General features: G+C 31.3%; 3 protein-coding genes and 2 long non-coding RNA genes across 30 annotated transcripts; all 5 read left to right on the top strand.

The window, feature by feature from the left end:
* Positions 1 to 3,304: 3,304 nt before the first annotated feature.
* On the top strand, positions 3,305 to 3,787 carry LOC107915479 (cleavage and polyadenylation specificity factor subunit 6). Its single transcript, XM_016844636.1, has one exon. The coding sequence runs from the start codon at positions 3,305 to 3,307 to the stop codon at positions 3,785 to 3,787; it is 483 nt and encodes a 160-aa protein (XP_016700125.1).
* An 18,368-nt stretch (positions 3,788 to 22,155) lies between these two features.
* LOC107914908 (uncharacterized) lies at positions 22,156 to 25,467 on the top strand. 6 transcript variants are annotated; one of them, XR_005919505.1, is made up of 5 exons: positions 22,212 to 22,424; positions 23,238 to 23,540; positions 23,691 to 23,734; positions 23,941 to 24,088; positions 25,146 to 25,467. It is a non-coding gene; the product is annotated as an uncharacterized lncRNA (long non-coding RNA). The 6 variants fall into 6 exon arrangements; XR_005919504.1 differs by having other exon boundaries at positions 22,156 to 22,424; positions 23,626 to 24,088; XR_001689080.2 differs by lacking the exon at positions 23,941 to 24,088 and having other exon boundaries at positions 22,179 to 22,424.
* Positions 25,468 to 26,982: 1,515 nt separating this feature from the next.
* On the top strand, positions 26,983 to 30,053 carry LOC107914907 (ankyrin repeat-containing protein ITN1). 21 transcript variants are annotated; one of them, XR_005919502.1, is made up of 6 exons: positions 26,983 to 27,608; positions 28,062 to 28,138; positions 28,560 to 28,608; positions 28,966 to 28,996; positions 29,220 to 29,340; positions 29,782 to 30,053. XR_005919502.1 is itself a non-coding variant. In XM_041102490.1 (6 exons), the coding sequence occupies exons 2-6, from the start codon at positions 27,359 to 27,361 to the stop codon at positions 29,786 to 29,788; spliced, it is 504 nt and encodes a 167-aa protein (XP_040958424.1). In that variant the 5' UTR covers positions 26,983 to 27,219; positions 27,315 to 27,358; the 3' UTR covers positions 29,789 to 30,053. The 21 variants fall into 21 exon arrangements, 19 of the variants coding, with proteins under 19 accessions (XP_040958424.1, XP_040958420.1, XP_040958431.1 ...); XM_041102490.1 differs by lacking the exon at positions 28,966 to 28,996 and having other exon boundaries at positions 26,983 to 27,219; positions 27,315 to 27,608; XM_041102486.1 differs by lacking the exon at positions 28,966 to 28,996 and having other exon boundaries at positions 26,983 to 27,219; positions 27,289 to 27,608; positions 28,029 to 28,138.
* A 2,361-nt stretch (positions 30,054 to 32,414) lies between these two features.
* On the top strand, positions 32,415 to 37,160 carry LOC121222253 (uncharacterized). Its single transcript, XR_005919500.1, has 4 exons — positions 32,415 to 32,595; positions 33,114 to 33,293; positions 34,440 to 34,507; positions 36,931 to 37,160. It is a non-coding gene; the product is annotated as an uncharacterized lncRNA (long non-coding RNA).
* A 1,946-nt stretch (positions 37,161 to 39,106) lies between these two features.
* Positions 39,107 to 40,174, top strand: LOC107915478 (early nodulin-75). The gene has a single exon (XM_016844635.2). It carries the CDS (start codon positions 39,107 to 39,109, stop codon positions 40,172 to 40,174), a length of 1,068 nt encoding a protein of 355 aa, XP_016700124.2.
* Positions 40,175 to 72,089: the final 31,915 nt, after the last annotated feature.

Raw genomic sequence — 72,089 nt, 5'->3', positions numbered from 1 at the left:
GCAAGCATAGAGCATTTGTGTTGGTAATATCTCCTACCCGTGCCGGATGTTAGAATGGGTAACGGGTGTTACAAAAGTGAATTTTCATCTTTCTCCGAAGCTATTTTCATTCAATTTAGGACTAATTTTTTCTATTTAAAGAACCATAACTTTAATATTCCATTTATTTTGACATATTTCTAACTTATTAATGTTAATAACAGAATCTAATAAATAATGTAAAAAAACATTTTATTTAGATGCTATATGAAATTGTTGGATGTTATTTTATCTATTTATAGTGCTGAAATTAGTTTCAATTGATATATAAATTAAATACTAATTAAGTAATAATTAAAATCAAATAATAAAAGTAATTTATCATAATAAGACATAAATTATTAATTAAATACTACTAATTAAGGTTGAGTATTATTCAAATGACACTATTGTTATTGTAGCAACGAGGAGGGCATTACTTTGAGAATGTTTAAGCGAGTTTTTCCTACAACTTAGAGTTGAGAGAGGGATTATGTGGAGAATTATTGCATAAGAAAGTTCAAAAAGTAGTACTAATCAAGTGTTGAGTCCTTTAATGTTGAATTCCCCTTGCATGAGCGTCGTTCCTTCAGCAAAGAATCTCAATCAAACTCCTTTGGAGTGGACGCCTCCTACAATAGGCTGTTTCAAATTTAATGTTTATGTGCCGAATGTGGAGATGTGAGGGACGAGAAAGGTAAACTTGTGGCAATCTTTGAGCCTCTAGAAAATATAGATTCTGACTTAGCAGAACTGAATGCTATTCAAAGTGCTTTAGAAGTTTTTGTTAAATCTTAATGGGCAAATAACAAAGACTTCGATTGTTGAGATGGACTCAATAGTGGCTGCTTTATGGTGTTCTAATCCGCTGCTTCGTCCTTAGAAAATTGCTAAAATTGATAATTATACTAGGCTGCTTAGAAGTGTCAATGTTTGTAGAAAAGTGAATAGTTGGGCTGATGCTCGCAAAAGCTAGTGCCGGTAGAAGTTCCTTTTTCACAGCATAATGTATATTGTTGATGGCTGTATGGATGCGCTGGTTTCTTCATTTTAATAAAATATTTCATTTAAGTGTTATAAGAGCTATATTTCTTTAATTATTAATTATTTAATATATGATAAATTAAAATATATATTATTATGAATTTATTTAGAAATATATTATTATGAAATATATTTAGAAACATCTATTTTAATATTTTTAGTGTATTTGGTGTATTATATTTTTAAAACTTCTTTTATAATACGATTGGACCAGATCAAACCCTAATTTTAACATTTTTATCCAAGTAAGACTTGAACAAAAATTTAATCTCATTTTTTAAATTAGACCTAGACCTAAAATTTTGTTAATACCGACCCATAAACAACTTACTTTTAACCTAATGAATAATCTTTTTATTTGACTTAATCACGGAAATTTTATTAATCAAGAGGTGTAACCACCTAATAAAGTAGTACATGATACCCGCTGTATTAAACTGAATACAGAAAAGAAAGAAAGACTCTTTTTTATTAATCTAAGGGATATTAGCATAAAGTCCAAACTAGGATTACTTGACCGCACACAGAGTCCAAATCTAGAAAAATATATTACTATACATTATATGGCTTGATAAAGTTTCACAACTAGAATCTACAAATGTCTGTAACTTTCACAAAATTTCAAATGGTTATACCATTTTGTCAACAATCTCTCTCCACGAAAACCCTATAGGTTTAGCTAATCGGTAATATAAAATTAAGGGTAAACTGTAATATTTAAATATAAAAAGTTACAAATCTCATTCAATATTTAATTTTGTCTTTTTTTGTTATTAAAATTATACAATCTATAAATGTTGAAGGTTAGATTTTTTAGAATCAATATTAAATTGACATAATAAATAAACGTTGAGGGTTAAAATTATTATTTTGCTAATTTTAAAAATTGTCACCGATAACTAGTTGGTGACCCAAAAAAATAGTTAGGTGACCATTTTCAATGAAAATTTTACGTCTCTTAGCTTCTTATTTCACGATACATAGGCTAGTTTATTTTGAACTCAGGGGAGAAGTCATAAAATTTTTTAGGGGGTCGAAATTAAATTGTAATTTTTTCAATAGTAAAATGTAGTATTTTCCATTTTAATAGTCTATATCTTTAAAATTTTTATAGGAATAAATCAAACTTTATCATTTTTAGGAGGTCAAAGTGTAATTTTACCTTTACTAATTTAAAATTTAAGGGCAAAAATAAAAATTTTTCCATTTTAGGGGGGCAGGGCACCTGCAAGCCCCCTAGCTACACCCCTTTTTGAACGGCCTATGGTATTGTAATAGTCAAGTAAAAAGACCTCTCAAGTCTCTTTAAAAAAATTTAAACAATTTAATCTTTGTCATTTTCGAAAGTGAGTAACTAAAGATAATTAAGCCCGATGTTGATACCTTCCATCAATTGTATATAATTTTGATTGGTATGGTAATAAATTTAGCCTTAATTGTTTACACATTTTTTTCATTTTGACATTATTCTAATAAATTCAACAAATTCAGCTTCAACATTTACACATTCACACAAATGTTGTGGGAAAAATTGTTAAATTAGGACCAAATTAATAGAATGTGTAAACTTTAAGAGCTAAATTTACTATTATACCAATCAAAATCATGTAAAATTGATGAAAAATATTAATGTCGTAATTAATTGTCTTTAATTGCTTACTTTCAAAATTAACATGGATTAAAATGTTTTGAATTTTTTGAAAGTGACCAATTTACTCAATTTCAAAATATATATATAAAAAAAACAACTGGAGACATCTTTTAGCCTATTAGTCGTCTAACAAATTGAATACATACCTCTTTCAATACACATTTTATACATATAATTGTATTTTATACACATTTGAAAATGGGAATTAAAGATATAACTCCTTGCCGCATATTTATTTTTGGTATAAAAGAGGGTCTAGTCTCTAAGAATAGAAAAGAGTTGCAAATGGCACATCACTAATTTTAAATATTTAATACTAAGTAAACGAATCAACGAGCTAATCTCACAGGTTTGTTCCTAGTTAAACTTATAGGTGTCATTTTCAGAGCTAGTAGCAAAAGGAGTCTCCGAATCCGACCCAACATCGCATTTGTACACTAATTAATGAAGAATATAGTACACACTAAAGGGCGAATATTGCAGAATTGCAAGTGCGGTGACGACGTAACTCTAGCTTTCTATCCATTATAAAAGGGCAGCAAGTGTTGTAGTTCAGAACCATAGCAAAACCCCGAGATATTACTCCCAATTATGTCTAAAGCTTGTTTGCTACTGATTCTCATTGGACTGGTGGTTTTTATTATCACTCCTTCTCTAGCTAACCACGATAATGAGCCACCACAACACCCTGGACCTAGTGGTTGGGGGGATGAGCCACCACACCACCCTGAACCTAGTGGTATGGGGAATGAACCACCACATCACCCCGGACCTGGTGATAGGAGAGAGAAGCCACCACACCACCCCGGACCTAGTGGTATGGGGGATGAGCCACCACATCACCCCGGACCTGGTGGTAGAGGAGAGGAGCCACCACACCACCCAGGACCTGGTGGTAGTGGAGAGGAGCCACCACACCACCCTGGACCTGGTGGCAGGGAAGAGGAACCACCACATGGGAAAAAACCGCCTCACAGACACCTCTTGAACGTGGAAGTTGAGGATGCACGTAAACCTCCACAAGCTCGACGTAGTAAACCAGCCAGTAAGGGAAACCCTCCCCATACTAATTGAGGAGCAATCTCACAGACCACCCAAGGCACCCATCGGTCTAAAATATAAGATCATCATCAGCACCATGTATGGTAGGACTAGATTTATTTTAGAAATAACAGCTGATGCTGATTTATCCTTTTAATTTTTGTGTGTAGCTAGCTCGTTACGTATATTTTGTTCCTGGCTTGGAGGCCATGCAAACCTCATCACTCTGGTTTGTCTTTTTGTGATATATCGACTAGTTTGGGATCTTTGTTTTACATCAAAACTATCCATTTGTACTTTCGGCACCTTCAGATTTTTGGATTTTGGTTAAAAAAAAAAACATAGTGCTTTAAACTGATTAAATTTTGTGAGCTTCGTCACCGAGCTTAACTAAGAATTGTGATGAATCATGAACACGATCAAAGTAATCAATTTATACCTTATTTTCTGATCTCCCAAATTTACGATTTTTGTTTCTTGTTCTTAAAGCTTGAAATTAAAGAAAAAATTGAAATGGCGGTCGTCACTGGAAGCGTTCATAAAACCAGTTACCATCTTCAAATCCAAATTCTTGGCTTGGGCTTCTCCATTTATGTTTATTAATCCTTCAAATTTTAAATACATTAATATTATACTATTATTTAAGTCTTTAGTTGATTTAGTGTCATGAGTCAACCAAACACAAAATTAATTAGAAAAATTATAAAAATATCTTTTCACAATTAAAAATATTATATTATTGGAAAGTATTTTAATTTTTTTTATTTATTTGAAAACCCACATATTATTTACATCAATAAAATATTAACTTTACCATTGAATCAAAACTTTATACACATTTGTGTTATAAATATGTGGTTATGCATATACAAGTGATACAACTCATAGTTTTGATTAAATATATTTTAAAATTAAAATTAAATATAATTATAAAAAATATTTAAATAATTTAATAATATTGATATGTAACATGAGCATTATAAATTTTATTTAAAACCTATGGTTTGATTCAAATTAAACGCATAATTACGTTCAATTAAGTTGGAGTTATCCATTAGTAAAGTAATGACAAATAATTGAATTTTGAAAATGGGGTCGGTAACCTGGAGTCATGACTTTGCTTGTTGAAGTTGAATTGACTCTCACTTTAGTTTCTTTTAGCATTGCCATTTTCTTCGTCCGGTAATATTTTCCAAATAGAACCTCCAGTTTTGAATTTTAATTTATGTTAAAAAAGATTACTGTCATGCTTGCTTCCATGAAACACTACACCAAAACAGGCTTTTAGCGGCGTTTAACCAAAAAACACCGCAAAAGATAGAGTTTTAGCGGCGCTAAACAAAAAACGCCACAATAGACCTGCATTAGCGGCGATTTCTTTGAAACGACACAATTTTTTTGCAAAACGGCTTCGTTTTTTGGTTATTTTATTACTTTAGTGGCGCTTATTAAAAAAACGCCGCAAAATATTGGGATATAGCGGCGTTTTGAGAGAAACGCCGGTAAAGGTAAGTAATTTGAGGAAAAAGTTTCAACAAAACTTTACCGTTTTATTTTTTCCTATTATTGCTTTAGTGGCGCTTACTAAAAAACGCCACAAAAGATAGGGATTTCGCGGCGGTTGTTAACAAACGCCGCTATAAGTAACTAATTTGCGGCGTTTCTTTTATAAACGCCGGAACAAAACTAAGCAAAACGGCTTCATTTTATTTCAGTATATTGCTTTAGTGGCGCTTTTAAATAAACGCCGCAACATGTTTGGAATTAGCGGCGCTTGACCTAAAACGCCGCAAATATTTCGGCAAGATGCTTTTCTTCTTTGGTGGAATGTTAGTTAAAACGACGCCGCTTTTGATTGTCTGTATTGGTATTAGTGGCGTTTTTGGCAAAAATGCCGCAAAAACAGAAAGAAAATTTTAGGTTTTACGGTTTAATATTTAAGTTTTATCATATACGGTTTGGGGATTTAGGGTTTGTGGCACAATATTTATTATTTTAGGATTACAGTTTTGTGTTCTGGGCTTAGAGTTTAGGTTTAGGGGTTGGAGATTGGGGTTTAAAGTTTAGAGTTTATGGCTTATAAGACAATGAAATTTACTGTGTTAGGGATTGATGTTTATGTTTTACGGTTTAGCGTTAATGTTTTACGGTTTAGGGTTTTAGGGTTCGTTACACAATGTTTATTATTTTAGGATTACAATTTTGATGACATGGGTTTAGAGTTTAGTTATAGGGCTCGGGGATTGGGGTTCAAGGTTTAGAGTTTACATTTCAGTGTTAATATCAGGTTAGGGAATTTACGGCTTATAAGATAATGAAATTTACTGTTTTAGGGCTTGATGTTTATGGTTTATGGTTTAGCGTTAATGATTTAAGGGTTACGATGTTGATTCTTACGTTTTGGATTTAGGGTTTATACGAGTTACGATTTAGGGTTTAATGTTGTGGCAGTTTTAGGGTTTAATTACTATTTTGATACAAAAGTCAAAAAAATTTCAAATACTTCATGTTTTTTACTTCTTATTATGTCATTATTAGGTTTAGAACCGACAGGGGTATAAAAACATATATATATGCATGGCACGATATCACATATATATGTTATGTATGATGAAACAGTTTAATATTGTGTACGAGCGTTATCAAGATTTGCATAACTTAGAGCATAAAATTAAAATTGTAAGACATTATTGGAATAGTGTCAATAATTTATAAATTGGAATGTTGATAGTATTTTAGTAATACATACTTACATATATAAAATGGAAATTTTTTTTTAAGATTTGTACAATAAAAAAGAATATGTTAAATCTGTGTCATAATTTTAAACTATTTTAATTGAAATGAAATTAATAATTTCATATTAATGCAGCAATTTAAAATAATGTCATAACATTTATCCAATTTTAAAATCTATTAAAAATAAAAATACTTATCAATAAAGACATAAAATATTATAAAAACTGATTAATTAGTGGCGTTTTAACTGAATAATGTAATAGGCCCAATTTGCCCGGCCCATAATCAAATCAAAATAAAAAATATAAACCAAACACAAAAATTAATAACAGTCCAAAAATAGTCCATTTATATTGGCCCAGAACATTAAACCCAAATGGCCCAATTGTCCCAAGCCCCATCTTGCATAAACCCTAGCCCAACAGGCCCGCAACATAAACACTTCAGCAAACCCTATGGCGCCGCTCCTGCCTCTACCTAGCCCCAGCGCCGCACGCCTCCTCGCGTGCCCACCACGCGCGATGCCTCACACGAGCCGCGCCACGTCCCAGCTGGCCCTCGTACGCCCGTACACCTGCAACAAACGAACACAACAAAGCAGAGAAAAAAGCAAAAATGGAGAGAGAATAAAGAAAAAAGAAAAAAAGAAAGGGAAGAGAGGTTTTCGGTTGTAGTTTTTGGATATTTCAATTTCGGCTATAAAGCCAGTTTTGAGTATTTGTAAATGGTGGGGGGCATATTGTATCACATGAACATGAAATCAATACAAAAAAATTGAAAAGAAGGTTTTTTTCCTTCTCTTTTTCATTTTGTTCTTTTTCTGAATTATTTTTCTTTCCTTTTCCTTTTTATCAACTATACATATATAAGGATAGATCTAAAAAAGGGGGTTGGAAATTACCTGTTAACAGCGCCGATGAAGCCTTCTTCTCCTCCAGGCTAATCGGAGTTGAACGGGCGAAGGCGGGGCTCTCGAGCGGCCTGTTATTCGAGCGGCACAAAGAGACAGTTTTTCTCTCTTTTCTGTTAGTTTTTTTTCTTTTGTTTTGTTAGATTAGAAAATGTTTAACTTATTAGGGTTTAGTTTTTTTTAACCACGAAAGAAACGGCGTCGTTTAAAGGCGTACGACCTGTGTGGTGACTCGACCCGAGGGAAGGATCCGCTTATTTTGATCATTTGGTCTATTTGCGTATAAGGTCCCCCTTTCTTCGTGGTGTTTTCATGTCAGTTTTATTTATTTACAAATTTCACACTTCATTTTGCTCTTGCTTCATTTTGACCCATGTTGCTGCGCAGCGTTTTGGGAAGCAGGATATTTCCCACTCGGTCCCCCATATAATTCGCGCGTTGCAAATAAGTCCTCTGTTTGGTTAATTTCATTTATTTTTTTTTCTTTTTTTCTTTTTTTCTTTTGTTTTTTTAGTGTTTTTAAATTTTATTATTATTATTATTCCTATATATTCATTCACATGTACTATTTTTATATAATAAATATATATATGCAAGTTTTTTTGTCTTGTATCCGCCTACCTATATACATATTTTTACATATGTTTTTTTTCTTTATTTTTGTTCCCTAACTTCAATATATATATACTTTTATATTTTAGTTTCAAAAATCTTTTTTACTTTTTTACATATGTATTCGTACGTTACTTTCTTCTTTTCTTCATAATTTTTTTTACAAACATATATATGTATACATACACATTTTAGAATACGCACGTGTTCCCATATTTTACAATTCAAAATACACATTTTTTTATTATATATATTTTTGAATTATCATAAACATTTTATTATTCTATAGATATACTCTGTTATTTATATACACATTGTATACATATATAAGTTTTAATACATATACGTGTTTTCATGATTTGCCAATACATATGTACTTATATTTTTTTATTTTTGTCAATATATACACATATAAATTTTTATATGTTTATTTTATTTTACGATTTTCATGTACCTATATACATGCATTTTTTATTTTATTTTTGTTGATATATTCCATTCCTTCCTTTTTTACATGTATACTTGTAGATGTGTGTTAAATATATGCATACACATATTTACAAATTTACTTGTATCTTGTGCTTATATTTTGTAAATACATATACATATACAATTTAAATTAAAGTATTTGTTTCATGTTATACATTAACTTTTCTAGCATATCTTCCAGAAAGTATATATTTTGGTTTTGCCAAAACATTAAAATCATCGTATTTTATAAATTTTCGAAATATTTGGCATTCATGATTCTCAAGGAAGATCGTGTCCTAACTTACAGGATTGCGATTATCTTTCGATGAATTTAGAAAGCCAAGTATTCATTTTGCAATGAATTCACAAATTTCAAATAAAAACCCATTCTCGGGAATTCGACACGTTGTGTCCTAACGCATTGGATATGACATGTTATTTTCTCGAGACGAGGATTTTAAATATAAAGGCAATGTTCGATATTTAGGAATTTTGTGAAATTGAACCCTAACTTACTGGGTTTTGATTTTCTCATTTGACCCAAATAATCGGATATCCTTCTCAAAATGTATAGGTTTTAAAAATCAAAGAATAAGCTTAATTTTGAGGATTTGAGATGTTGCCCTCTAACTTACTGAGTGTAACAATTTATTTCTTTAAAATAAATGAGCTTTATCTTCCAATTCATTTTATTCAAAATAAAAGGATCGTATTTTAAAATCTTTTTAAAATTTCGACATTAAGACATAAAACAATCAATTCGGTACTAATTTTGGGCGTCACGAGGGTGCTAACCCTTCCTCGTGCGTAACCGACTCCCGAACCTGTTTTCTCAAATTCGCAGACCTAAAATTATTTCCAAGGTGATCCGATCACACCTCAATAAAAGATCGGTGGCGACTCCCTATTTTTCATTTTTCAAAGTCGATCCCCCTGTTTTTTTCAAATCTAAAAAATGGTTTCGACAAAAGACATATAAAATATTATAAAAACTGAATACTTAGTGGCGTTTTAACTTAAAAAGCCGCAACAGGTAGGATTTAGCGGCGCTTACACAAAAAACGCCGCTATAGAATAGGGATTTCCAACGTTTCTTGTAAAAACGCCGCAAATAATATAGCAAAACCGCTTCGTTTTCCTTTCACTGTATTCCTTTAGTGGCGTTTTCTGATAAAACGCCATAAACTTATTTATAAATTTTAATATTGATAGTATTTAAATTGATAGTATTTATAAATTTGAATATTTATTAAATATGTATAATTGAAAAAATGCATTAAATCTGTGCCATATTTTAAAATAATATTATTGAAAAAAAATTAATAATTTCATATTAATGTTTCAATTTAAAAGAATGTCCAAACATTTATCGAATTTAAAAATCAATTAAAAATCAAAATACTTATAAATAAGGTGAATATTTAGTGGCGTGTAACCAAAATGCCGCAAATGCTAATTTAAAATTGAATGAAATGTGGCCTTTTGATTGATGCATTTAGGGTTCAATGGCGTTTTTTTCTCAACGCGCTGCAAAATCTGTAAGATTAGTGGCGTTTTCCTTTAAGCGCCACAAAAAAAATTAAATTTAAACGGTGTCGTTTTGATGGGATATCAGTTTTGGGGTATATCTACGCAGCCAGCCCCAAATCCCCCTTTTCAGTCAAATCCCTAAGTGTTTCTGCAGCATCTCCGATTTCCCCTCATCCGTTTTCTTCATCTCTTTCAAATTTCTGTTTGGGTGTTTCGCTTCCTAGCAAAAAAACCATTAAAAAGGGTTCATACATTGTATTTGTTGAAAACATTTAACATTATTTGCGGCAAAGAAGAGGGAGAACGTAGAGGAACATCATTTAAGGTTCGAATGTCCGATTCTGCGTATTTATACATTGGGTTTTGTCGTATTTTTTACTTTGATTTTGCTTTGTTATTGTTTGGTGATACTGTATTTCAATTTTGACATAATAATAACATTTTAAATTTAAAAAAAATTGTAAATGATAATTTAATATATATTAAAACCAATATTTTTAATATATCACCCCATATATGGTATGGGTATATAACCTATATTTAAAACTTATTACTATAAAATTTATAAGTTCTCTAAATAATTATAAATATTGTTTTATTTTCTATATAAGTTTTCTAAATAATTTTTCTAAATTTATTAGTATTAAAATTTATTAGTATTAAATTTATAAGTATTCTAAAAAAGTGTTCTAAATTTATTATTAATAAAATTTATAAGTATCAATTTTATAATTTTTCTAAATAATTATATATTTTTAAAATTTAAATATTTTATTTATATAAAATATATATTGTTTTAATATACATAACCAAAATAACTCAAATTTAACAATCATATGATAACTTATAAATAATTTTACATCATACATAACTCTTTGACAATCATTTGCTTACATAATACATAATAACATAATACATAACTTATATATAAGCTTGCATAACTTACATAATAACTTCCATAACTTATATATAATAACATAATAAATTACATAATACATAATAACATAATACATAACTTATATATAAGCTTGCATAACTTACATATTAACTTCCATAACTTAATACACCACTTAAATAACTTACATAACTTACATAGCTTACATAACTCATTACTTACATAACATACATAATACATAACTTACATAAAATACAACTTACATATCTTACATAATACATAACTTATATAATACAACACTTACAGAAATTAAATAACTTGCATAAAACATAGCCTACATAACTTATATAACTTTCATAAAATACAACTTACATATTTTACATAAAACTTACATAATACATAACTTACTTACATAATACAACACTTACACAACTTAAATAACTTCCATAATACATAGACTACATAACTTAATTTGCCTTACATAATACAACACTTACACAACTTAAATAACTTCCATAATACATAGACTACATAACTTAATTTGCCTTACATAATACAACACTTACACAACTTAAATAACTTGCATAATACATAGCCTACATAACTTAATTTGCCTTACATAATACAGCACTTACATAACTTACATAGGTTACATAATACATAACTTAAATAACTTATATAATACATAACTTACATAATTTACTTAATACATAAATATATATTATATCATAACTTACATAACTCATTTAATTTTAAATATAAGTGAACAACTTATGTACCCTTGTATTTTCTGGTGGAAATCAGACTTCAAGAATTAAGAAATAGACCGGTCTTGGATGAATTTGTCAAGGGTAAGCAACAGTTATTGAAATGGAGTTCAGAGTTTTCTAAATTTTTCATTTCAACATGCAAGCCAAGAGAACATGATTCTTTACCCCTGTAACAAGTGTGTCAACATAAACTGGCATTATCGTGAAGTTGTATACGAGCATCTAATTGTTGATGGGTTTGTTTGGGGTTATAAAAAATGGCTTTTTCATGGAGAATGCCCGCCTAGTACCTCCTCTTCAACGATGGATGTATCTTATCCTGGTACTGCTTACTATCAGTCTGTTGGAGGGGATGACATGGAAGGTATGTTGCAGGATAGACTACATAACTTAATTTGCCTTACATAATACAACACTTACACAACTTAAATAACTTGCATAATACATAGCCTACATAACTTAATTTGCCTTACATAATACAGCACTTACATAACTTACATAGGTTACATAATACATAACTTAAATAACTTATATAATACATAACTTACATAATTTACTTAATATATAAATATATATCATATCATAACTTACATAACTCATTTAATTTTAAATATAAGTGAACAACTTACGTACCCTTGTATTTTCTGGTGGAAATCAGACTTCAAGAATTAAGAAATAGACCAGTCTTGGATGAATTTGTCAAGGGTAAGCAACAATTATTGAAATGGAGTTCAGAGTTTTCTAAATTTTTCATTTCAACATGCAAGCCAAGAGAACATGATTCTTTGCCCCTGTAACAAGTGTGTCAACATAAACTGGCATTATCGTGAAGTTGTATACGAGCATCTAATTGTTGATGGTTTTGTTTGGGGTTATAAAAAATGGCTTTTTCATGGAGAATGCCCGCCTAGTACCTCCTCTTCAACGATGGATGTATCTTATCCTGGTACTGCTTACTATCAGTCTGTTGGAGGAGATGACATGAAAGGTATGTTGCGGGATAGACTACATAACTTAATTTGCCTTACATAATACAACACTTACACAACTTAAATAACTTGCATAATACATAGCCTACATAACTTAATTTGCCTTACATAATACAGCACTTACATAACTTACATAGGTTACATAATACATAACTTAAATAACTTATATAATACATAACTTACATAATTTACTTAATAATAAATATATATCATATCATAACTTACATAACTCATTTAATTTTAAATATAAGTGAACAACTTACGTACCCTTGTATTTTCTGGTGGAAATCAGACTTCAAGAATTAAGAAATAGACCAGTCTTGGATGAATTTGTCAAGGGTAAGCAACAATTATTGAAATGGAGTTCAGAGTTTTCTAAATTTTTCATTTCAACATGCAAGCCAAGAGAACATGATTCTTTGCCCCTGTAACAAGTGTGTCAAAATAAAATAGCATTATCGTGAAGTTGTATACGAGCATCTAATTATTGATGGTTTTGTTTGGGGTTATAAAAAATGGCTTTTTCATGGAGAATGCCCGCCTAGTACCTCCTCTTCAACGATGGATGTATCTTATCCTGGTACTGCTTACTATCAGTCTGTTGGAGGGGATGACATGGAAGGTATGTTGCGGGATGCATTAATATGCACAATCATGGTTTTCAGTCGTTCCCAACTGACTTTATGGCATCTGATGATTGTAATGTTGGTGCAAATGCTTTTACCGAACCGAGAACAAGTGTACCTCATGAATATCCGAATGCAAAAGCGGCGAAGTTCTACGCGCTACTTAATGAGATGAACGAAGAACTATATGAGGGATCAAAATTTTCAAAAATGCCTTTCTGCGTTCGTCTTTTCCAGTTAAAATGTTTAGGAGGGTGGACCAGGAACTCATTGACAATGTTGTTAGAGTTTTTGAGCAAATGTTTCCGTTTGCAAAAATCCCTCAGTCATGTAAAGATATGAAGAAAATGATAAAAGACTTAGGTCTTGGGTACAACAAAATCCATAGTTGCCCGAATGACTGCATGTTGTATTGGGGTGATCGGAGAAACCAACAGTGTTGTCATGTATGCGGCAACCCCGTTGGATAAATAGAAACACAGAAGATGGGAACAACGATGAAAATGATGCACAACTAAGAAAGAAGCCGGTCAAGATTTTGCAGTATTTTCCGCTGATACCAAGGCTTCAAAGGCTTTTCATGTCGTCGAAGACAGCGGATTCAATGACGTGGCACCATGATGGACGAACAGATGATGGATTATTAAGGCATTCAGCAGATTCTTTAGCTTGGAAATCATTTGACTATAAATTTCCAAGCTTTGCAAGCGATCCTAGGAGTGTGAGGCTTGGCCTAGCATCTGATGGATTTAATCATTACAAGATCATGAGTACTGCGTAAAGTACTTGGCCAGTAGTGCTTGTTCCTTACAATCTGCCTCCGTGGATTTGCATGAAGCAATCTTCCCTTATCTTATCTATGATTATCCGTGAAGAAAAAGGGCCCGGGAATGATATCGACATTTATTTACAGCCACTTATTGAAGACTTAAAACAATTATGGGTTGGTGTCGAGACATACGATGTGCTGAGAAAGGAGAACTTTAATTTACGTGCAGCTTTGATGTGGACCATTAATGACTTCCCCGCTTATGCCAATTTATCCAGTTGGAGTACCAAGGGTCGTTATGCGTGTCCTTGTTGTGCTGCACAAACATGTTCGTAATGGTTATACAATGGGAAGAAGTTCTCCTACATGAGGCATCATCGGTGGTTACCAAAAAATCATAGATTTAGATTTCAGAGTTCAACATTTGACGGTACTGGAGAGTTTAGAGAAGCTCCTTCGTAGACAAGTGGATCTAAAATCTTGTTAATGTTGGAAGATATGAATTTCAGTTATGGGAAGATGAACCAACCGGCAAACACACAAAGAAATAGAAGATCAAATGATGAAGCTGATGATGACTCCGATGAAGAGGATGATCCTAATAAGGCGGACTTGTAGAAAAAAGAAGTATTTTTTTGAGTTGCCTTATTGGGAGCATTACCTTTTACGACACAATCTTGATGTTATGCATATTGAGAAAAATGTCTGCGAGAACATTGTCGGTACAATTTTGAATGTAGACGAAAAATCAAAAGACAATCTTCACAGTCAACTTGATTTAGTCGACATGAGAATTCGACCTGATCTTCATCTGAATCTACTTCTGAATAGGAAATATCGGTTGCCGCCTTCTATTTTCTCAATGTCGAAGACAGAGAAAGAAGTGTTCTGCATAGTGTTGAAGGATATAAAGGTTCCAGATGCGTATGCATCAAATATATCTCGATGTGTTAGTGTTAAAGATCAAAGACTATATTCGCTAAAATCACATGACTATCACATCTTAATGCAAGATTTATTGCCAGTTGCTCTACGATGTTGTATGTCGAAAAAGGTGACGTCTTGTATAATTGAACTATCCAATATAATGAAAGCCATTTGTGGCAAAGTTTTGGATGTTCAAGAACTTCAGAAGGTACAAGATCGAGCCGCTTTGACTTATGCAACTTGGAGAAAATCTTTCCACCTTCCTTCTTCACTATTATGGTTCACTTGATAATCCATCTCCCGCATGAAGTAATTCTAGGCGGACCTGTTTTCTATCGGTGGATGTATCCCATAGAAAGGTGTTAATTAAAATTTTTAAAATTTTCCTTCATTCAGCTATCTGCATTTACTTACAACATTTGATAATGTTGTATATCGTGTTTAGGTTCCTATCCAAATTAAAGTCTTACTATCGCAACAAGCGTTATCCAGAAGAATCGATTGCTGAAGGCTACTTGGCAGAGGAATGTATGACCTTCTGTTCAAGATATTTGGAAGATGTTGAAACAAGGTTGAACAGACCAAATAGAAATGCTGGACTCACGGATCATAACTTCGCCGATACTTATTTGTTCCAAAGTTTTGAAGAAGCAAACGGTAAAGTTAAAATTGCAGAATTAGATGATTTATCGTGGGTACAAGCACATCGATATGTTCTGTTTCACCACGAATCAATGGGACCTTTACGCAAGTAAGTTCTAGAAATTTGATAAATATTCATCAATCAAATATTGTTTATCTTCTAACAAACTGAACATATTTTTAACGTAGTGAGTACAAACAAATATTGAGATCTCGTTCGCGCTCTCTAAGAACACAACATTGAGATATCAATAAGTTGTTCACAGAATCTTTCCATGAATGGTTAAGCCAAACGGTATGCAATTGGAGCTTTCATCGACAATTCATAATGTTTTCTCATAACATTTTTAATTACTCAGTTTACTTTCCATTCAATAGGTTTGGAGCAGGAAGAACGTCACCGACGAAGTTAAATGGCTTTCCCAAGGTCCAAATCGGGTGGTTAAAAGATACAGTGCGTTCCTCATCAACGAATTTAGATTTCATACAAAATATCGCGAGAGATTGAGGAGAACGCAAAATTGTGGAATAGTTGTTAATTCCTCAATTACAAGTTATGCTAGTGCTAGGGACAATAATCCTGTCGAGGGAAATGTGGAATAATTCGGACTTCTTACTGACATAATTGAGTTGGATTACTACGGCAAATGGAAAGTTGTCTTATTTCGAGGTGATTGGGCCGATGTTAATACTGCTCGTGGAATCAAGCAAGATCAATTTGGTTTCACAATGGTGAACTTCGCTCGATTGATTCACGGAGGACAACAATTGATTGATGAGCCGTATGTATTTTCTTCTCAAGTCAAACAACTTTTTTACTCAAAAGATCCAACTGATGAGGGTTGGCACATTATACTCCGTAACATCCCTAGAGACTTGTTTGACATGGGCAGTGGAAGTAGAGATGGCATTAACGACAGAACACAAACTTTGTCCTTTCCAGAACAAAACTTAAGCGAAAACATTCCTAGTACTAGTACACAATTTCAATGGGTTCGTCAGGATACGGATGAAGATATTTACGACTTATAATGTAGTAAGCTTTTACGATTATTTTTTTATATGTAATATAATAATATAAATATTGCTCTTATTATATATTTCAATTATTTTATATGTGTTATTATTGTTGTAATTGTATACTAAGTTTTCAACTATTTTATTTGTATTGCAGATAAAATGCCTAGAAGAAAAGTGCGAGAGCTAGGCATTGTTCAAGCTACTCCAAACTCGGCGGAAGCAAACAGCACTGGACAACAGACTGCTATCGGATCTTCGAATGTTCCGGTTACACTTGAGGAACCTACACAAGTTCAAAGTAATTTAACATTTAATTTACATGTGTGTTGACATATTGTTTATTTTTTAAAATTCTTATATTAAAATATAATATTTTTCAGCTGAAAGTGGTGGGACGCGAAGAGTTCGAGGACGTACGCTACTTAGGGATTTATACGAGCTAGATCTAGTCGAGCGTGTCAAAGTCTGCAGTAATAGCTTTGGTCAGCCTGTTGGATCAGAAGCTCGCCTTTTAGCAGGATACTTGGGCATTCTTGCACGGAATGCAAATATGTTGCCAATTAACTACGAGTCATGGCGAGCAATGCCCGATAGTAACAAGAATCAAACTCGCGATAAAATTAAAGTAACAACAAGTTAATGTTATTTATAATACTTGGGTTTAAGTTTCATTTATATTTACTTTCTTAACTTGTGTTTTTTGTAGGCGAGATTTGCTCTAGAGGTTTCCAATGCTTATGTAAAGAAGGCATTGGGAAAAAGATGGAGAGACCATAAGAGCACTTTAAAGAAAGACTATTTTAAGACAAAAACAACACTAGACAAGAAATTACAAAATGTCCCGCCGGGAATGCTGAGGCATTAGTGGGAAGAGGTCGTTAGATTTTGGACTTCAAAGAAATGAGAGGTATGTGTTACTACAAAAATCTTGTAATTTATTTTGGTTTATAGTATTTACTAATTAACGTACTAATAATTCGATAACGTAGGATCGTGAATGAGTTGGAAAAAATAGTAGGCAGAAACAGAAATTCACTCACACAGCTGGGTCGAAAAGTTTTGCTTATGTAGCTCAGGTCGAGGTAGTATTAATTTTGTAATTCTATCATATATATATACTTTCTATCAAATAATATTTTTACTACTATATTGTAGGAACTGTCGTCCGATCAAAAATTTGGATGCCTTCAACTTTTTGACATTACACATAGGAAGAAAGATGGAAACCCTATGACTCCTGAAGCTACAGAAATTATGGTACGTTTGCTTAATACAATTTCACTTGTTTTAATTATTTATAGTGTTTATTTTCTAATGGTTTATTTCATTTATTGTAAAGCAAATATTGTTAAGTTATGTTGCATTTATTTTTTTAATATATATCGCGTTCCTAACTATGTGATTTATTTATTAGGAAAAACTAAAGGATAAAAAAGTGGAGTACAAAGCGATGGCTTCCAGTGATAGTTCTGTTCATATTGACGACATTGATAACCGGATTATCACTGATGTTTTGGGTCCTGAAAGGTACGGTCGGGTTTGATTCCAAAGATCTTTTGTTAGCCCAACCCAATATTTTGGATCCAACTCATAACAATACATGCCTTCGGGGAGTCAGGCTCAAGCTAAAGTTCAGAGGTTAAGAGACCAGATGGCTCAGATGCAAGCGACAACAGTTGAGCAAATTACACAACTTAAAGCGGAGGCAGCAGCGAGAGAAGTTGAGGTTCAACGAAAGTATGAAGAACTCCAGCTACAGCTTAAAGTAGATGCTGCAGCGAGAGAACCAGAGCAGCGTAGAAAGTTCGATGAACTCCAGCTGCAGCTTCAGAATATGATGAAGATGTTTCAGCAGTCGCAACAGCCGCCGTCTTAGACTATCGTGTAAATATGTTTCAAATTTGACTTTTAATTATCATTTTAAAATTTAACATTTTTGTAAGAATAATACGATTTTTATTTTAATTATTGATATTTATTATATATTATTCGTTTAATTGTAAATATTATATAGATTTATTACTTTTGGTTGGTTTCTATTTGGTTTCTTCTGATTTGTTTTTATAGGAGGGCTAAAAATATAAAAAAATTTCTTTTACAAATCTGCCAAAATTAGTGGCGTTTTTAAAAAAACGCCACTAAAGGTCATGGTTTTTAGCGGCGTTTGATGGAAAAGCACCGCTAAAGGTCTTGGCCTTTAGCAGCGTTTGTGGGGAAAGCACCGCTAAAGGTCATAGTCTTTAGCGGCGTTTGTGGGAGAAGTGCCACAAAAGGTCTTGGTCTTTCGCGACGTTTGTGGGAAAAGCGCTGCTAAAGGTCTTGTTCTTTTGCGGCGTTTTTCTCCGTAAACGCCGCTAAAAATAGTGACGCGGTCTTTAGCGGCGTTTTTTCCAGCTCTTGTCAAAGCGCCGCAAATACTTTTAGCGGTGCTTTAAAGGCCTAAAAATGCACCGCTAAAAGCCTGTTGTGGTGTAGTGAAAGAAAGATAGGACTTAAAATTGAGAAAGAATGCTCACCTCATTCCCGGCACAAACAATATGAAATTTTTCTATAATTTTTTAATAGTATTTTTTTAATTCACGTTGGGAAGATTAGATTCCAATTTTGTCTATAATTTTTATTGATAAAATTTTAATAATAAGTTATATATACAAAATTCGAATATAAAAATAGTAATTCAATTTTTCAATTTGAACTTTTTAAAATTTTAATATATATAAATTATTAATAAAAATTAAAAATATTAAAATTTGGATCTTTTCAATTTTCAGTTTTTTAGAATTTTTAAATATTTATTAATATATTTTTTATAATTTCTATATTTTTATATTTTTAACTCATCTACAACGAATCTAGACAAACTGTTGTCTAGATTCAAACAAACCAATACAACAATATGTCCAGGTTCATTCCAGATGTAATTTTTATTAATTATTTTTTAAAAAAATTATGATTTTTTTTAAATTTTAAATTTAGTTTTTGTTGATGTCTATCGTCAATCACGTTAGCGCCTTTAATGATCAAACTGGTTAACTAATGATTTCTGTTAACAGAATGGTTTAGTTAACTTTTTTTTTTATAATTAAGAACTCAAAAGGGTGCAATTTTTTTAAGAGCTGAATTAATTTTTTTTAATTTTTTCTATAGACTTTTTTTTTACCCTTAAACATTTAATTTAAGATGATTTCAAAAACTAAACAAAAAAATAGAAGCTAAACATTGAATTTAAATCAATATAGAATAAAAATGGATTAAGATCTTTCCATTAATTTTTTTTAATTTTAATTAATGTTCATTAGTTCAAATTTCACAACCTACAAGAGGGTCATATATATAATGTTTATTATGCTTTGAAAAATGTTTTCTTTTTCTAAATTTATTAGTATTGTTAATCCTATTTCAACTAAATTGTCAGCGATAAAAGAGGCTATTCTTGTCTTTGCCAATTCTATTTGGAGGAACTCTCGCATCAATAAAATTACCGTGCTAGTCTGATTGAATGGTTTTGTTACCCATCTCAGTCATTAAACGACTGTGATCTGTTAATGAAGATATTAAATTTGTAGCGATTAGTAATGATAAATAGATTTTCAATTGCACCACTATATCCTAGGACAAATAAGTTGATTCACTTGTCAAATACTACACCAAAATAGGCTTTTAGCGGCATTTTTAGTGGCGTTTGGATAAAAACGTCGCTGAAAATCAAGCATTAGTGGCGCTTTTCAAAAAATGCTGCTAAAGATCGAGCATTAGCTACACTTTTTGGAAAACGTCACTAAAGAAAAAGCGTCGCAAAAAACCTAAGCCCAACGACATCGTTTTTTGACCTTTCAAGGCTTTAGCGGCATTTTTGAAAAAGCGCCGCAAAAAACCTAAGCCCAACGACATCATTTTTTGACCTTTCAGGGCTTTAGCGGCGTTTTTTAAAAAAGCGCCGTAAAAAACCTAAGCTCAACAACATCGTTTTTTGACCTTTCAGTGCTTTAGCGGCGTTTTTGAAAAAGTGCCGCTAATGCTCAGAGCTTTAGTGGCGTTTTTTGGAAAAGCGCCGCAAAAAACCTAAGCCCAACGACATCGTTTTTTGACCTTTCAGTGCTTTAACGGCATTTTTGAAAAAGCGCCGCTAATGCTCAAAGCTTTACCGGCGCTTTTTGGAAAAGCGTCGCAAAAAACCTAAGCCCAACGACATCGTTTTTGACCTTTTAAGGCTTTAGCGACATTTTTTAGAAAAGCGCCGCAAAAAACCTAAGCCCAACGACATCATTTTTTTGACCTTTCAGGGCTTTAGCAGCTTATTTAAAAAAGCGCCGCTAATGCTCAGAGCTTTAGCGGCGTTTTTTGGAAAAGCGCCGCAAAAAACCTAAGCCCAACGACATCATTTTTTTACCTTTCAGGGCTTTAGTGGAGTTTTTGAAAAAGCGCCGCTAATGCTCAAAGCTTTAGCGGCGTTTTTTGGAAAAGCGCCGCAAAAAACCTAAGCCCAACGACATTGTTTTTGACCTTTCAGGGCTTTAGCGGCGTTTTTAAAATAGCGCCGTTAATTCTCAGAGCTTAAAGCGCCGCAAAAAACCTAAGCCCAACGACATTGTTTTTTGACCTTTCAGGGCTTTAGCAGCGTTTTTTGAAAAAAAGCCGCAAAAACATTTTTTCTGTCTATTTACTATTTAATTAATTAATTTATATTAATTAAAATTAAATTTATTTTTAATTGAATATTTGTTAAAAATGGATAAATTTGAAAAAATGACACGTAGAAATAATTTGAAATAAAAAACAGAGAAAAATATTTGTTAAAAGTGGAAAAATTAAAATACTATTAATTAAAATAATTTTAAAATTTGTTTGGTACATGACTGATTGATTTTTAATTTATATATTACATAATTTCATATATAATTGTAAAAGATATGATAGTATTAATTTTAAAATATTTAATTAATTATCATTATAGTTTAGGGTTTAATATATTTGGTTTAGGGTATATGGTTAATTTAAGATTTAAGGCCGGTTTAATATATTTAATTAATTATCATTATAGTTTTAATTTATATATTAAAACTTTTTATCTTAATTGGTTTATTTATATTAATTAAATAAAATTCAATTTAATTCTTATTGAATATTTAAAATCTTCAGAAAAAAATAATGACACGTAGAAATAATTTGAAATAAAACACAAGGAAAAATTAAAATACTATTATTTAAAATAATTTTAAAGTTTTTTGGTACTTGATTACTGATTATTTTTTAATTTATATATTAAAAAAATTTTTATATAATCGTAAAAAAGATAGTATTAATTTTAAAATATTGAATTAGTTATCACTATAATTTAAGGTTTTTAGTTTAGGGTATATGATTTATTTAAAATTTAAGTTCGGTTTAGGAGTTACTATTTTAAGGTTTAAAGAGTATAGGGTTTAGTGATTATGGATTAAGGATTATAGTTTAAGGGTTGGAATTTAAGATTTAGGGGTTAGAGGTTTAAGGGTTAGACATTAGCAACATATTTGGTTGGGGGAATAGGGATGCATTCCCCCCTATTCCCTGGGCCCACCACCAAACAGACCTTTGGTTGGGTGTAATCGTATTACGCCCCTATTCCCTTCCCTCTCTATTACTGATACTGGCCGTAATAGCCACTCTGAGTTTGAAGCGGGTAATAGGGAATCCCCATCAATTCCCAATTTTATTTTCCATTTTCTGCCCTCATCCTCTCCCAACGTTTCCCAATTTTTTCTTTTCCAGATTTCTACTTCTTCTTCTGGTACGGTACGCTTCTTTTCTTCTCACATTTCTTTTATTTTCTCCATTTTCTTTTCTCCAGATTTCTGCTTCTTCTTCTAAATTTTTTTCCCTGTTTTTCTTTTCTTTTCTTTTCTTTTCTGTAAAATCGATTTTGATTTTGATTTTGTTTTTCTTTTCTCTTCTCTGCCAAGAGCTGAGCCAAAACAAAATAAAGCACCTTTTGCATGAGTTAAAACAAGGAATAAATACCCCATTTTCCTCCCCTGTCCTGTCCATTAATTAGAAATTTGGGGGTCTTTTTATTAGAACTTAGAAATATAAGATCTTGGGGTATAGTTGGAATCAGGATCATGGATTTGGAATTCTTGCAATCTATGGATATTCAAATTCTTGTTGGTGTAGCTGTAGCTGCTTTAGCCATTGTTGTTGGTGCTGTTTATCTGTTTGCCTTTTCGTCCTGAATTTCTCTTTCAAAAACTTCTTTTAAATGGTTTTTTAATTAATTAAAAAAAACTATTTTGTTATTCTAATTTGCTTACTCTACTTTGCATGCCTATTTCTCTTTCTTGGGTTATAAGTTCAATTTTGAATGCAGGTTTCTAATAGGATTTGGGGTTGGTGAAACTGGGTTTTTTTATCCGATCATATGTATATTTGATTGATATTTAATCCTCTTGTCCTAAATTGGGGAATCTTGCAACTTATTTTTTAATTTGAGTTTAAATTCCATTGTTATTATCAGTTTTGCAGTTTAAGGGTCTTTAATTGTGTTTTTTTATTTGGTGATTTTGTTATATTATTTTAACTATGGATTTGAAAATTGGTGAGAAAGATAATGGTATCAAGGCACCAAAGAAACAAGTTGGACTAGAAGGAGGTGGAAATTCAAAGATGAAGGGAAATGGAAGCATTAGTGGCAAAAACATGATCTTTAGAGCTGATCAATTTGATTTAAAAAGCTTAGACATGCAGCTGGAGAAGCACCTGAGCTGAGTTTGGTCTAGGAACATTGAGAAACAAAGGCCAGCTGAGGAATGGGAGATTGATTTGGCTAAGTTGGATTTAAGGAATGTTATAGCTCATGGCACCTATGGGACTGTTTATCGTGCCACTTATGATAATCAAGATGTTGCAGGTAAATTTTCAGATTCCATATAAATATATATACTTGTATTATCTATGTTAGTTCTTAAGCTTTGTAACTTGTTTGCTTGATGCAGCTTTAAAAATTATGCTTTGAGTTACAGTTAAAAATTATGACTCTCTTCTATGGCTTGGGTGCTAGGAACCTGAGCCAGATGAGGAAGTAGAAAATGAAGCAGATGAAAGGTTTAGCTTCTTTTACCTTTTTTGTATTGTATTTACATCTCCATTTCATTGCCCTTATTTTTATATTTAATCGCCCTTATCTTGAATATTGTCTTTTTATATATATATTTGATGGTTTGAAATTATTTATATCAAATGATGTTAAGAAGTTTTTAATTACTTGGAAATTTGATGGGCATGATCTGCTTGAATAATTTTTCTTGAAGTACCCATGTCCAGCACTTGTGTCCGACATGTGGATATGGAGTTATTACCTCTAAAGATCCTCCGAATACATGGGAAACCTTAGAAAGGCTTAACCATACCAGATGCATACCTGTATCCAACACTCACACCCAAGTTTGAGTAACATAGGTATGAAACATGACAGTTGGATTAAGCGGATATATATATTCGTGTATGTGCTACATCAGCACCATACTGACTTTATAGCTCAATTCACATGTTTTCTGTTGCCTTAGACCTTGTCATGCTGCTTCTAGCAACAAAGTGCAACTTTATTATCTATGTTTAGATAATTATACATAGAATGTATAAGTTTAGATTATTATACATAGAATGTCCTAATAAAGATATCAAGAATTTCACACTACACTTTATGCACAAATATGAGTGTTGGTTATCTAATTGAGCATTGAAATGCATAGCTATTTATGGTCACTTGCACTTGTTTTCCCCTCCATTTGAGGTTTGCATTTTCTTTGAGACCATAATGTAGTTAGAAGCAATAAAAAAACAATCACTGTCTTTTACTGCAACTTCTGTAATCCTTTGGTTGAAACTCATGAACTATTCAGAGATGTGAAACTGTCAAGTTGTATACGGTTAGAATTTGATGCTTGTCTGTGTGTGTATGTATTGTTTGATTGTATAATTTGGAAAGAGTGAAAATGTAGCTATGCCATGTTCTATATTCTTCTTATTTTAGGGGCTATAGATTTAAGCAATTAATTGAACTTAATTTTAAAGCACAAGTTACAAACATAACTGGTAGGCATGTCGTGCAATCCTGGTAGCCAAAGCCTGGTGGGTTGTGTCTCAATTGATTTGTCTTTATTGAGAAAACAAATGAAAATTTATTTCATGAGAATATTAATATATGATTTGAGAGATGTACTGCTAGGTTTGATATATTAATCTGAAACTACAAATTTCGGGATAAGAAAATCCATAAATTTGAATGTGTTCTGTTTTGATGTTGTCAATATTTCTATCAGAAGCAAATGTTCTATCATCCAGCTTTAATTCTAGTTTATTCTTGTGCTTTTCCTTTGCTACATGGAACTTAAGTAGGTTACAATAATTTTTAATAGGTACATTGTGAAGTAATAGCCACAAATTTAACTTGCTGGGACCTTTCCTATTTGATTTCTTATGAGCTACTAACTCATTCAACTTCTTTCTACATTAGGCTGTTGTTGAGTTCATGGCTGATCTCGTTGCCAAGAGGGATACCAAGGCATCACCACCAAAGAAGGAGAAAGGTTTTTGGTTCAGGATTTGTTCGATTTGTTGGCCGTTCCGAACCGCAAATACGGACAACAAGATATGTGTGTGTGTGTTTTTTTTATGCCAGTTCCATTACTTTGTAAATTATTTGTGAGATTGGTGAGCTTTTCTGCAAAGTTCAAAATCCTGATTGCTTGCAAGTGTTTTCAGATTCAAGAGAAGTGAAAAACCTACAATTGTAAATCTTTTGGCATCTATTCTATAGCTTCCAAATTCTACTTTTAGTATAAATTTTGCTTCTAAATGCATCTGTTCTATGTATTGCTGTTGTACAAAGGAACTGACTGAGGCATGAAAAAACATGTGAACAGTTGGAATAGAATTTAGCCACCAAGAACAAATATACATAAAAAAAAGGGAATAAATTCTTTTTAAAGAATTTATATTTAATAATAATTATTTTAAATTATATAAGTTAATTTATTTATATGTTAATTTATCTTATATATCATTTACTATTATTTTATTTATAATATTTTAATTGTATACTATAAATTATTAGCATTTTAATCGTATACTATAAATTCTTCATTACTATATTTATCTCTATGCTATTAATTAGTCACGAAATATTAATTATACATCATATATTATTAGGTTATACTTACACAAGAGTTCGTTAATTTTTGCTAGGTAAATACACATTCAAACTTGAGATTAAATTATATATTTTTATTAAATTATATTTAATAATATTTATTTTAAATTATATTTTATAGTATTATATATTATGATTTGAGTAAATTCATATAAGAATATTGATTATTAAGAATTTTATTAAATTATATATTTTAATTATAATATATTTAATAATAATTATGTTTAAATATGATTAAATTATTTATTATTGATATTAATAATCTTATTAAAATTTAAATAACAATAACAATAATCATTTACCAAAACAAATTTATGCTAAGGGTATTCTAGTTATTTTAGTTTTTTCCATTATGCTATTACACCTCTATTCCATTCAACCAAACACAAGAATACTATTACGCTTCTATTCCATTACATTCAACCAAACAATTGATTTGCTACTACACCTCTATTCCATTACGCCTTTATTCCAATACAGCGAACCAAACGTGCTGTAGGGGTTAAGAGTTAGGGATTTAAGGTTTAGGGATTCATGGGTCGGGTTAGGGTTTTGGGTTTAGATTAATTATTTTTTTAATTTATATTTTAAATATGTTCTTATATAGTTGTAAAAGAGATAATAATAAATTTGTTTAGGGTTTTTAGTTTAGGGTATATGATTAATTTAAGATTTAAGGCCGGTTTAGGAGTTCATATTTTAAGGTTTAGGTAGTATGAATTTAGGGATTATGGTTTAAGGGCTGGGATTTAAGGTTTATGGGCTAAGGGTTTAGGAGTTAGATGTTAGGGGTTAAGAGTTATGGATTTAGGGTTTAGAGATTCAGCGATCGAGTTAGGGTTTTGGGTTTAGATTAATTATTTTTTTAATTTATATTTTAAATATGTTCTTATATAATTATAAAAGAGATAATAATAAATTAAATATATTGAAATTGAGTATAGTTGAAATTATTTAAGAGATATATAATAAATAGACTTCATATGTATTGACATGTGGATTTAAAAATATATTAAAATTTTCAACAGAGCAAAACGGCGTCATTTTGTACAAAATAAATAATTTTTTGCTGCGTTTTTTAGAAAAATGCCGCAAAAAATAATCAAAATCCCGCCCACTCCTCAAAAATAATTTTTGATTACCCCGCTCATTACTCCCTTTTTTTCTCATATCCATCGAGCGCCCTAAATGCCCCAAATAAAAGTTTGTACTTAATTCTTTTTCCATTTCCCATTTTCCCTTTCAATCAGATCTTTCTGAGTAAGAAGAAGAAAAATTAGTACTTTCTTTCCATTGAAGAACTAGAAATGAAACAGGATTTCAAGGGAAAATGTCAAGAGAAAAACTAAGAAGAGCCGCACTTCCTCCTGTTCAAGAGGTGTTCTTTTTTATTTCTATTGCTTTCAATATATATTTCTTAGATTATTTCTGTTGATAATAGTTGTAGGAGTTTGAGTGGTGATTCTTTACAAGGTGTGGAGTTCACGTGGATCGATCAATGCTAGAAGATTCCTGAGATGGACATTGATTCTCAGATGATGAAGACTGCGAGTGGGGAAGATTTCAATATGGAGGTTTCAGAGATACAGGCTAGTGTGGTAAACGAGGTGAATGAGTTGGGGGAGACTGCCTTGTTTACTGCTGCAAAGAAAGGGCATCTTGATGTTGTCAAGGAGTTGTTAAAATACTCAAACAAAGAGACCGTTACTAAGAAGAACAAATCTAGGTTAGATCCATTGCATATTGCTGCAAGCCAAGGGCACCATGGTAATGATTTTTAGCTTTCGTTTTGTGATTTTGCTTGTGCTGTTATTTGATTTCAATTGGTTAGTCAAGTTCTTGTGAATATGGTATTTAGTAAAAGCACTGGTTCAAGTTGGTCTCAAAGTCTGATGAATAAATTTGATGATAAAGCTATGTTTGATAGCTCGAAAGATGTTGGTAAATGGGGGATAGAATATTTTGAACCAAAAAGTAAAAATGGATTACTTTTACTTGGTTGCCTTTGATTAATGTCATATATAATCCATTCCTTGCAGCAAGTTTTTTTTTCTACGACAAAACAAAAGAAATTATGATTATTTGGGAACTATGATGGAGATTTGAAGTGCAAGACAACATATTCAATATTGTCACACTAATGTTATGAAATGCTTATCGCCATCTGCTATATGATTTATTGACTAGTGAGAATGATGCGGTGCCATCCTTTTGAGGCAGATGCGGCTATTGTGATGCTCCTGGACAAGTTCGGTAACACTGCACCGCATGTCGCCACTAGGAAAAAGAGAGCAGAGGTATAACGTTTCTCTCATTCCTTCTTGCTATAGAGGTAGAAGCATATGTATCACGGATGCTGCATATTATTTTTCCATAATATATTTATTAAATTTTTGGAGTAGCCAAAAAGGGAATTTTAACATTTATTTAAGGGGCTAAAGGGCTTAAATTAAGTTAAGAATTTTTAGAAGAGGCTAGAAGTGTAGTTTGCCTATACTAAGGGGGCCAAGGTTCCTAATTGTTATTACAGTATCTGATTAATCAAATTTTGGTCTGAAAAGGGTTTTCTTGGATGTAATAATTTTTGGTCACTTTATTTTTGAGTTATTAACCTGCTAATTACAGCTATAGGCTCAAACATTGTGTCAGCCTCAACCATAAATGATGGTTATTGATCACTTTTTTTGTCTGTCTATTATATGTTTGTTTATATTCCAGGTGATCATTGAAAGGTATTCAAGGACAGACCTCCCAGATATAGAGAAGAGTAAGTATTATTTTCTTTTTCTTTTTATTCTCATTATATATATATATATAAAGTTAATAAAACTTGGTAAATATAATTAATTGGTTTGTTTTAACTCTCCTGTTTTCTTGGCTCTCAAGGTTCATGGTTCCTTCTTATAACTCTCCTGTTTACTATAATATATTTATTTATTTATCTTATTATTTTTTTAAGACCTATACTCATGTTTTCATTTTGTCATGGCAACTTGCTTTCCATGTTCATGCAAGCAGTACCATAATGCTCTTTGTACTTCTCTGGTTTAATAAGTTAGTACAAGAAATTTATTGAATGGAGAGCCTTAGCTAATTTAGGCTTATCTAATATATTTCTTCATAGGCTTGCTGAGGCAGCTAGCATTGTTGAACAGGTTTTTCTCTTCTCTCCTGGCTCCATTTCTTTCAACCAGACTTATTTTTCTTAATGTTAAGTGAATTTAAATTGGCTATTTTGCTTAATGTTCATACAGTTCTAACCCTATACTTACATCAATGGTGTATGTTTCAAACTTTATTTTCTAACCCTCATTTTTTAGCATACTTTTCTTAATATGGAAGAATAAGATATGATTTCGACCTTGATATTGATGGCAGTCGCATTATTTAACACCAAAACCCATATTTTACGGGTTTTTCAAAGAAGAAAAATGCTGAGAATAGATGGTCTCTGCAAAAAGATGGGCTACAAGGATGCCAAGTTACAGATGCTTTACGGGTATTAGATTTATCCTTTTTCATCTGTTTCTTGTGTGTTCCTAGCTTTCACTGTAAAATGGGATAGTTAAATTATATGGTTTCTGCATGCTCCAAATTCTTGAAAAAAAGGTTGAGAACATTGGCGAGTAAATTTTTAGAGAAAGTTCTATGAAGTTTTTTATGGATTCTGTGGCGCAGACCCATATTTTTTATTTTGGCATTTCATGTAATTGTTGTACAAGTAAAGTAAAAAGTAGACTGAAGCAGTTTACTATGAAGATTTTAGAGAAAGTTCTATGAAGTTTTAATCTATGCTTGCTTTCCCATGGATTTCCATTCCAACTAGCTTCGATATGGATCTGCTGCTTTATGTTTCACGCGATCTCCTCACTGTTAACTTGTAATTATCCTTTTTCCACCTTTTGATGAGTGATTTTGCTGCTACTATTGTTGTTATTAGGCTCTGATAGCCAATGGCGTTGAAGCGGGGACTACCCAGTGTGGGCGTCCAAAGGAGCAGAAGTTCTGGATCTCGTTTGTGTATCGTGATTCTTTTTTTCTTCTCAATTCTGACGCTCATTGCTTTGAGTTCATTACAAGATTTCCTTGATTAAATAAATGTATTATTTCTTTTATTACCAAGATTTACTTGATTAAGAAAATGCATCGTATGTTTTATTACCTTGCATATGTATTATTTATTTTAGTTTTGATTCTAAATTTTTATTTTTACTTAAGAGTTCTAACTTTTGAATTTTAATTGTGTTATTAATTTATTATTTTAAATTCTAAATTTAAATTTAAATTCATTAATTTTTATATTTAGTTTTAAAGTTAAAATTTTCATAGAAAGTTTAATTTAAAAATATTTTTTTATTTATCCTTGAAACATAATATAATATTTATCATAGAAATAAATATTATTTAAAAATTATTTTTTTTAAAGATATGTTTTTAGCGGCGTTTTTGTGAAAAGCGCCGCTAAAGGTCTGTTCTATAGTGGCGTTTGTATCAAAAAGCGGCGCTAAAGGTCTTGATCTATAGTGGCGTTTGTTGGAAAAATGCCGCTAAAGGTCTTGATTTATAGCAGCGTTTGTAGAAAAAGTGCCGCTAAAGATCTTAAACTATAGCGGCGTTTGTGGAAAAGCGCCGCTAAAGGTCCTAATCTATAGCGGCGTTTTTGGAAAAAGTGCCGCTAAAGGTCTTGATCTATACTGACGTTTGTGGGAAAAGTGCCGCTAAAGGTCATGATCTATAGCGGCATTTATTTCATGTTTGCGGCGTTTACAATAGAGGCATTTTTTGCGGCGCTTTCAAAAACGCCGCAAATACTTTTAGCGGCGCTAAACGCTACTAAAAACCTGTTTTGGTGTAGTGAAAGTAGGAGCAACGTCACTTTAGGGGCTATAGTATGATTTTACCATGGCAATATTATGCTTGTTTGTTTTAGTGAGCATTTTGTTGCATTTTCCTTTTCATTAGAGTTTAGTGGCTTATGGTGATTGTGTTTTGTAAGTTCAAATTCTGATGTCTATTTTTAGATAATTTTATTTATTTTACTCGTTTTTAAGAAAAAATAGTAAAGTTTAAAAACTTTATTTAATGACAATGGTAATAGTCAATGTATATACATTGTGTAAGATTGTTAAGGAGAAAACCATGTGATGAAATATTAGAGACTAATAATTGTTTGATCGGAAAAGGGAAAAGAATGTACTACAGGTTCTGAAATTGTTTGTGAATTTATTATTAAAGGAAAATTATTGTTTTTCGGTACATTAATCTTTTACAGGTTTGATCATGAAAGTTGTGACATCTATTTAAAAAGCTAGAACTATTGAGGTATGAAGTTCATGATATGTGTTTCTTTATTGTATTTTATAAGGTGGAGATTATGACAAAGTTGGCGTGCAGAGATGAAATGTGTTCGTGACTTGGTGGTAGAGTTTTAGTGTTGTTGACCATATTTTATTTTTTATTACAAATTGTGTTAGTTTCTAAGCTGATGATAAATAATTTTTTATTACTTTGAAATAGACCTTTAAGGGTTGAACTACTGACACAAGCTTGAAGACTTGGGCAAAATTTTGTAAGTTATGGAAAAAGAAAGAGACTCAAAGTATGGGCAAAAAAACCCATTAAAAAAATACGTTGGGCCTTGGGCTTTGGATAGAAATTTTCAAACCCAAACTTGATCATATTTAATATTATTCTATATAATAATCATAATATAATATATATAATATTTATTCTAATGTAATTAACACTTAAACTCAAATATCATAGTTTCAAAAGAAATGAAACAAAGGAATTCTATCTTATGAATTACATTATGTGAAGCTTGACAGGAAAAAAATAATGTGAAACACTATAAACTAAGGCTCCGTCTGTTTTACTGAAAATAATTTTCGGAAAATGATTTCTGGAAAATGACTTAGTTTTTTGGGAAAAAAATATATATTTTGGTATTTGAATGAATTTGTATAAAATATTTTCGATTGTGTGGCAGATTTCTTGAAAATATTTCACAATAGTTGTTTTCAATGAAACAAACGTACATTTGAGATTTTCTTATCTTTACATTATTTAATTAAGTTTATTTTATATCTATAATTTTATATTTTATATAGTTTTTGTATATATTGAACATATTTTTCTAAATTCAGGTTCATTACAATGTCTTTGTTTAGTTACATAACTACCAAGTGAGTATTTTTTGTTTAAAAATGTGACATCAATAAAATTGACAAAAAAATTTAATAATGTTAACAATTGGACTTGATTTTTAAATCTGAAAAGTAGAGGGACTAAATTCTTGAAAATAAAAGTTGTCACATCCCAAAATTAAGTTTTGGAATTCAAAATTTAGTAACTGGAAAGTATTTTTGTTAAATAAAACCAATTTATGAAAGAAATGAGAAAAATGCCTTCAATTTAAAAAGAGGACTGTTTTGCAAAGGGGTTAAATTTGAGAGTAGCTCAAAAGCAATTATACCAATGTTTTAAAAATCAACCTATTTTCCCCCTTCACCTTATAGTTGACACACATTTCTCCCTTCCCTTTTCTTTTGTCGTTAGTTGTAAATTCCTAAACATCATTCAAATATTTTGATCTCTAGTAACTGAACCATTGTGATTTTCACCCTCTTCCAAACACCAAATTTCTTTCAAATTCGAAAAAAAAAAACATCAAGAACACCATTAATTTCATCATTCTTTTCCTAGTGGGTTTTCTCGAATTTCAACCAACCATTTGTTGTTCTTCTCAATTGAGGTAAGGTTTTGTTTTTCTATTAGATTTTGATGTAGTCTAGCCTTTCAAATCAAGTCTTAATCCACTGAAACAAGTATTTCATGTGTTAGCTGAAATTTGGGTCGTTAATGGTAGAATTCAGATTTTTAAGCGAAACTATTGTTTCTAGGTGTTTTTTTGACTTGTTTCGATGAGATTAGAAGGTTTTAAAACTTGCTTTAATCAATCGTTAAAATATTTGAAGGATTTAATGATTTTTCTTTCAAAGTAGTCATGAACGTCGAACTTTTTTTAAAAACTTAAATCTAAAATTTTGGGCATTTTAAAGGTTGAGACATGTTCTTAAATGTATAATTAGGTCTTTAGAATTAATTTTAAGCAATAGGAATAGGTCTAGATTAAGGAATCTGAGTTTCGAATAAACTAGTTGAAATTTTCGGTTTAAAAAGGAGCTTGGTAGAATCTGTGTTTTTGTTTGATTATGTTGTGGTTATGGTTGTTAATCATTTTTACATATTTTGTAATTAATGTTTGTGAAGATTTGAAACCGTTGGAGCCCTTTACGAGCAAGGCAAAAGGCAATGAAAAGCTAGTTTGAGCTTTCAGCTAATAAGCGAAAGAGCGAACAACGAGTGCTCGAAGTCGTTGCCGGTATGCGCAATTCGTAGCATTAAGCAGGAGATTAGGAATAGTTGAAACTCCTAACCTAAGTTCCGAGTGTAAGCCTTCTTTATACTTTTTTCTTGTTATGAAATTATGCCTAATGTATATTGAGTTGTGAAAGGTGAGGCTGATATGACAAGTAATATGTGTGAATACTTGTATGTGATAAAATGATTTTAATGCACACGTATGTGACCTAATATATAATGGCTCAATGAGCATTTTTGCGACACTTATAGTGCAATTAAATTGAAACCGATAAGTATGCTTTTGTACGAGGTTGTGATATGAATTGATGTGTATGAACAGAGGATGTTGGGCTGCCATAGGATGTGAGTACTAGGGGTGTTCAAATTTCGGCTAAAACTGAATTAACTGACCGAATCGATCTAATTTGGTTAATCGGTCGGTTAACCAATCTAGTTTGGTCAAAGGTGGGTTAAAAGTTTTTTAAAATTTCGGTTAACAGTTAATTAGGTTCAAAATTGAGTAATTAACTGAATTAATCGAAGTTAATAAATAATATTATATATTATATATTATATGTATTAGGCTATTACTAATTCGGTTAATTCAAATAATTCTGTCAAATGAACATTATCAAAAAAAAATTGATATGTTTTATACTTGTTTTTTTTTTAAACAAAACATATAAATTTAGATTAATTCGGTCGACCGAATTAATTGAAATATGTCGGTTTGATAAAGTTTTTTGAAAAAAATTCAATTCTGTTAATGGTTAAAAGATTAAAAAGGTTGGTTAATTTGATTAATTTGGTTAATACTAGTTCGGTTCGGCTAACCGTTTGAACACCCCTAGTGAGTACTCACCTTTGTGGTGTGTTGGAGAGTGTTTAGCTTTATGTTACACTTATGTGATATGTTAGACTCTTTGAGTCATTGGTGTGGTCTATCCGATGTGTGGCGATAGAGTTCACTTTTATGTTTCATAATCTCAAGTTGCCAAATTATCATTAAATGATTTATATATGAAATATGTTGTATGTATGTGCATGTGAGTACATAAGATAGACGTATAACATAACGAATCATGAATATGTTAGTTTGACGTTGTTGTAAATATGGCTGTGATGGTGCTTAGTTGCTTTTGCTTTATGTATGATGTTATGTATGCCTTGTGGTAATTTCAATTATTCACTGAGCTTGTTTAAGCTCACACTCTCCACAGAACATTTTTGCAGATAAGCAGCACTTTCAGTGTGAGTGGAGTGGCCAATGAAGTGATCTTAGCAAGGCAATAAACTTTCAAGTAGGTGGTTTTATATTTTTTTAACACTTTGAATAAATGTGTTGTGGGTTAGAGTTATAGTTCTAGTTCTAGTTATTATCATCATTTTATTTATCACAAATTTAAGATTTCACTTATGGGATGTTGATGTTGTTTTGGACTTCATTTATGAACAATTTGATGTTTGAGATTAAGGCTGATAATGCATGTTAGGTAATTTTGATGCAAATGTATGGATGTGGCATGATAAATGTTTAAAAGATGTTAATAAGTTCAGTTAAATTAGATCATAATTGTGTGTGGAGTAAGAACATTGTTTTAAGCATGAAGAGCACTTTATTTTGTGTTTTTTTTTTGCATTCTAAGTAAAAGTACTGATAATCGGGGCATGAATATTGATACCATGAAAATGAGACATTTTAAAAAATTGACAGAAACCTAATTTGGTATTGATACCTACTCACGAGTATCAATACTTGTTATAAAGATACTGATACTCTTGCCAAGGTATCGATAAAATGTTTTAAACCAAAATTGGCAAGATACGATTTTTACATTAGTATCGATACCTAATTTACTAAATATCGATACTTGCTATTTAGTATCGATACTTACTATCACGTCCCGAAATTGGGGTTAGAAGCGTCAAGGTTTGTAGGATAAGTTTGTAGGGGTAGTTGAACTTTTAAGTTTGTTTGCGTGTTCTAGTGATAGAATGAGTTTATTGGTTCACTGGTAAGGTTAGCTTACCCTTAAATCTCATGTTCAAATCCTTGCGTGTGCTTAGAGGAAGTTATTTTTGGTTTTTAACTCTAATAAACTTGATAGGTTAGGATTTTATTTATTTTTATCTTATTTATTTTATTTTAATTTTTGAAAACAAGAATCCCTAAAATTCCTCCTAGTAACGTTCCCCTCTCTCTCACTCTTTGGCTGGCAGTTTTGTTTTCTTCTTTATTATTGAATTTTCTTTTATGTCCTTCTTTTACTTTTCAATTTTTTTTTCTTTCCCATTAACACCCTAAAATTTTAGTAGTTTTTGTGCCATTTTGTCTTTGCGCTTAAGCCCTGATTACTGTTGATTCGTTAGAGTCTCTCCCGTTCTTCCACATTTTCATTTGTAAAAGTTTTAATCGTGTAAGTGCTATCTTTTGAGTTGTAGATCAGTTTCTTCATTCTTTTTTAATTGTAAGGTCGAAATCCTTATAGGTTTTGTATGTGTGTGATATTGAGTTTTCAGATTGGTAGAGTAGAGGCGAATCTATCAATCTTTGGTGCTGGGAATTGCGATTTCAGGTGTCTTTCTTGAACATTCGTAAATAGGGGTGATTTTGTGGTTAATGTTCGAGATTTGCAGTAAGATTTGGGGTGGTTTTTGTAACCACACGGGCGTGTGCTGCACATGGATGGTCCATACGATCATGTGTCGCTTATGAAAATAGGTTAAGTTTCTTGTCACACGGCTTAGGGAGTTCCCACACGGCCGTGTCTCCCCTGCTCCTTAGTTTTGAAAATTGTCACATGGGTTTAGTGAGTTACACGACCTACTTACATTGCCGTGTATCTCAGTCATACGGCCGTGTACCCCTACCACACGTTTGAACCTTCCCACACGACCGTGTGGTCCTGTCTCTGCAATTTTGTCACTATTTTTGCAAATTAATTCATTTTAGTCCCTGAGTGATCTATTGTGTATTTAAGCCTCTGTAGGAGTGATTGAGACACTGTTATTGGTTGTAGTATGAAAGGCGTATTATTGTTAGAACATTTTCATACATATGCATTCACAACTTTAAAATGGTTACTCGCATAGGTTGTTGATATGATGTTGTATACAAAACCTAATATATGAAAATGTATGGATGTGATAATCGAAAATTGTGCACATTGTTTATTTTTCTATTTTGTAATTGGATATGAGAATGTCTGATTTGATATATATATGTATATGTATTGAGAGATTTTTGCATATGCATTATGGTTGGGGTTGATATTGAAGAGAAGGAAGTTCGATTTGGTAGTTAAACTGTATTGTTATAATTTGGCGATAAAACTGCAATAGTGTTAGCAACTTGACTGCATCACATTTAAGTGGCTTACGACCACCTCAAGGTGTGATTTGGTTGGATGGGTCCATCATAACCCAATATTGGTGTGCAGAGGTTGGAAAGGGTTTAGCATACCCTTATTGGTGTGAGATGGATGATGGAGTTGGGGTGTAGCGGTTGGATAGGAGGGATTTTGCACCATATTACATATGAATACGATTTTGCATATCTGTTTAGTGATATAATAATATGATACGCTAATCTTATATGATCTCTGTTTATGGTTTGATTATGGTAATTGTAAGTTTGATCGACTGTTTGTTGTTGCGTCATTTACTTTTAGTTAAAACTCACACTGTGTTTTGTAGCTCACCCTCTTAGTTTATCCCTTAACAGGTAATCCATGTGGTTAGGACACAGACTCAGCGAATTGGAGGTTTCAGAGTTAATCACTTTGATTTGGTTTAATAAGTTTTCCTAAGATATAATAAATTATTTCCAATTGCTCTTAATTGAAATCGTGTATGCATGCGTATAAGTTCCAAAAGTTATTGTGGCATCCTGTTACTGGGTTCGGCAACCTGACCGGGTGAGAGGTGTTACAAAAGTATAGAGACTAAATTTCAAACTTGTGAAGAATACATGGACTTATGACATATTTTAACTTCTATAGTACAAAACATATATTATTAAAATATTTAATATTGAATATTTTTAATAATATGTGAAGAATATTATTTAAATTTATTATTTTCAAAATTTATTATTAAAATAAAATTAAAATATTAAATAATTTATTAAAATAATAAATTATATTATTTATATTAATTATATTAATAATTTATTATATGATTAAATATGTATGTTTAATCATATTGAAAATTATAATATTTTATATTAATATTATAATATTTTTTTAAAATAAAAATAAATTTTATTATTAATATAGTAATGTTAAGTTTGATTTAAGTTAATTTTTATAAAAAATAAAATTACTCATAAATGAGCTTTTTTCGAAAAATGACTTGCGCTTTTTAGAAGGATAAATTATTTTACAGGAAAAAGAGTTTATTTTCTATTGACTTTTAAGTTATTTTTCGTTGACCAAGTTATTTTTTATAAAATAAATATAAAAAATTCAAAAAATATTTTTCGTAAATTATGTTCAGGGAAATAAACTAAGCCTAAAAATAAAATAAAAAACGCATATATAATAGTAGCTTTTGAAAGCTGAAATAATTTGCTGGAATTAAATCCCTTGAATGCAGTCCAATAAACCGCAACTGGTATTATATAAATAAACATAATCAACTTGTTATGGGTTAGAGAGTTCAAATTTTAATAGTGTTCTCAGTACCGGTGGGCCTAGACAATGAATACTCCAAATTCAAAGTTTGCGTTATGGATCCACTAATTTCATCAAAATAATATATTCATATTTGGGGTCGACACTAATAAAAATTATTCAATCTGGTCCAACCAATGAATCGATTTATCCGAAAAACATATACTATAATATCTTTCACGTGTTAAATCCAACTGTTATTTTTCTTTCTTTCGTACTCTTCCCCTTTTCCCATAACCCCATCGAGTGGATGAAAAGGAACACCTATCATTTTCAGAAGCTTATCATATCTACAGTACTATGGATTTTGTTTTTATAGATAAACTTAGTGGGAATTCTTTTAACATAATCTATAATTACATATTGATAATGTTTCGTGACTCAAATCTGTACTTATTTTATGACAAATTTCTGCAACTTTTCCACAGTTTCAAATGTTCATACCATTTTGTCCTATATTGATAATGTTTCGTGACTTAAATCTGTACTTATTTTATGACAAATTTCTGCAACTTTTCCATGAACAATTTTTTTAGGGAAGTCGAATAAAATTTTAATTTTTTATAATTTATATATAATTTTATCTTTATTAATTTAAAATTTTAAAAAATTAAAAGGATCTAAATAGTAATTTTGCATTTAAAGGTCGGTTCCCATGCGACCTCTAGAATCGCCTCTCAACTTTCCCACAGTTTCATATGTTCATACCAATTTGTCAACGATATCTCTCGACAGCTTTAACCAATCGCAATTTAAAAAATGTGGAAAAAAATTTAACCCCTTTGGGTTTTTTTTATATGCCATGACTTTTAATTCCTCATAAATTTTATAATTTAATTCTCACCTCTTAAAATTATTTCTGGACTCATCCCTGTTAAAGGTATTTAGTTTCTCACAAACTGACTATATAGCATGTGATCCCCTTAGAATGTCAAAAAGCAATGTAGATTCAATATTTCACATTGAAATCCGCAGAACCATGTATGTCGCAAAATTCTTGCAACGTGTTTTTCACAGTAGTTAAACTTTAAGGTGTCATGATTTTCACAGTCGCAAATTTGTCAAAAATTTCGACGCCACATGGGACCCAAAGAGCGACTCAACACCGCACAGATGCAAAATTGCATGTGTGGTGACGTCATAAGTCTAGCTTTCCGTCCACTATAAAAGGGCAGCAAATGTTATAGTTTGTGAAGCACAACAAAACCGAGAGATATATTCCCAAACATGTCTAAAGCCTGCTTGCTTTTGTTTCTCGTTGGAGTGGTGGTTTTTATCATCACTCCTTCTCTAGCTAACCAACATCATGATAATGAGCTTCCCAAGGGGAAGCCTTTCCCAGGTGAGAAGCAACCACAACACAAGCCATTCCCTGAACACCGACCGCCAATACACAGTGGACCTGGCGGTAAAGGACAGGAGCCACCACATGGGGAAAAACCTCCTCATAGAAACTTATTGAGTGTGGAAGTTGAGGGCACACATAAACCTCCACGACATTCAGGTGGTAAACCTCCAAGACACTCGGGGGGTAAACCTCCACATGTTGAGGGGTTCCCTACCGATAAAGCACCCATGAAGCCATTCCCTGGTGAAAAACCATCCAAGGGTAAGGGAAAGGGAGCACCTCATGAACCCAAACCTCCTCATAGACACTTATTGAGTGTGGAAGTTGAGGGCACACATAAACCTCCACAGCACTCAGGTGGTAAACCTCCACGACATTCAGGGGGTAAACCTCCACATGTTGAAGGATTCCCTGGTGACAAACCATCCAAGGGTAAGGGAAAAGGGGCACCTCATGAACCCAAACCTCCTCACAGACACCTATTGAGTGTGGAAGTTGAGGGCACACATAAACCTCCACAACAATCAGGTGGTAAACCTCCACGACATTCAGGGGGTAAACCTCCGCATGTTGAAGGATTCCCTGGTGACAAACCATCCAAGGGTAAGGGAAAGGGAGCACCTCATGAACCCAAACCTCCTCATAGACACCTATTGAATGTGGAAGTTGAGGACACACATAAACCTCCACGACACTCAGGGGGTAAACCTCCACATGTTGAAGGATTCCCTGACGGTAAGCCATCCATGAAACCATTCCCCGGTGACAAACCATCCAAGGGTAAGGGAAAGGGAGCACCTCATGAACCTAAACCTCCTCATAGACACCTCTTAAGTGAGCCACACAAATATGTAATACCACCCAAAGGTAAGGGAGAGAAGCCTCCCCATGAGCAGAAACCACACCATGGACACCACCCAGGGCACCTTCTGGGAATAGAAAATTAAAGCACAAATCATCCTAAGGTTCTCATCAACCTACAATTAGGAGATCATCATCAGCGTGTATGGTAGGACTATTTTACTATAGGAATAACAGTTGATGTTGATTTATCCTTTTATTAGTTGTGTAGCGATCTAGTTACGTATATTTTGTTCATGGCTTGGAGGCTGTGCCGTGCCTACCTTATGACTATGTTGTTTTAGAAATTCCAGCCTCATCTATGGTTCGACATTTTATGATATGAACTCTCTATATTAACTAGTTTGGGATCTTTTGCTTTCTAAGTTTATTTCACCCACTGAACCATCTAACAATGTTTTAAATTGGTGTGATTTTGTCAATTTATTCCAAAGCGCTATTTAAGTTTTTTTTTTATGGGAATAAATTATATAAGTAACATCCTAAAAAAAAATTATTTTTAAGTACCAATAAAATAATATCATCAATATTTAAATAATAAAGTATTTATGAAACCCATTTATTAGTAGTATTAGCTTGGGAAAACATGAAAACAATAATTTAAAATCTAAGCATAGCATTTAAATTCTTGTTATAGATGAAATTTTCACATCATTACATAGCAATATATGAAGAAAGGAGATTTAATTTCAGGTTCAAGAATGGCACTTGGGGATGGATGATACGTGTTGAAAAGAATAGAATTAAGTTACTAATAACAATAAAATTGATTAGTAGTTGGATCCACTGTGAAATTTTGAAGCTTCTTTTGTCTATTAACAATGGTATGGGCTCTATTATCAACCATTAAGTGGTTAGAAAAACTGAATTGATGTTATCATACCAAAAATCTTCTATATATAACAAATTTACGATATTTTTTAATAAAGTACGAAATGTTCGATTCTCACTAGATGTTTATAAATTCCATTAACTTTGGCTCTCATTTTATTTTTATTTCTTTCAAAGAAAAATTATCTTTATCATTCCACTTAAATTTTATTCTTGGTTACATTATTAAATACATTTATATATTTATTATATATTTTAAATTTAAATATTATCTATAATTTATAACAAAACTTTTTAATTGACAAAAATATCCTTCATTTTTAATCATATTACTAATTTCACATTTCAAAATTATTATAATATTTAATTTGGAATTATAAAATTTAAAAGTTGAAATAAAATAGAAATAGAAATAATTATAATTTAATAGAAGTTGCGATAATTACATATTTAAAAATAATTACAATTATTAATTAAAATTTTTATGGAAATAAAAATTGTACTAATAATTATTGATGTAAAATAGATTTATTACTTGAAAAACTTATTATTAATGAACTGCAATACAATATTTATAGTGCATTGAATACAAAGAGTTGAATGTAACTAGCTAAATAGTCTCAGTTGCAACTGTAATACTGTTTAACAAATCTAATAGAGACTAATTGAAACAGTTGGTTAGCTTTAACAATTATCTGCTCTAACATTTTTTAGGTTCTTCCAACTTCTTGAATCTTCTCTTGCTTCAGTAGGAGATAACTCTCCAAGCCTATGCTTAAATGTAGGAAAACAAGTAGGAGTGACAGTTTTAGTCAAAACATCTGCTACTTGCTCTGCAAAGGGAATAAAATTAATTAACACTCAACTTGCCTTCCATTACCTTCTCTTGAAGAAATGAATATCTAGCTCTTCATGTTTCATTTTAGCGTGATGCAATGGATTTTCTGCCATAGCAACAGTAGATGTTTTGTTACACAATACGATAGATGTAACTCTTTAAGTTCAGTCTCGAAATCTGGTTGAATCCAAAGCGTTACAGTGATTGTCGGAGTGACATGTTAAATCAATCACTTAATCACTACAAATTAAAACATAAATTTAAACACACAAATTAAAAAAATAAAATAAAATCATTAAATAGAACTCAATCAATTAACTGAGAAGTTCTAAAATAAAACCAAAGTAACCGATTTAACTAAATTAACATATCTTAAGCACATGTCAAATGCTATAATAATATAGGGGTTTTTATGAACTAAGGTGATAAGGGGGGAGGAAGAAGAAGATCTTATTCAAGTTGTTCCACTCGATAAAGAAAGATTTGGATCTGACCTGAAAAGGTGAAACCAAACAGATTTAGGAAAATAAGAAAAAATTGAAATGAAAAAAAATTAAAAATAAAGAATAAATATTCAAAATAATAACTAAATAAAGAAAATATAGAATAAAAAAGTGGAAGATAGATCGAATAAACTGATAGATATGATGAATAGATGGATAAGTGTCCAATTGAAGTATAAACCCTAATAAACTCAATTAATGACTCTAGTCAACCCTCTAAGAAATAATTTCTTGGCAAATTGAAGAATGAATTCATACAATTCCTTAAAATAAAATCGAGAAGAAAACTACTTAAAATCACAAGAAATAAATCTTGCACAAAAAAACTAACTCCCAAAGTTGAAAACTTTATTAATGAAAACAATTGTGTCCCTAATGAACAATGAAGAGACCTTTATATAGGCTAGCTAAGTACATCTAAATAAGCTCTCAAGTATACTGAAACTCTAATTAATCTAAACAAGTAGTTTTAAACTAAATTTTTTTATTGACTAAGAAACATAAAACTCCTAAATAACTTACAAAATATAAAATTCGGAATAAATAAATAATAAAATAATAAAACCTAATAAATATAATATTGGGTTTATATATAATAAAAATTAAGCTTAAAAATCGAATCCAATAGGATTTAATCTCGAATTAAAAGCTCGAAACTCGTAATTTTCGTAATAATCCCATCTAGAAATTTTGCTCGTGTAGTGTTCACTAAAACAGTCATAACTTGAGTTCCCGAGCTCGAAATCAAGTGATTCAAAGTGCGTTTCAAAGATAAGAGATAGATCTTCAAACACCATGAGACATCTCAACTCAGAAATGCTTGGATCCCATCCAAAAAGTCATTGCAAGTTGACTGATTTTCCTAACTTGAAAATTGGCACCTTCGGTAAATGAAATTTAATAAATTTCACCTCATCCGTACATGTATCATTCCCTCTTTCCTTGAAAAGATTCATCGTCAAATATTGTATTTGGTCAACAAGAAAGAATATTTATTATAGGTGAAATGGTTTAATAGAGCTCCTCTCAAATGATCAACGAATTCCTGAAAGAATGAAACAATTCCATTAGACAAATTTAAACTAAGGTTAGTGAAAACATAATGATTCCTCTCTTTCAGATAGATTATCTCTTTCTATATATTTTCTTTTTCAATGTGAATTGACTTTTTAATTTTACCTTATAGGAATTTTCACTCCCCAAAGTTGGATCATCGAATTGACTTTTATCGCTCAAGGTCTCTTTTCTCTCAATCTTTTTACATGAATCATCCTCATTTCCCTTTAACCCTTGAAAAAAATTTTGAACATTGAATTCATCAGAATATAACTCTTCAAGAGGAAAATAAATGTCTAACTCGTCCAAATCCTTAAGCTCTAAGAAAAAAATTATCACTATCAAATTTTTCTGGTTCAGAAAGTTCATTATCACTATCATCAGAGTTTGCACTATTACTATTAACTTCTTTGACATCAAATTTGGAACAAGGTGCAATGCTAGATCTAGACTAAAAAATCGGCAAAAAACCATACTTACTATCTTCACCAATGGTGTCACTCAAAGTTTCTTACTTATTCATATCATAATTGCCAATGATAACACGAAAAGAAGACTCCTCAATAGGCTTGGTGTCAAACGTATGTTCTTTTTCGAAACTTTCATCATTGGGTGGATAGTGAATCGGACATTGGGAACTATAATGATCTTTTGAACCACACTAATGAAATTTCACAACAGGTGATATAAAACATATTGTCACGTCCCAAAATGTGGGTTAAAATTTTTGGGATTAGTCTATAACTATTGGATTATTTTAATTTCTGTTTGGACTTTGTAACACCCCGAACCCATGTCCGTCACCGGATTAGGGTTACGAGGCATTTTCAATAAAAACCCAACTTAGAACAGTCTTTCATTTTAAAATTTATGCATACATTAAACTAACTCAATCACGAAATTTCATTTCATATATATATATTTTTCGATCAAATTCAAATAGCAATCATTCACTCGCTCGAATAAGTCATCTCATATATATATATAAATATATATAAGCACATAACCAATTAAAATCAAACATGCATCATTAATCAATTTACATATACCAACCATGTTTCAAAATTCAACCATACCATTATCATTTACCTAATCAAAATTTGATATCATTCAAATTCTTAACGCATTTTCAAACATATATGACTACATATCATATACCAAGCATATATCAAAACATCTATTTGTACACATTTATTTCATTTCAATTTACTAACTATACTACATATTACAAACATAGGTAATCTACCCTGTTTGGACAGCTCTTATACATCAAATCGAACATCATTTATACACCCAATTGGACAGCATATATATACCAAATTGGACAGCATATATACACCAAATTGGACAATATTTATACACCAAATTGGACAACATTTATACACCAAATTGGACAGCATATATACACTAAATTGGACAGCATTTATACACAAAATTTGACAGCATATATATATACCCAATCAATTAATTTACCAACAATTCATTCATTAACAAATATGTCATACTTAAATATATATACATATTCAATCAACCTATCATTAACCAAACATATAATCACATCATTTATCACTTCTAAATCAATTCATAATACCAATTATACATTTCATTAATAAGCCAACAATAATCACAACTAAAACACATTCATCAACCATATCAAATTCACTTGAACCGAGTCATAACAATCCACATTTGCAAATCCTACCACAAATATATATATCATGAAACATAATTTTTCCAACATGAACATATACCATGATTGAACATACAGAAACATAAACATTATTTCTAGCCATTTTCGCATGGCTCATATTTATAAACCCCAAAATCGAATATATTAACTAGACAATACATGCCATAAGTTCGAATTTAGATTTAATAAAATAAAAAAATAGTTGATAGTGCGATAGACTTCTCTAACGATCCCCGAGCTCGTAACCAACTCCCAAAATCTATAAAACGAAAAGCAAATGCACACAGTAAGCTATCACAACTTAGTAAGTCATAAGCAAATAAATATTTAATCATTTGCATAATTTAAGCTAGTTAAGTAGTTATAAGTCATTGTAATTTCATATACAATCTAACATATCATCTTATATATCAAAACATATATATAACTTGTAATAACTTTCCTTTGGCTAAATACTCAATTGAACCTTAGTATATTTAACCTTTACTTTCAATAATACAACTACATCATTAGGCCGAATATACCTACTCTCAAACATATATATATACACATAGTTCACAGTAACATATAGCATCATATCATCAATTTAAACATTCAACTTACCTTATTTTCATAATTTAGTTTGAACACATACCTGAGCCTTTCTAACTCGATTTTACACTCAATCTTAACTATATCATTGCCCGTTGAACCATTCAGAATTAAAAAGGATACTCGGATAGTCGAACATATCGTACAATGCCAACATCCCAGACGTGGTCTTACATGTAATCACATAACGATGCCACTGTCCCAAACAGGGTCTTACACGTAAACACAAGTTGATGCCAACGTCCCAGACGTGGTTTTACACGATAACACATAAATGAATCCTATGTCATGACATATGTATCCTACCTATTCCTAAGGTTCGTATGGGACTTTCGGATAACGTAACTCGATTGAATCAATCTCGTAAACATAGCTCCCAAGCTTATAAACATTCGGCCAACACTTACATATATTCATAAAATTCAAATCAGAATATAAAATTCATATATATTCAAAATTAACAACATTTATTTGCTTATAAACTTACCTCGAATATTGATGGACAGAATAAACGACTATTCGATTATTATTTTTTCTCCCGATTCAAATCGTTTTCTTTGATTCTTGATCTAAGCATATTAAAATTAAAATTTTTTTATACACCATATTATTCAATTTAGTAATAAAAAACATAAATGGGAAAATTATTATTTTGTCCTTAACATTTTACACTTTTTAAAATTTAGTCCCTATTGCATAAACAGAAAATATGCAAAATTTCAGGGTCCCATGCTTGGGCCGAATTTTATCCATGATTATACAAGTCTATATATTTCATTTATTTAAAAATTTTAGTCCCTCAATTTATAATTTTTACAATTTAGCCCTAATTACTCAAAATCATCAAAATTTCCAATACAAAACATATTAATCCAAAACATATCTTTCATAATCTATCATCTACATCACAAAGATCATAAAGTCATCAATGGTTTAACTCAAAATATTCATCAATATAAAAAATTAATGCATGGGTTAGCTAGTATTCGAAGCAATGATCTTAAAAACGTAAAAATTATCGAAAACTAAACAAAGAACATGCCAAATTTTAATCTTCTAATTGCCGAAAATGCAAAGCTCCAATTTCCTCTTTTCTTTCTCAAGTTTTGGAAAAATAAAGCCATTTGCATGGCTATATTATGTTTTATTTAATTTAATTATAAGTTAATATGCTGTTTACCATTTTACCCTTAATGCATTATCATTAAAATCCACCTAACCTTGTCCAATATTGTCCACCACTATTATTAATGGTATAATTGACATGCAAGTGCTCCACATTTCCATTTGGATCAATTTGGTGCCCTCAACAGAAAGAACTTAAATTTTTCACTTTACGCAATTAAGTCCTTTTTATCAAATTGAGCTCACAAATAATAAAATTTTCACACGAAATTTTCACACGTATTAATTTACTTATTGTAAACACCAAAAGAAATTTTTAAATATTTTTTTGACTCGGATTCATGGTCCTGAAACCACTGTTTGATTAGGGTCTAAACCGGGATGTTACAGACTTGGTCTGTCAAATGCCAAAAATTTATTGATAAGTATCGATACCTTTCCCACGAGTATCGATACCTTTGTATTTCATTGTGAAGTAAATCCTAATGTGTCAAAAGCCTAGGTGCTTCAATGAATTATAGCATGGTCAGCCCCCTTTTTGCAATTTCCTCTGGTTTTGCTGCTGTCCTACCATAGTTATTTCTATTTTTCTTTGTTTACCTTCTTTCCACCACACCTCTCTCTTTCTCCCTCTTCTTTTCTCTTTTCTTCTCCTTTTTCTTTTCTTCATCCATTGTTATCTTGTCATTGTACCTACCATCTCCGTTGGCTACTGATTTCCCCTCATTACTGAATCACCATCTTGCTCGTCGGATTTCGTTGGTGCTAGATCTGTTGTCCATTACTTTAGTTTCATATTACTATAGATTGGTAAGTTCCTTTATTCATTTAGATCCAGTATTAGTATGCAATTGGGTGTAAGATCTACACTTTCTCTTTCCGTTATTCTTAATCAGTTTCTTTCAAATCTTATTGACGTCTTTAATATTGAATGTTAATATGTTAGTGTATATTGTCATTAGAAGAACCAATTTTGGATGAATTGAATTGGAAATGAACCAAAGAAGTGCATCAGACTATTGAAAGTGCTACTAGGGTTTGTGAGTGAAGGTATGTGTCTTGACTATGTTATGTTGTGTGTGTGTGTGTGTGTTTGGCTGAAAGTTGTAATGCTTATCATGCAATTCGATTGTTGATTTTGTCTATTAGTAAATTAATATCTAGCCTAATGGTTTCCATTGTGACTAATAACATCAAATCTAAAAGGGGTAATCCTTATAATAATCTACTAAAAGCGGTAAGTATTGTTTGGTTGAAATTTCAACTGAGAACTGTAAGTACGGATTTAAAATGCTCCCATGATTCTAAATTTTTATTGTTGATATGTGATTGATGTTGTTTCACTATTAATTCTGCATATTTTACCGTTGCTTGCCCACTATTATTGCTTAATTAACAAATTGTTATCATTCGCATGTTATTACTAATACTGTAATTGCTACCGTTTACTATCATCATTAGTATGCCATATTATTGCATGGGTTATGGGTTTTGAAGGAGTAAGTGCCTGCATTTAATGTCGGATCAGTTTATCGATCAATATACTATTTTACAAGTAGTTTATCCGCAACCTACTAATATATTGGTGGTTTATCCACATAATTACATGAGGTTTGCTTGCAAATTACTATTTGGTGTGTAGGGCTAGATGAGTTTTAGGGACTCATCAGTTGAAAAACACATGATTAAACATGATTTGCATTTTACTCATTTTACTTCTTATATCTGATATGCTCATATTTTTTGGTACTTAACATCGAACCAAATTCTATTTTCATATTATTTCATTGGGGACTTTATACTTCTAATATATAACATAATTTCTCAACAGCTTTCAATTTATTCAATTTAGTCTCTAGTGTCAGAATTAACGAAACCTTTAATTAGAAGCTAATTTCACTATCTTCTAATACAATCTTAACCAAATCTAAGCTTAACAATTACATATCCATCATTTCAAAGCTTGAATTTAACAAAACTCTTTCATGATAACATAATACACACTTGATAATTTTATAATCTACTACATGGATCTTCTAGCTTAAGTTCTAATGATAAAAAATACATAAAATTCTTTAAGAAATCACATGTTTACCTTGATCAATTTTGGATCAAAATTTAAAAGAAACAAAAGGAAAATTTTTCTTCCTTTTTAAGGCTAGGGACAACTTAATTGAGAAGAAAAGATGAATGTCTATTGTCTTTCCACACAACTTTTATTTTTATACTAAAATTAATGTATTAATTAATCTTAATTAACTTAAATTTTAACCTTAAAACATGTTTAATATTATAACTAATCTTTCTTATTGAGTGAATGACCATCACTTTCCACTTTCCACTATCCATATTCTATTTGGTCAATTGCTAGTCAAGTCTTCAAGCATTTTTTCAAATTAAAATTCAATAGTGATTGCCCTTTTGGAATTTAATCCCTAAATTTTAATTAATGATTTTCTCGATTTAATTACTTAATCGTTCATTAATATATTTTCATACTAAATTCGCAAATCCTTCTATTATAATCTCGTGGACTCAATTTATGGAATTGGGTTTTGAAACAACATTTTTCAACATTGACAAAAATTAGGTCTTTACAATTCTCTACTTAAAAAAATTTCGTCCTCAAAATTTACTTGAAAAGAGGTGGATATTGTGATCGCATAAACTCTTCTAACTTCCAAGTAGCCTCTTTGACGTTATGGCTTCACCATAAGACTTTTACTAATGGAACACACTTGTTCCTTAACTCTTTCACTTCCTAAGCTAGGATTTATATTGACTCTTCTTCAAATGTCAAATCAAGTTGCACTTCAATCATTTCTACGGGTATTGTTGGAAGATTGGGTTTGAAAAGTGCAATGAAAAATAGGTTTAAAGGAAAACCAGAGTTTTAAATTTTTTTTTCCAAAACAATAACTTGGTTGTGTTAGCTAAAGTAATAAACATTTAATCAAAATTCATTCATTTTTTATTTGTCTAAGATGAGCTCTTCAACCAAATGATTTTCTCCGCTATCTTCAAGCTTACGTCTACTAAGTGTGGGTTCGCTTCGATCTGAAATTTTTTCACAAATTTACCAGTGAGGCAATTTTGTAATTTCTCTAAAATTTTTGGGTCAAGTTGTAAATAACAAAAAATATCTCTACAAATTTTCTGAAATAATTTCTTCACAAAATTTTGCCTCTACAACTTTTCTTGAATTTAATTGTGTGAAACTAATGACCCTGACTCTCTTTATATAGGGAAAGTTTTGAGAGAGTTCAACTAGGATTGAAATTACTCACATTAATATTAAATTAATAAAATACTATAAAGATAAATATTAAATCAAATTTAACAGCTCACATTAATATTAAATTAGTAAAATACAATCAACATAACTATTAAATTAAATTAAATATTAAATTTATTAAAATAATATTACTTTTAGAAAAGTTAATTTGAAATCAAATTACCCAGTCTAACATGCAAAAAGAAGACGTCCCTTGGATTTACTACTAAGAACATGATTGTCAAATTTTACATTATTTCTAAAGTCATAGAATTTTATTCTTATTCAAATGTAGTTCGATCGAACTTTTCTTAAGCTAGTGAAGGGACCAATTGAACATATATAATTATGCTCGAGTAATTGCAATTATGTCTAGAAGCATTGTTCTGATAATTTGCAATTTACTTAATCATGGAGTTAGTCCACTGGAAGTACCATGATCAAAAACTCCGTATTGTATACTATTTACGAAAGCAATTCATCTAACTACTTTGTCCAATGACCTCATCATGTGTGTGTTACCTTGATATGATATCCTTGATTCCTTTGAGTTAAATCCATTCACTAAATGTAATTTTATTTTATCTCATTGTCACCATTGTATCTTCTTAATGATTAATATGATTATTATCAACTAATGACTCTGATAAATTGTTCGTTCGAGAACAAGTAACTCGTGGGAACGTTCCATATTTATCAATCTACATAATGCTAATGAGAGGATATCGTTAACTTTTTAATCGAGCTATGAATTTCAATGTTTCTAGTAAAGCCATGTCATACAAAAGTCATGTACCCAACATACCGACTATCGGCTCGATCATTTATGGAGCATAAACCTCCACTTATATCAAAAGCACATGAGTTACATACGCATGGTCAATGACTAACTCAAGATTTAGGTAAATCACACCATGGACGTCACAAGTGAATCAATTCACAAATGGATTCAGAATTAATTAAACTTGGGTTCAATCCAATGTATCATTCTTCCAATAAGTACATCTATGTCTCTACTTGTGGAGTCAACTGCTTCGATAGCCAAGACTAGGCATCTCCCTAATTGGAATTGTAGACGACATAATAATCCTTTTAAGTATTTAAATCAAATGCTCACTTTGATTATTTTACGAGATTACAGACTCATTTGGATTATATAATGAACTAAGTTGTCTTTCTCGCAATGTAAACGTTCTTAAATTGCCACTTATCATTAGTTTGAACTAAGACAACCAATGAGCTAATATTTGTGTGTCACAATTTTGCCATGTATGCAGAACATGAATGACATAAACACAAAAGATATAATAGTGAAATGTGAATTTAAATTTATCTATTTATTCATCGTTCAAATACATAGAAAATAGTTACATGTTTACTACAATATGGGTACATTTCTCAACAATCTCCCACTTACGCTAGTGAAGTAAATGTGTCATGTTTCACATTTTTATATCCTCGATATGTTTTTTTTTAAAATCTTAGTTACAAGAGTCCTAGTAAATGGAGCAGTAAGGTTATCTTTAGAAGCTACTTTAACCACATCTACTATTCCTTTAACTATTGCCTCTCGTATCAAGTGATACTTTTGATCAATGTGTTTGGTCTTCTTGTAACATGATTTTCAAATGCTTATCATGCTTCTCCTCAGATTTCGAGTAAATTATAATACCATCAATAAAGACCACAACAAATTGATCCAAATAAGGTTGAAAAATATGGTTTATGAGATCTATGAACCGTTGGATTTGGTTCCCTAAGTGTAGTATTTTCGTCTATGTACACTTGTAATTTTTTTGAATAGATTGGTTAATAAAATTATTTGATGAATTAAATTAATACCCTTTTTATATTATCTGCACATGGTTTTTTGCATGTAAAGAAAAACAGAAGTAAATTTTAGCTCATTGGTTATCTAATATTTAACTAATACTAAGTGATATTACATGGTCAGATCATAATACAAATTTTAAATTTTATTAGTAGACGAACCTAAAAATGCCCTTAGTCTAACCGAAAATGAGTGAATCGATAGAAAGACTAATACGTTGTCTATCAAGTTCAGTTAGGGAGAGGCCTTGTCTTGGGCATCGGAGTAGATTACTCTCAGAATATAGAGACATAGATGTGACTGACTAGACTGATAGTACATCGGACTGGACTTAAGAAGAATAAATCTTGAATCCACTTATGAATTTATTCACTTGTGACGTTCAAAGTGTGTCATGCCTTAATCCTGAGTGGATGACAGATTATGTTTGTTTGACTCGTATACTTTGATATAAGTAAAAGCTTAAGATATGGGTAAATGATATCCTCTCATTAGCATTACATGGTAGATGAAAAGTAAACATGACCACGGGCTGTTCGTCTTTGTGATAAATGATTTGATTACTATTTGATAGTAATTGACTTTTCTTGAAAGAATATGTAATGGTTACCATGAGATAAAATAGGATCATATTGGGAGAATGGATTTTTCCCAAATAGATTTTGGGTATCCTACAAGGGTAACACACTTATGGAAAGGTCATTGGACGAGCATTGATCAAGTTGCTTTCGTAATGGTATGCCATTAGGGAGAGCTCAGTCACGATACTATAGTAGAATGACTTTGTGACTAAATAAGTTTATAATCAATAGGCAAAAAGTTGGAAATAAGTCATTTGAGTCTTAATCGCATATGTCCAATCAGTCCTTCCGCTATCTCGTTGAAAACATAAATGAATCAAATGAAAAATAAATAAATATAAATGGTAAAGTTAGAGAAATGGGGAACATTTAAAAATAATGTGATTTTTTCTAAATGGAATTGACCTGTAAAATGAATTTATGGTTTTTCGAATTATTATTTAATTCATCAATTAAATAATTATAGTTCAAAAATGAAAATAAATTAATTGGTCAATATGAATCCATTGAATGTAGAAATATTAAATATATTTTCTCACAAATTCTTTTATGATAATGTAACACTCTACGCCCGACCCGACCTCTGGATCCGGGTATGGAGCATTACAGGTTGTCTTGTTAGGCTACTACGATGCTTCTTTTAAATCACTTCGCCAATTTGGCGAGTTCTGTTTTTGTGGCACAACATTACCCAAGTTCTAACTCATAATTATTTGGAAAGAAGTTTTAAAATGGATAGTCCACTTTACACAAGTTTAAAATACACAAAGATAGCCTACGATGGCTATCTTAAACACTTTCATAAATTGCGGGTGGAAATAGGCCAATCATGGCTACAATTGTGTTCAAATAAATACAAAACGTTGACTTAATTAAACAATAGTTTGTCAAGGACAACATCTAAAAAAAGTCCTAATAACCCTCAGCGAATACATACTACCTACAAAATGAGAAGGCTCACAACTGGCCGTAGGTTTGGCAGATTCCCTTCGAAAGTTAGCGAAAATGGGGTAAGTTCGTAAGAACTTAGTGAGTTACTAAAACGATTAGCTTAGTGAGCAATAACAGAAGTAAGGATTAGGAACTCAAGCTAACAACTAACTTGCCATATTTGGCAAACACATTCCTTTAATCCACAAGACATCTGACGAATCTTACCATGACTCACTCCGCCCATTGGCATATTTCACTAATCTACGTTCCCAAGCATGACAACTACGAGCACATCTGCTCTACTGACTTGGTACTTATGTGGTCTAACAATTTTTATGAATAATAGGTTTATTGTGTATTCTTTTCATACAACTTACATCAACTCATGCACCCTATTCTTTTTCTCTTGTATTCCTTCCTTGTGCTAGATTTAGATCTTGATTCTTAGAGAACCTATCATATCATGGATCTTCATAATTCCTCAACTGAACCATACACAAACATTCCCTCTGTATCCTCCTCACTCCCCTCCTTGTTTGGACACATAAGTGGTCCCCTACAAGGTCGGGTTTCACCAATCACGATTTGCATCTAAGTGCCATACCAGAGGTTAATAATTCATCCTGGATCTTCAATATCAATGTACATCTTATTCCAATGATATCTCCTCACACTAGACTAGATACAAAGCTTATGCACCAAGGAAGGAGCCATCATAATTTATACATACATCAGGCCTTTAATTCTTTTATCATATTTGACCATGCATGCAACTGACTTTGGGAACATAATTCTCTCGAGATGAAGACCAGTGACAAGAAACAATGCCACTTAGTTTGCTGAATGATGGAAACTAAGAATCAAAATAATACAAACTATAACTCTAGGTATGAAAGAACTCACCAAAATGTCTTTAGAGTTTTATCTACTCTACATGGTTCCTCGCCTTTAGTAATGTGGTCTTCTCCTGTGTCTTTAGCTAAACAATGAAGCAACTCTTTTAAATTATCAAGAATTACCAAGAAGTTATGACATAACAAGAATCTATAGACATGCAAACAGTTTTGGGTAAAAGTTTATCTCATACCTAATATTAAAAAAATACTACCACTTGTCTTATATTACACTTATATATCTATCTAGTAAAACTTAAAGAAAGATTTAATATTTTACCAGTAGACAACTATCATAGAAGCTCTCCTAAACTCTAACAACTAACACATTCGTTAGCAAGGAAGAACTCTCCTGGTTTCTTCGATGATAATAAGGTCTAGTGGAGAAGATGATTTATAAATCTTCTTTCCACCACTACTCAATTCTATTTATAGCTCACTCATGGGCAAAATCCTATTCAGAACTATCTCTAATCACTTTTAACTTTCACATGCTTTTACCAATTAATCACATTCTTCGAGGCCCTTCAAGTATCCTAATTATCGACATGTTGCCTTCAACGGGACGTTAAATGACTTAAATGTGTTCCACAAGCTATTTTACTTACTCTAGCCACAACGTAAAAACACAGATGGCGATCTCATTAGAGAAAATGTTTGCCTAATAAGGTCTTCGCCCTAATATCAACTTGTAATTACTCAATAATATATATCCCATCGCGTTGGCGAAGTTCTACGAAGTACTTTGCCATACAGTCACCAACCTTCATTGGGATAAGTGCATCTTAGGCGTCATTTACTAGTGTAGTTTTACCAATCCAACCCAGTTCTTCAAATCATAGTGTTACAACTCCAGACCCTAAAAATAAATTGTCCCCAAAATTTCATACCTAGAAAAAAATGTGGATACTGTTCCATCATTGTAATACCCCAAACCCAAAACTTTCAAATCTATCACAATTAAATTCCACCAATGCCAGCTGAATTCTTTATGGTCCTTATACAACCTATAATCATCAAATATTCACAAGAATTCCATACTAATTTTACTATTTTAACAACTTAGTCCTTAAATTTAAAATTAACCAAAACCATTTTAGAAAATAGTCCTATTTAACTATCAAGATTATAAATCTATCATCAAACTTCAAAAACATCACAAATTCATCAATGACATAAATCAACACATTTTACAATTTTATGAATTAGTCCCTGGGTTAGCTATGTTAATCTATAACGATCTCAAAAACATAAAAATCATGAGAAACAGGTTGAAATTTACTTACATGCAATAGAAACAAGCTTCAATCGACCCTCCGCTAAAGCTGTAATGGTGGTTTCGATTAAAGACAAAGAAAAAAAAGAAGATGATGCTAATGATTTTCTTTTATTCTTTTATTAATATTTTAACATATATTACCTTTTTAATTTAAACATTTTAAACACATTAAAAATACATATTTTCCACCCACTAGTTGACCACTATGAATAAATAAGGTCCAATTGCATTTTAAAACCTTCATTTTATACTTTTATAACCATTTAATACAAATAAACCTATTGCAATTAACTTTTGCATTTTTTACAATTTAGTTTTTTTTAATTAATTAACTATCTAAATGTTAAAATTTTCTAACCAAATTTTAATACAACATTGTAATAACCCTGTAAATATTAAATAAATAATAATTACTAACTCACTAGTCGGAGTGGTGGTTCTAAAGCCACTGTTTCTGACACCACTGAAAACAGACTATTATAGCTCTCCCCCTAAAGGAATTTTCGTCCTCGAAAATCTTACTAGAGAAAAAGTTCAAATATTGTAATTTCATAGCTTCTTCGGGTTCCCAAGTGGCTTCCTCAACACCGTGACATTGCTAGAGATCTTTCACTAATGATACCCATTTATTTCGAAGTTTTTTAATTTCCCAAGATAGAATCTTAATCGGTTCTTCAGTCTAGTTCATATCATACTATAATTCTATTTTAGCAGGAGAAATCATATGAGAAGGGTTTGATCTATACCGCCTCAACATCGACACGTGAAAAACATTATAAATCTTTTCAAGCTCTGATGGTAAAGCCAAACGGTATGCTACTGGACCTATCCTTTCAACAACTTCGTATAGACCAATAAACCTCGAGCTGAGTTTTCTTTTCTAGCCAAAACAAAGAACTTTCTTCCAAGGTGATACTTTTAGGAATACTTTTTCATCGACCTAAAATTCAATATCTTTTTTTTTAAAAATCAGGATACTATTTTTGACAGTCCGAATTAGCTTTCAAACAATCCCAAATAACCCTAACTTTATCTTCAGTCTCGCAGATCAAATTTGTACCACAAATCTTTGTCACTCAACTAAATCCAGTACAATGAAGTTTTGCATTTTCGACTATATAAGCTTCATACAGTGCCAGTTTAACACTTAACTGGAAACTGTTGTTATAAAAAAATTCAACTAACGAAATAAACTTTTCCCAACTACCTTCAAATTCAGGAATGCAACATTGGATCACATCTTTGAGCATCTAAATTACTCATTTTGACTAACTGTCTATCTGTGGATGAAAAGTTGTATTGAATTTCAACTTTTATCAAGAGCCTCGTGTAACTTACCCCAAAACCTGAAGGTAAATCTCGGGTCGTGGTCAGAAATGATTGATAATGAAACACCGTGTAATCTGATTATCTCAGTAACATAAAATTTGCAAACTTTTCAAGTGAGTAATCTGTACGTATAGGTATGAAGTACGCAGACTTGGTTAATCGATCAACTATAACCCATATCACATCTTTCTTTATTAGTGTTAGCGATAACCCTGATACAAAATCCATAGTAACATGCTCTCATTTCCACTCAGGAACCATAATAGGCTACAATAACCCGGATGGAATTGATGCTTGACTATTACCTGTTGACATGCAAGGCATTTTGATATGAACTCAAAGATCTCGTGTTTCATTCCTGGCCTCCAATACATCTTTTTCAATCACAATACATTTTTGTGCTACTTGGATGTAACAAATAAACACTGAAGTGAGCTTCATTTAAAATGTTCTATTTCAGCTGTGATTCATTAGGTACATACAACCTGTTACGGAAATATAAATTGTCATTTGTACCAATACTAAAATCAGTTATCTGACTATTTTTTAACCATTTCCCATTTAGCCAACAAATTTTGATCATGAAATTGTAACTGCCAAATTTTTTGTGAAAACAAAGGCTTAGCCTTCAACTTGGTTAGAATAGAATCATCATGTTCCAACTTAAATTGAGCATTCATTGATCGAAGAGAGAGAAAAATATTTTCGAGTCAAAGCATCGACAACGACATTTGCTTTACCCAGATGATAGTCTAATATAATATCGTAGCCTTTTAGCAATTCAAGCCACCTTCATTGAACATTTAACATCATAATATTAAATAGATTAGATTTAATAAAAACAAACCAATCACATGTATTTTGTCCCCAAATCGAGCCATTGAACCCCTGAAAATAACTTAGAAGCAATTCAGAACTAATTTGAAACAAATCAGAAAATTTTAGAAAAATATGAAAAATTTCAAAAACAGGGGACACAGGGCCGTGTGAAATACCCTAGGCCGTGTAACTTTCAAAATAGGGACACACAGTCGTGTCTCAGCCCGGTCCCTATTTGTGTAACTCACTGAGTTGGGCCACACGGTTATGTCATAGGTCGTGTGCCAGACCGTGTAACTGTTTAACTTGTGACACACGACCATGTGCTAGGCCATGTAACACATTGACTTAATACACATGGGCGTGTCTCAAGCCATGTGCATCTAAATCAACCTTAAATGTCAAGTTTACCATTTTAAGATTTCTTGGACACTAACTAACCTATTTACCAGCCATTAGACCTATTCAAAATGACATTAAACAAGCTCAAATCATGCTATTTTAACCATCCTAAGTGCTTAACCAATGTACCTCATTGGTACCACAAGTATACACACTTATACAACAATATGATTCATCAACAAAAACATGTCAATTCACACAATTTAACTTCTAACCAATATGCCTATCATAGGCACCTCAAATCACAACAATCAAATAAAACTCCTAGTCATACATATACTACAAGTTTATATGAAAAACATATTCCACCATTCATATTCCATAGCAAGTCTTATCTAAAATTTTGCCAAGCAAACATCAAAATCATATAATGGTGTTCATGTTACCAATTTGCAATTAGATTCACTCTTTACATATTTACATGCCAAAATAAAAGTAGGGTAAAAACAAGCCTATTACATGCCATATAATCAAAATAAATGTTCTAAAAACTACCAAAAATGGGTAGATAGTGTGACTCGAGTGCTGATCCGATCGTCCAACCTTCAATAGTATCTACAAGAACAAAAATTAACACAAGTAAGCTTATTGAAGATTAGTAAGTTCTACAAACAGAAGTAATAAATCGTACCGAAGTAAATATAACAATTCAATAAAAATGATCCAATAACACAGGCTTCCTGTCATCGACAACTACATACTGGTGAATTGCATCCCTCAATTCAAAGCTCAACCAAGGTTCTCCAAGAATAATATACATATCTACAATATAATCAATTCTAGATATCAATTGCATGTCATGCCATTCAAAGTCATTATACAAGTATAATACAATAATTTGCGATCTAATGAATGATTTATAGATACGAGCACAGTAGTCCAACCGATAACACGCCAAACGCTCATAACAGTTAATCCAACGGAAAACACGCCAAATGCTCATAAGAGCTAATCCACCCGATAACAAGCCAAAATAGGGAGTATAACACGAGAGTTCGTAACAGATGCTGAACCTCGACATACTTGGGAAAAACATGTATATATCACACCACATCAATCTCCACTCCAATCCCCATATAACATGCTGTCATTCAATTATACTCTATCTTGCGTTCATCTAATCCAAATTTTGAAATTCAATAACATTTCTCAACAAACTTTCAACAATAAAACAATTAATATCCATTATATCACATTATATCATCAAATAATTCATATAGATATCAAATTATAAACCGTACGAATTTACCTAGACTAAGTTGTCATAGTTGCAGAAGTTTAGGGACTATTCCGTAATTTTCCTTTTTGCACGTAAATTAATAGGGTCTTGATCTAAAATATAAAATTCCTAATTATTAGCTTACATTTCATATTCCAATTTACTTTACAAATTTTTTGAAATTACACATTTGCCCTTAACTTTTACAACTTTTGCAATTTAGTCCCTTAAACAAAAAATCTTCGAATTAACCATTTTCACAAGTTAAAATTTATAACCGAATATTCCAGGCTTCTAAAAAGTCAACAAAAAACCTCTTATTCACCATTTAAATCTTGAAATTTTGACATTTTAACAATTTAATCCTTCAATCAAAATTTAACAAAAATATTTTCACAAAACAACCAAATACCCCAATCAAAGCTTCAAACACATAGTTATCATAAAAAATAATTCAAGATTCATCAATAGCAACTTCTAAAATTTTTAACAGATTCAAAAACGAAGGTATGGGATAGTTTGACCTAGTTACAATGATCTCAAAAACATAAACATTATAAGAAAACGGGTCAATTTCCATACCATGCAAAGCCAAGGAGATGATTGAAGCTCTCTATGTCTCAAATGGTGGTTTTGACAAAGAATTGAAGAATAATGAAAAAGAATTGTCTAATGTTTCAATTTGTTTTATTTAATTTTGACTAATTAACAATTTTGCCATTAAACATACAATTTTTTTATCATTTTTCATTCCAATTACCATCCAACATATTAACTAGGCCTAAATTACCACTTAGTCCTTCCTCATTTAATTATTAAGCTATTTAATCATCTAAATACAATAATTAATAAGTTTTCACCTTTTACATTTAGTCCTTTTCCTTTAATTAGCTATCAAAATGTTAAAATTTCCTAGCTAAATTTTAATACAACTCTAATGACTCCGTAAATATTCTATAATTAATATTTATGAGTCGACTCAACGAAAATTTGTGGTCCCAAAACAACTGTTCCGTTACCATTGAACAACAGGCTGTTACACGTGTTGTATTAAAATTTGGTTAAAAAATTTTAATGTTTAGATAGTTAATTAATAAAAAAAGACTAAATTGTAAAATTTAATTGCTATAGTTTTATTTGTATCAAATGGTTATAAAAGTATGAAATGACTATTTTAAAATTCAATTAGACCTTGTTTATTCATAGTGCTCGGCTAGTGGGTGGAATATATGTAATTTTTATTGTTTAAAATGTTTAAATTAAAAGGGTAATATAAGTTAAAATATTAACAGAAGAATAAAACAAAATACCATTAGCATTATCTTATTTCTTTTCTTTGTTTTTAATCGAAAACACCATTAAAGTTTTAGGGGAGGTTCGACCGAAGCTTGTTTGTATTGCATTTAAGTATTTTTCAACCTGTTTCTCATGACTTTTTTTATCTTGTTGAGATTGTTGTAGCTTAATCTAGCTAACCTAGGGATTAATTCATAAAACTGTTAAATGTTTTGATTTATTCCATTGATGAATTTGTGATGTTTTTGAAGTTTTACGATAGATTTATAAACTTGATAGTTAAATAGGACTATTTTGCAAATAAGACTAAATAAGGTCTAAGTTAAAATAGTAAAGTTGGCTAGAATTCTAGTGAAATTTTGATAAATATGGGTTGTATAAGGACCATAGAGAATTCGGCTAGCATTGGTGGGATGTAATTGTGATAGATTTCAAAGTTTTGGGTCTTGTGTGTTACATTTAGTGGTATCAAAGCTACGGTTTAGTAAATTCTAGGACTGAACGTAGCATGTATTGAGTCTAGAAATACATGCCACTTAATAACTTGTGATAGTGTGATGACTATTGATCAGTTTGATTTGTTTTCTTATAGACCAAAGATGTCAACTGAATCTAATTAAGCAAATTCCGATGAAGCATAGAGTAATATTCCAACCACCAATCAAGGGGTTACTCATAATGTACCCAAGTTTCAAGGGCCTAGAGAAGAGGCTCATAATTTCATTTTTAGTATGATGAATGATATGTTTAATGCATATATGAGAGCCAATCTCGCAGCTCAAGAACCTCCACCTCTCGTCCTCAAAATTCTATATGACAGGACATTCTTAGACTTTCTATTGATAAAGTTAAAAATGCAGGGCTAAAGAGTTTTGTGGCAATGTGGGTGATAACCCAAGCAAGCTGAGTATTGGTTAGAACACACAGAGAGAGTTTTGGAAGAAATGTTATGTCCTTAAGATTGCTTGAGATGTGCAATGTCACTGTTAAAAGAAGAGGTTTTTAATTGGTGGTCGACTCTCATTGCAGTTGTGCTGAAAGAACAGGTTAATTGGGAATTCTTTAAAACTGAATTTCAAAAGAAATACGTCAGCAAACAATACCTTAATAAGAAAAAATAAATTTCTCAAGTTTAAACAAGGAAATAGATTAGTTGTGGAATACAAGTGCAAGTTTGTACAGGTCAGTAAATATGCTCGTGAAATCGTATCTATTGAGGAAGAAATGTGTATCCATTTTTAAGATTGATTAAACGACAAGATTAAGCTATTGTTTGGTGCGATGGAAGTTTGGGAGTCTGTAGTTTTGTCTGATCAAGCTCAAAAAATGTAAGAGGTATACAACCACAAGAAACAGAATGAAACGAAAGCTTGTGATTCTAGTAAGCGTAACACACCTAGAACATTTTTTGCTTCCCCATAGAAGAAAATGAAAGAATTAAGTAGCCTTTATTCAGTACCATCAAGGTTTTTTTAGAAGAGATTGAATAAATCAAAATATTGTGAGATCACCGACCGCTTTGGTAGTCAGCACGGGTAGTTTTTGGAATGTAAGTAGACCTAAATGCAACATTTGTGACTGGAATCATTTAGGAATGTGTAGATTGACAGATTAGTCTTGTTTTATTTGTTGGTCCCCTAATCATTTTAAGAAAGATTGACCTCAGATCTAGCTACTATTAGTTGTGAGTTAAAGATGTAGATGTGCTAAAAGTAACATTTAGAACCCGTTACAAACATTATGAGCTTTTACTTATTCCTTTCGGATTGACTAATGCCCCTACAACAATTATGGATCTGATGAATCGGTTTTTTCATCTGCATCTCAACAAGTTCATTGTTGTTTTTATTGATGACATTTTGATTTATTCCAGAAACGAATCTGAGCATGCCCAACTCTTGAGGATCGTGTTACACATTTTGTGTAAAAAAATAATTGTATGCTAAGTTTAACAAATGCAAATTTTTACTCAAAGAAGTCAAACTTCTCGGTCATGTGATTTCAGCTGAAGGGATATGAGTTGATTCAAGCAATATTTCTGCTATTTTGAGTTGGAAGCATCCACGAAACATTTTTGAGGTATACAATTTTCTACGATTGATTGGTAATACTCTGTAACCCTAATCCGATAATGGAAATGGGATATGAGTGTTACAACACTATAATAATCATGTAAATATAAAATAAAAAATAATTACTGACTCACTGGTCGAAATTGTGGTCCCAAAACTACTGTTCTTAACATAATTGAAAATAGGTTGTTACATTCATTATGTTTTTTTGTCACACCCCAAGTCTGGCGGATTTAAGATTTTGACATATAATGACAAAATAATTTGTTTGGCAAAGTGTAATCCACTCATGTTTCTTTTGGCGCATAAGTGTGGGCGTATTGTAATCGCTATGTGAGTAAGTGATGATTTTATTTTAGATTATTTTACTATTTAAAGAGAAATATTTGGTTGAGTGAAAAGTTAATTATGGTATGGGTTAATGCCAAAGGTATAGTACGCCTTGTTTGTCTAACGTACTGTGCTAGTTAGGTTGTAAAGTAATCTTGTTAAGAACTAACTGGATAGACTAATCTAATATATATAATATAGGATTCTCATTTATGTTTTTCTAAAAAATTGTAGGTCATTAAGAAGGACAAATTCTGAAGTTGTAACACTTGTTAAGTTCCACTAAGTAGGTTGGGTCATATTATGTGTGTGTGAGAAAGGTTCTGAAGAGGGTTATTCTTTTTCCTTCAATGCTACTTTCTTATTATTTATCTTTAAATCCAATAGTATATTTTCCTCATTAAGTTGGAAGTTAAGGATTCTTGGTATAATCAGTGATCATTCTATCTCTGGGTAAGTATTACAGCTATGCATGTTAGATGTTTTAAAAGAGTAAGTCTGTATGTGGTATGTGAACAATAAGTTGTAAGTATAAGATTTTGCATGGGGGTTATTAGTGATTAAAATGATAGTAATTTGTATGTAAATGAGTTTTAATGGTGATCTTATGTTCTGTAAGCAGCTGTTGTTGTTAGTTCGAGAAGGATGTCTAAGTTTGGAGCTTAGAACTGTAGTAGGTAAGTTTAAGGTGAGTCTCTACCCTGACTCTCTCTTAAGTATATATATATATATAGAAGATATTGATATCTATAATAATCGGTAAGTGTATGAAAATTGTAAAGAGGAGAAAAATTCTATGATGATATGTACAAAGTTCTATTGAGAGGAATGTTGACTGGTAAGTATGCAGGTATAGTTTGAGATAAGAAAAGTATGAGTCAGTCTGGAATGCAAATAAATTTTGGTAAGTAAATGATAAGAAATGTCCTTTTGTAAAGCCTCTAGTAGGGCAATTGTATTGCTAACCAAATTGGTAGATCACAATATGAAAACAAGTGTAAGGCCATAAGGTTGAGACGCATGACATCTTGACATGATTTGTAAATACTCATTGTGTAGCCTTCAGTAAGATAAAGACTGAATTTGTAGATCACAATACATGAATGTGTAAATCAATGTTGCTAAAAGCCATGGCAAGACATATTTGTATGTGTGTTCATGATGTAGCCTTTGATAATGTGTAAATCGAATTGGTAGATCACGATACATGAAATTATGTAGAAGCCCATGAGGGAGACACCCACAACACCTTCTGTGAAAGTCCGTCAAGACAAAAAAAACATGAATCTATATGATGCCTTTATGGCGTATTCTGTTTGGCCCTTAAGACGCACTCTGCTAAGTATGTTTGGTAAGGTATGCTTTTCCACCCTTCTAGTAAGTTATGAGTAAATTCTGATTGTTCTATGATAGATACTTCTATGATAAGGTTATGAAACGTCTAAGGTTAGTTTGGTTGAACTAGATAAAGGAATTTCTGAAAAGAAATGTGTATCTATGTGTTAAAAAGAGTATTCGCCATGGTAATCTATTAGTTTTGAAAATGGGTGTATTCATGGTTATGAAAGACATAAGAAATTACCAATTCAAGCTCATTTTAATTAGGTAAAGGTTGAACCTGAGTTATCTGGAATCTTCTATAATGTCTTCTTTTGAAATCATATGGAATCTGAGTTATTGTTATCCCGAGTATCTGGGTTTTTGAAATAAAGTAATGTGGAATTCATCTAAATGATCTGTATAGTACATTATCAATGAGAGTTTTTATGGTATTGAACCAATGTATGATTTGATTAGTAGTTTGGTGGTATTTATATCTGTATAAGTATTCGCCAAATGTGTATGTATCCACCAATGATTAATATATTTAAATAACTTATATGGAGTAAGTTTGTGTGTTAAGATATGATTTGTATGAATTAGGCTTTGAAGGTATATTCTTTTGAAAAGTACCCATGATTTATGAAATGTCTAGAAGGATCTTCAGTTATAGTTAATAAAGAATTGATATATTAAGAGTAAAATAGTTGGCATGGAAGCGTATGCCAAAACTGTGATAGAATCTGCCCAAAATAGAAGTAAGTGATTTAGAAGGGTAGCTGGTGCACTGATGTTCTCCCAATCTTATAAACTATCTGCCAAGGTGTTTTTGTTATAAAGGTCACTAACTTCTTTTGAACTTACAATGTTTGTCGTTGTTTCAAGTGTATGGTAAGAGAATGCACTAGGAGGGACAACGCAAGGGTAGAGACGAAATGGGTTATTATGCATACAATGGTGAAGTGTTGTAGTTTAGGGTTATGCCCTAAGAGTTTTTCTTTTACAAGCTTTATACTGGAATAATTTGTAACCAGTTTGGATTAAAATTTTATTTTTAATATTGTCCCTTGTTCTCAGATATCATAGTTCTCAATGAAGTTAATAAGTAAAAATTTTTTAAGTAAGGAATGTTTGCCAATTGTTCGATATTGGGTTAAGCATTGTGTGTAGTAATACCCGAGATCTAGACCTGGTGAATCAGGTCGGGTTGAAGGGCGTTACACTTTCTCTTTGTAACACCCTCAACCCAATCTGATTCACTGGATCCGGATCTTGATTGTTACAACTATAATACAGACTTACACTTGATATACTCATACATATTTTCAACCATTAAATATTATTTAAAATAATCTTCCAAACAAAATACAAATGAATATGCAACAGACAACTACGATCATTATAAAAGAGATTTCAGTTACAAGGACTTATAAATGAATCTTATAACTTAACTACATTATTCTATTTGTTAAATTACACTCGATCACCCCAACCCAAGCTCGCTCTATATGCATAATAGCCCATCTCACCACTCTTTTGGCGTAGACCCAAATCAGCTTACTTGTAACATAAAACATAGAGGTAAGTTCATGAGCACTTAGTGAGTTAAACACAAATTACCTTAATCGTTTTTGTACATCACATCTGGTTACTCAGATAACCCTATTCTTGTTCCTAATCTTCAACCTGTCTCTAGCGAAAACCTTTCTAGAATTCCATTCTTTGTACCATAAATGTCATACCTTACCCCACGTCTTTTCAAAACCTTACTCACATTCTTCACTTTGCCCTTTCACGATTCCTTAAGCATTCCCATTCCAGGATCGATACAAATAGAATACAGTTATTCTTGCGTACATATTCTAAGTCATCTTTCTTTATTTATTCATGAAGATCATGTACACCAATAGATATTTCAATCATCGCCTTGCTAGACATAGCCCTCACCCAGCTTTGATCTTCATGTCTATTTGACCTATTCTTTGAATTCTTCACATGCTCTAGCGCATTCCAATTTCTCTGTTCTTGTCTTAGGACCATGCAAGTCACACCATAACTATTCAAATGGAGCTAGCCATAGGAAAAAATCTTTTGAAGATACCTTATCGAAAGTGTAACATGATATGCCACAAAGGCCTTTCCTTCAGTGTTAATTGTACTTACCATTCCTTCAGAGTTCGCCACATATATTGTTCCTTCAGATTTCACCATATATACTATTCTTTTAGATTTTGACGGGAATACCATTTCTTTAATTCAAAATCCTTCACAAAGACATTTCTTTTAGATTATTGCCACTAGGGCCATTCTTTAGAGTGTGCCACGAAGGCTTCCTGTGAGATTTGCCATAGAGGCTTTCATTTTAAAAATTGCCACAAAGGCTTCCATTTTCTAGTGTGTTCACGATAGGGATTTGCCTAGGCTCACATTTCGTGAGGTTTTCCCCTCATCACCTTGGGTCACACAGAGAACCCCTTTAGGTGATAACCTTCATTTAGTTCTTTCCATACGATGCCATAACCCCCCAGCTATGGTCTTACACAATATGGAGCCATGGACTTTTCCTTTCAAGGATCGTGATTAAAGTCCCGACGGACCCCTTTAGATGACTTTGTGCAGACATACACAAACTCACTAGCAGACCTTTCATACATTGACACCATTTAAACTTAACAAACTATTCACCCTATATATTCAAAACATGTGCATACAGTCAAGCTTCAACTTTAGATTATTTATCACATACTCTATACCTATAAGATTCATACATGCAACCCTCAACTAATATTCACACGTCAGCATATTCATCATATCATCCTTTTCTAGTTTCAATTCGCAGTTCATATGGTTCTTCACGGAAGCATCTAGAATAAACAATATACGCATGAGTCAGTTTAGAGACTCACCTGACAACCATAAGTAGCAACATGGACTCTAGATCCAGCACTCAATCAGGGACTACAACAACCACTGCCTTATAAAACAGAAGATCACCAAAACTCATTCAAATAACCTTTACACTCATTTCAAACCTAAATAACCCCCATAAAAGGCCTTACTTATCTATTCACTCACACAAATCCACTTAGATCCTTAAAACTTACCTTGGCATGGAAATATTATTGATCAAATCCAGGGTTTTCGATACAGCTTGAAGGGAAACTTCTGTTTCCTCCAACCTTAGATTTCAATATTTTGAAAAGAGAAGAAGATAACTCCCTTTATTCAAGCTTGAAGACCTATTAAAATAGTCCAAGTCTTTATTGGAACTTGATAAATGTCACATCACTACTAACTTGTCTTATCAAGGGTCTACAACAAACCGTAATAGCTACTCATCTATGACTTTCGCCTTTCCTTTATCTCAAGACAGCCCCACATCATCTTTCGCTAAGTACGATAACTCAATTATAGAAATGATATTAGTTTTCAACTAATCACTTGAATAACACATGATTAAACATGATTTGCATTTATTCATTTTACTCATTATATTCGATATGCTCATATTTTTTGGTACTTAACATCGAATCAAAATCTAATTTCATATTATTTCATTGGGGACTTTATACTTCTAATATATAGCATAATTGCTTAATAGCTTTCAATTTATTCAATTTAGTCTCTAGTGTCAGAATTAACTAAACCTTTAATAAGAAGCTAATTTCTCTATCTTCTAATACAATCTTAACCAAATCTAAGCTTAACAATTACAAATCCATCATTTCAAAGCTTGAATTTAACAAAACTCTTTCATGGTAACGTAATACACACTTGATAATTTTATAATCTACTACATGGATCTTCTAGCTTAAGTTCTAAGGATAAAAAATACATAAAACTCTTTAAGAAATCATATGTTTACCTTGATCAATTTCAGACCAGAATGTAAAAGAAACAAAAGGAAAATTTTCTTCCTTTGTAAGGCTAGGGACGACTAAATGGATAAGAAAAGATGAATTCTTTTCATCTCTCCACTCAACTTTTCTATTTATACTAAGATTAATGTAATAATTAATGTTAATTAACTTAAATTTTAACCTTAAGACATGATTAATCTTATAACTAATCTTTCTTAATTAAAAGTGAACGGATGACCATCACTTTCCATTATCCATATCATATTAATGGTCAAATAACCATTAAGTCCCTTGGTTAATTACTATTCAAATCCTCAAACATTTTCTAAATTCAAATTTAATAGCGATTACACTTTTGCAATTTAACCCCTAAATTTTAATTAATTATTTTCCTGATTTAATTACTCGATCGTTCCTTAATATATTTTCATACTTCATAAATCCTTCTATTATAATCTCAAAAACTCAGTTTACGGACTTGGGTTCCGAAATCGCATTTTTCGACACCGGCTAAAATTGGGTCGTTACAAGCATGTTACGTGCCATCATATTATATCATTGTTTGCCATGTTAACAAAATGTAATATCAAAGTTAATGAAAGAGATCAATTGATTAATTTTTTGCCGATAAGTGTTCAATTTTGTAATTTTTTGAAGGCTTATTTGGTTTTTTTTATTAGACTTTTTTACCCTCATGGCTTTCAAATATATATATAATTTTATAGGGACGAATTCACTTGCACCAGTGTGAAACTAACACGGTTTTACACCCGTTCATAACTTTTTTATGGTTGATATTTTAACAATTTGACTGTTGAATTTCTCAATGTAATTGTACTTGTCATGCATAGAAAATTTTATATCGATCCAATATCTCATATCAATTTAAATTATTATCTGTACTAATATATATTTAATGATTGAAAGCTTTTTTCCAAAAAAAAAAAGTTGAAAATTTTATTTACTCCAAGTTGGACATACATGATCTACATGAATAAAATATGAAATATGGTAGTTGGATTGTTAAAATATAAACTACAGAAAAAGTAATGAAAGGATGTAAATAAATCCTCTCTTAATTTTACATATCTTAGATATTCAAAGAACGAAGGTTTGTCATTTATACTTATTTTAATATAATTAATCAATATTTAATGGTACAAGTAAATCATTTAAATATATATATTTGTATGAACCCTATGTTTGGTTGAAACTTAAAAGGGATGAAAATGTGAAATATAATCATATTTAATGGAGTTGTTGGACAACCTGCTAAGGAATAAAGGCAAGAAAAAAAAAAGTGTAGGCTATATTTGGGACTAAACAAATACTTGAGAAGCATTGATTTGTGAGGATAAGTCAAGAAACGAAAAAGGGATTAATCTCATATACTTACGTTTAGCATCAAACAAAGAGAAAGGAGACTTGGGCATTGAATTAATTCAAAACAAATAAATAAAACCATCTGTCATATGAAAGCTTCCTTACAATTCTTCAATATTACCTATTCTGTCGTCAAACCAAGCATTATAACTGATTTCTTCTTACCCGTTGAAAATTAAGATCAGTAAGATAGTTACTTATGAAATGCATGCACCAAGTCACTGACTACTCAAATCTGTTATTTATTTATGAGATAAATCTCAAAATTATTCATCAATTATGATTTAATATATAATTGTACACATGAATTATAATTTGGTGCATTATACGTGAAACTCTAATTGTGGTTCAAATATATATTTAAAACTTTAATTTTGATTTAATCATACAAATTTTTAAAAATAAGTACATCAATTTATTTTTACATTAGATAAATATAACTATTCATGTATGCAATATATAAACATAAAATGATGTTATATCAATAATTGTGTTAATAATTTATAAGAATTGGATAATATCAAAATTTCATGTATAAAATTACACAAAATCAAATTCTTGTATACAATTGTACATTAAACCATGATTTATGTATAGTTTTGAGATCTATCCCTTTAATTATTTATATTGTAGATTCATTTCCCCCCAAAATATTCATGTTAAGCTTCTATATCCGACACATAAATTTTTATAAAAAATGTATGCATTTTATTAATTCTCAATAAAAACAATATTAAAATGTGAATTTGACTACGATAATCAAAATAGACAATACATTCCAAAAGACAAAAATAAAAATAAGTTAAGTTCCTAAAACATTCATCTTATTGAGTTCTTAATGATAAATAAAATAAAATTAAATAGGTCCTTCCGCTAACAAAAGCCATTGTTGCTCGATTTGATCATTAATGGGTGTTGGCATAACTTCACACACAACAACAACTACAATTTTTAGTGACGACATAGTTGTGACAATAAAAAATTTCATCACATATAGTCAATTATTTGTGACAAATTTTGTATACCACATTAGTAAAATAAATAATTGTGATTCATTAATATTTAGTCACTATTATGGAAATAATTTTGATGGTTTAAATTACAAGTTTCTTTTCCTCAAAAACTGTTTTTGTCAATAAATATTTTGGTCACTATAAAACTTACTTTTTATAACGTTACAATTGTGACGGTATGATTACATCACAAGCAACTCATCGTTATAAATGTATAGTTGTTACCAAATCCATTGATCACTATTAATTTATCAATATTGTGACAATAGTTTCTTTTTGCAACTATAAATTTCTTTTATAAGGTTTTAACTATGATGGTTTAAATTACATCACTAGTTAGTTGTCCCTATAAGTATGTAATTATGATAAAATCCATTTATCACTACAACTTGCCACTAATGTTGAATTTTTATATATACTTACTGTTGACATCATTTTTTTTTAAAACGGGGTTGACTTGGATTTTGAAAACGAAAACGAAAACAGGAGTCGCCACCAATCCTTTTTGATGAGGTGTGATCGGATCACCTCGAAAAGTGGTTGTTTTTAATAAACGATTTGATTTTATTAAAATAACGATTTTGGTCCACGAAATTCAGAAAAAAAGGTTCGGGAGTCGGTTACGTACGAGGAAGGATTATCACCCTCGTAACGCCCAAAAATTGGTATCTAGTTGATTAATTAGTGTCTTAGTGTTGAAAATTGAAAACTTTTAAGAGTTTTTTTAAAAATACGATCCTTAAAAAAACTCGAATAACATGGATTGAAATTTAAGATTCTCTTATTCTGAAGGCATATCACATCCAGCACGTTAGGACACGATATTTTAAATCATCGAAACCAAGATCACATTATGTTAAAAAAAACATACTTTGAAGTTTTAAGAGGATATTTGGCTATTTGGTCAAACGAGAAATCGAAACCCAGACGTTAGGGCACGCTTTCTAAAATTTCCAAATGCAAAATATTGCCTTTATTATTTTTTAGAGAAATCCTCATATCGAGAAAACAACATGTCATATCCAATGTGTTAGGACACAACGTATCGAATTCCCGATACGAGAATACATGCCGAAAATCTACTTATTTAAAAGATATTTAGCTATCTCGAGTTTTAAAAAAAAAGGGATCATGCCCAGTAAGTTAGGACACGATCTTTTATTAATTTTCGAGATTTGTAAAAACTTGTGTGAAAAGATTCATATTTTTGGATTTATCGATAAAGTCGAAACCCCGTAAGTTAGGGAACGACCCTTCAAATTTCAAAATACGAAATTTTACTTATTTTAAAGTCGAGATTTATGCATCAAATAAAATCAATCTAACACAAAACGGTGGAAATAAAACACGGTGTTAATGTGCGTAGCAAACAATGATGAACACGATAATGTAAGCATAAATAATACGCACGACATAGTAAACGAGATAAATAATAGGAGAGACAAATTGGTCATATCACAACAAATAATTAATTAATTAATTAAGACATTCCTTTAAAATAATAACCAACATATACGCAAATGAATAAATTAA

Source organism: Gossypium hirsutum, chromosome D10 (assembly GCF_007990345.1).
Source record: "Gossypium hirsutum isolate 1008001.06 chromosome D10, Gossypium_hirsutum_v2.1, whole genome shotgun sequence".
Lineage (NCBI taxonomy): Eukaryota > Viridiplantae > Streptophyta > Magnoliopsida > Malvales > Malvaceae > Gossypium > Gossypium hirsutum.
This window is presented reverse-complemented; position numbering and strand designations above follow the sequence as displayed.

Bases quoted from the DNA above. Each gene is read 5' to 3' on its own strand.
- LOC107915479 (XM_016844636.1), top strand. From the start codon at position 3,305: ATGTCTAAAGCTTGTTTGCTACTGATTCTCATTGGACTGGTGGTTTTT.
- LOC107914907 (XM_041102486.1), top strand. From the start codon at position 27,359: ATGGACATTGATTCTCAGATGATGAAGACTGCGAGTGGGGAAGATTTC. The intron at 27,609-28,028 runs GTAATGATTTTT...TTTATTGACTAG, and splicing joins TGCAAGCCAAGGGCACCATG to TGAGAATGATGCGGTGCCAT. The intron at 28,139-28,559 runs GTATAACGTTTC...TTTATATTCCAG, and splicing joins CTAGGAAAAAGAGAGCAGAG to GTGATCATTGAAAGGTATTC.
- LOC107915478 (XM_016844635.2), top strand. From the start codon at position 39,107: ATGTCTAAAGCCTGCTTGCTTTTGTTTCTCGTTGGAGTGGTGGTTTTT.